The sequence below is a fragment of the Hakea prostrata genome, chromosome 2 (assembly GCF_041222555.1).
Source record: "Hakea prostrata isolate BN-2017 chromosome 2, UWA_Hpros_2, whole genome shotgun sequence".
NCBI lineage: Eukaryota > Viridiplantae > Streptophyta > Magnoliopsida > Proteales > Proteaceae > Hakea > Hakea prostrata.
This window is the reverse complement of record NC_142601.1, coordinates 45,158,117-45,230,205: the sequence shown is the minus strand read 5'-3', so window position 1 is coordinate 45,230,205 and position 72,089 is coordinate 45,158,117. Positions and strand designations below refer to the sequence as shown.

General features: G+C 36.2%; 1 protein-coding gene and 3 pseudogenes across 1 annotated transcript in view; 2 read left to right on the top strand and 2 right to left on the bottom strand.

Annotated features, from left to right (window-relative positions):
* The window catches only part of LOC149024456 (guanosine-3',5'-bis (diphosphate) 3'-pyrophosphohydrolase, putative (DUF2215)), a 13,957-nt gene extending 10,763 nt beyond the window's left edge, over positions 1 to 3,194 (bottom strand). Inside the window, exons 1-4 of the mRNA XM_089144684.1 lie at positions 2,911 to 3,194; positions 2,218 to 2,440; positions 1,935 to 2,092; positions 1,652 to 1,797 (exon numbers count right to left, since the gene is read on the bottom strand). Coding sequence (XP_089000810.1) covers positions 1,652 to 1,797; positions 1,935 to 2,092; positions 2,218 to 2,440; positions 2,911 to 2,998 — 615 coding nt within the window. The 5' untranslated portion in view covers positions 2,999 to 3,194. The remainder of the gene's footprint in view (positions 1 to 1,651; positions 1,798 to 1,934; positions 2,093 to 2,217; positions 2,441 to 2,910) is intronic.
* A 43,648-nt stretch (positions 3,195 to 46,842) lies between these two features.
* Positions 46,843 to 47,609, top strand: LOC149024455 (uncharacterized; annotated as a pseudogene).
* A 2,241-nt stretch (positions 47,610 to 49,850) lies between these two features.
* LOC149024454 (putative transmembrane ascorbate ferrireductase 3) lies at positions 49,851 to 58,897 on the top strand (annotated as a pseudogene).
* Positions 58,898 to 69,498: 10,601 nt separating this feature from the next.
* LOC149024453 (uncharacterized) lies at positions 69,499 to 70,789 on the bottom strand (annotated as a pseudogene).
* Between the last annotated feature and the right edge of the window lie 1,300 nt (positions 70,790 to 72,089).

The following is a 72,089-nucleotide window of genomic DNA, read 5'->3' as shown; positions in this document are numbered from 1 at the left end:
ACTCAGTGCACATCAAATATGGTGGGAAAGTTCATGAAACAATAGTCTAGATACCCAATCTTTTATGGATAACGGGTTTCACTCCCTAGTTCAAATTCTAGACTACAAACATCACAGTATGAAGAGCTGCCTATGCATACTTTGAGTGCATATGATCACTTAATAGGTTTAGAATGATTGGAATTTGGAAAGGAATAAACATTAGGCATTTTTCTTTTAAAGCAGCGATGCAGACACAGTGCCTTGGCCTGATCCCAACCCATTTGAGTGTCCAAACACAGATGAACCAGATCCAGTTTGGACAATTGGATATAGCAGGATTTCAGTGAGTTCATTTACTTGGGACGTAACTGTAATCTTTTATTGCACCCAAAATGTAAAACAAGAAAATGTAATTGTCTACTTTGGATACAATACATAGTATGTTAACTAGTAGTTTCCTAGTTAAGAGAGGTAGTCTTGTTTATGAGTTTCTTAACTTTATGTTTATATGTCATAACTCTACATCCTTTAATAGAGTTCACGAATCAATTGGGTTTTTGGGTTTCAGTAACCTGTGTTGCTGTGCGCTTGCACTCTTCTTCCTCCAGCGCCCCCCCCACCAAAAAAAAAAAAGAAGGAAGAGAGAGAGAGACACCCAACCTTCTTCTTGGGCTTTCTTCTCTGCCTTGCAACTTGATTATCTTTTTCCCCCAAAGCTTCCCTGATGCCTATATGACCTTCCACCAAGTAGACTATAAATTCAAGATGCCATTTTCCAGACTAACAAAATGAGACAATTACTCTAACAGAATGATGTAACCCTAGATTGAATAGGATCAATCAGGGGCCAGGCTTCCAAGATCCCAGTTGAAAAGATTAGAAGAAAGGACTCAGGTCAAAAAGATTGGAAGGAGAACTTGGGGAAGAAAATAGAAGAAATCAGAATCGGAATAGCAATTCCGCACCCACTGCCAAGCAGCACCAAAACTCTTACAGAAAGTCATATTGATAAATCAAATCATCTCTAATGGGTGGGGGATGCATTACACATATATAGACATTCTAAAGTTCTTAATTTGACTCAACAATAAAATCCTAATCATTCTAAAAGACTAAATAACGTCAATAAAATCAAAATATGATTCTATTTAAGGACTAAGGTATCATAGTCTAAGACAAACGCCAAATCAAACACTTAATCTAACAACTAATCTCGTGTACTAGCATTATGCCCATTGTATGGGCTTATATATTAAGCCCATTACATCAATAAACCAAAACAAGAAATCTAATGCCTACAAAACCCACCCATGGGCCAAGATAAAGTATTTTAAGGCCAAATTTACCCGCTTGGACACTTCGAACTGCATCAAGAAGTTTCCAAAAGGAGACCTGAATTCCAACTGTAATGGGTACAATCCCCAACTTCCATAGAAGTTGGAATCCACACTGAGGTGGCTCTCAGCATCTATGATTATCAGAGCTAGATACGGAAGATATACCCATGCCATTCCCATAGTGTCAATCAGCTTCATTTGATTAACTGTGAAACTGGACAAAGTCCTGTGATTTCAATTTCAACATCCAAAATATAGTATGATGCCAATAACTTATATTGAACTACAGTATCACAGCTAACAAATATGAAGTCACATGAACAGAAAATTACCTGAAACAGAAGGATCAAAATAACAAGTAAGACTCCAAGAGCCATTGAGCTACTATAGTAGAACGGCACCCAATGAGTGACCACTGGTGCTAGTAGGAAAAAAATAAATCCAAAAGCAAGAAGAAAGAGACGCCATTGATGAAACTCTGCACAAATAGTTGACAACCAAATCATCCGTTAAAAAAAAAAAAAAAAAATTTAAAAAAAATTTAAAAAAAAAGAAAGAAAGAAAAAAAGAAAAGAAAGAGTGGAAACCAAGAGAAAATCATGTGTAGAAACCAACCTTCTTCAACAGTAACTGCAACAGAACCTGTAACTCCACCATTGAACCTTATATCAACAAATCTATCATCATATGGTGAAATCCAAGCACTCCAAAACCCCTTCTGGGTGGATTTCCATTCATCCTTCCCACATTGGCATAGTGCAAGAGAAGAATTCCTACATATAGCCCGAATGAGAAATGGTTCAATACAGCAATAATTTCACAAAAGGGAAACTTTCATATTGATTTGCAAACTAGTCGAGGATCTTTCAAGAGGTAAGAAGGAAGATACTGCACTTACCCATGTAAGCAGACCTCAACTTTGCTAAACAGACTTCCAGGTATCACCGCTGAAGGACTCACATTGACATGAACTGAACTTGCATAACTTTTGATTTTCCACCTTGGAAGACCAGCAACTCGCACACGACCGCATGAAACCATATCTTTAGCACCACGGATAGATGACAATCCATCGAGTGGAGACGGAGTTAGGTGAAGCACTGGATCCCCAAGATGAATCTCTGGCATGCAAAAGCGTTAGATGATTCTGGAACTATAAATTCAACAAATCCAAAGAAACCAGCGCAAATTTAAAGCAATATTCAACTGGCAAGAAACTCTCAATTGACATTGAAAACCAAAATGCAGTTATACACGTAAATTTAAACCCTCACCACCAAAGAGGACAAAATAGAAGGAAAGGGAGAAAAAAAAAGACAAAACCCTAGATTCAAATAGCTATTAATCAATACTTGTTCACTTCAACAACCATGACGAACAAAATCGACCAAGCAAAAAGACAAAAAAATCTTAACTAAATCAAACCATATGAACTTTAAATCACTCGAAAACTTGATCTGAAAGATATATAATAGCAGCACGGAACACGCTGAAAATCGATGTATTGGAACTAATTCATACATACATACATAAATAAAAAAATAAAATAAAAGAAGCAACGCAACAGAAAAAGGTAGACGAAAAGAAATACCTTTGAAATTTGTTGGTTCACATGAAGAACGGAAGAAAATTAAGAATACCGAGAAAGAAAACAGAAGCAGGGAGGTGGAAGACCCCATCGCTCTCCCTCCAAAAAGAGGGAAGAACTCTGCTTTGTCGCAGTAACGTTTTCGTATTTCCCAAATGAGAAGACTTCAAAATTTTGGAGGCAACTTCCCTTGCGATTAATCGGGCGCCTCAGTCGGTGGAGAGTGAATGGATTTTGTTTTGGGTTTTTAGTTTTTACCCTTGGCCTTGGGGTGCAAGTTAGGTCACCATGAGCCAGACTTTCGGCTTTAAGCACAATAGGCTATAGTAATTAAGTACTGAGAGTTCTATGTAGGCCCAATAAAAGGTTTGTTAGCTGAAGAGCTTCAGGTTTAGCCCATGTTCGCTTGGGTGGTTTTTTTTTTTTTTTTTTTCTTTCTTTCTTTCCCTTTTTAAGGTTCATCCGGGCCCAACTTGCACGCACCTCAATTACATCCTCAAAGAGATTTTTGTCGTCCACAAGGGTCAAACCCATGACTTCTCCACTGAGAAGTATGAATTTTACCACTCCACCAACTCTGCATTGACGTTGATTTTTTTATTAAATGTCCAAATGATATTTATATGTTATAAATAATATCATACTACTATTATAGAAAGATGAACTCAGATAACAGGGCTATATTTTGTTTTCCTCCAATACTCTTTCAATTAGACATTTGTATTTGTAATAATTTATGTCTATAATGGTTAATTAAAGTTCTTATAATAATTTAAATCAATTTAATTCTCAATTTCTCCCCTTCTTAATTTTTCAAATAAACTATTAACAACCAAAGGAATATGAAGAGTTTAAACCAAAAAAAAAAAAAAAAAAAAAAAAAAAAAAAAAAAAAATTTAATAAAAATAAAAATTAATAATTTTTTTAAAATTTATAAAATTACCCCTCATTTTTATTATTTTTAATTATATAAATAAAAAAAAAAACACACACACCAAACACCGCGCCCCCAGCCCCTTTTTAATTTTAAATTATTTAATTTAATTTATTAATTTTTTTTTTTTTTTTTTTTATTTTCCCCCCCTTTTTTTTTTTTCTTCTCTCGTCACATGTGAAATGTCATTGTTTGGCCCCCCAAATATTGAGAACAACTTTTAAATGTAAAATAATAGGTATAAAAGTCATCTCTAGTTAAAAACTAACTCCTCAAATTTCTATTTATTCTCCCCACTTCTCTCTCACATCTTTTCTTCCTATTTATTCTCTATCTCTTTCTATAAACGTGGATTAAAGGAAATTTTTGAAAAAAAAATCTTAATAGATATTCAAAATGTCATTTATAGTTAGAAACAAACTCCTCAATTCCTATATTCTCTCATATCTCCTCTCTCCTCTTTTTTTCCTATTTATTTTCTTATGTTTCTTTTTTCCTATTTATTCTTCCCTTTTTATAATCGTGGGTTAAAGAAAATTTGGGGAAAAAATCTTCCCCACAATTAGGTAGTCTTTTTATTTCTCAATTTATTTATTGTTTCTCTTCTCTTTTTTTTTTCTCTTCATATTTTTATATTTTTTATTTGATTTTATATTATTTGTTTCTTTATTTTGTCTACAATTTTTGCTATTTGACTTTATATTATAAATAAAATGTCTATAGTTAGTAAGGTAACTAAATTCCATTGGTTGCATTTCTTACCTTAAAAAAAAAAATTTGTTTGCATCTGACATTTTAAGGTTGAAGCCATGTGTATTTTTTAATTTTTGATTGATGATTTAATTTATCTATATCTTGTTGAAAAAAACTATCATTATCCATAATTTACCTATTTTTATCAAATATGTGTGGGCCCCACAAAATATATGTGAGTTTATTCCTTAATATAATAAAATAATTCATAAGTGGGACCCTCAATGGGTCTTAAGGACCCATAGAATATGTGTAGCGAAAAACCATTGGTGCTTTCCCAATCTGGACTTCCATTCTTCGGCCCCCCAATATTGAATCCTGGTTCCGCCCTGTGCATAGACCATTCAACTTTCATGGTCAATACATGGTGATTGATAAATACGTTGTGCATTTGCACGTGGCATTTTTACTAGTTGACTATAAATGTCCATTACCCTCAAATAAATCATACTAAAATATGTAACTTTTAAATGAAGATATCGGCCATCTTACCGTGCAATCTTGGCAATCAGCATTCCCATATTAATTAAATATTACAGCAATCCATTATTTCATATCAATATCATATTTTTCTGTGTAAGAATCATATATTGTATTTCCTTGTAGACTCTGATATTTACATATCAAAGTAGATATTATTTCTACTATAAATTTATAATACACATAACTCAATATAAGAGTTCAATTCGTCTAGTCCTAATTTTCTTCAATATATATAATTTTTTTATATTTTATAATATGTTATCAGCATGACGCTACTCATAGTAATTGCATTTTGAAAAAAATATGACAGACTATATATCAGAATGCTTTTATTTGAAAATGAAAATGATGATCGATCTCCTCACACTTGCTTTTTGTAAATAATGGAGTTTGTTTTGTCCATCTTGCAATATAAGTACATCGTGATTAAGGTATGTAATTTATTGAATATTAGAGTTAAATAACTGATAAGATATTAGGTCATTAAACTTTATTAATACAATAATGTTTCTTTTGTTATAAATAATATTGATTATGGATATCAATCACCCTCCAATAGACAATACTTCCAATTGAATATCTCAACCACCTCAGCATACAGTCTTGGTGATTCGCATTCCCATCTTAATTGAAAATTACAGTGATCTCAACACACAATGTTGGCAGTCAATATTTCCATTCCATGCACCTTCTATCTTGGGCGGCAATCTATCTTTCCAGATCAAGAATATCTTATTATGTGCAAGAATCATATATTGCATTTCCATATCAAAGTAGATGCTCCTTCTACTATAAATATGTAATGCACTCAACTGAATGAATCACTTCTGATTGATCTTGTTCTAGTTTTTTCTTTGTCTCTAATATATTCTCTTTATTTTATAACACGTTATCTACACGATTCCGCTTGAAGTAACTGTGAACGACTTCACTGAAAGCATTGTGTTTTGAGAAGAAAGACAGCATTCTATGTATCATCATGTTTTCTATTCCAAAGTGAAAAGAATGATTGACCTTCTTGCGCGTTTTTATAAACAATGGAGTTTACCTTGTCCATCTTGTAATGTAACTACATCGTGATAAAAAGGTATTTATTTTATTGAATCTAAGAATCAATTAAGATATTAGGTTACCTTAACAATTGAGGTTTGTCATTAACCAATAATGATTTTATTTATTTATATAGTGGTTGTTAGACTTGCACCACAAATATTGTTAAATGCACCTGAAGTTGCAATATTTGAAACTGTATGAGTACAGTTCTGCAGATGCACATGAAGTTGCAAGATTTGAAACTGTAAATGATACAGTTTTGCAGATGCACATAAAGTTGCAAGATTTAAAACTATAAATGAGTATAGTTCTTGTTACGGAGGGATTATGATCAGACCGGGTTCATACTTGGTCCGACCCTCGACCCCGGTCGAGACGGAAAGAACCGATTCGCTCCCGAGCAAACCGGATCCAGAAGATGGCTTGCTGAAGAAGAAAGCTTATTCGGCTGCAAGCGTGCCCTAATCCTACTTATGGATTAGGGTAATCACCCTAATAATGGCAGACTCGAATTGACGGCTGCGGATAATCATTATCGAAGGGATAAACATCAGATAACCTAAAGGTTATCTCAGGAGTCCTCTACTAGCCCAAACTAGTAGAAGTCTATTGCTCAACGGATCTCACTGATAAGATCCAACGACTACCCGAAGAAGGCTCAAGTGCATCCAACGAAGGAGATTCGAAGGTACACTCTATATAAACCTCACTACCATACAAGGTGAGGGGATCGAGAAAAAGAATACTATCTGAGACTCAGGTTCTGATACATACTGATAGACCTAACCTATCAGCGATCTGCTATCTAGATCACCTTTCCCAGTTCTTCATTCCTTAGCTCTGCGCTTCTAGCGAGCCGTTTGTGATTAAGTTCATCAACCGACTTAGCCTTCGAAGGTGGACTCCCGACCCCAACGGTCGCGCCCCGCCCCCCCCTCTGTCCGCCGCCGACAACAGCCAGGCCCGGCCCCGGGCAGTTGGGGGCGCCGCGGCGCCCCAGAGGAGCAAGGGGGGAGGTGTGTGTTTTTCAAAGAATGGGCCCCGCCCGCCCGGAGTTGTAGATTTGAAATCGTAAATGATACAGATTCTATGAGATGCACATGAAGTTGCAAGATTTGAAATTGTAAATAAATACAGTTTTGTAGTTTTTTAAATTAATTCTCTATTGAAATTCTGTAGAGAAAATATTATTGATGAAGACTTGCCAGCAAATTTTCAAGCTTCAAATCTGTTGTTACAATAGCAATATTGTAAAAGGAGTTTTAAGAAATACTCTGAATGATATCATGCCTATTTGTGGCTAAGTAAAATAATGGACTATTAATGAAAAGTCATGAAGCCCATCTTATTAGTTTTGCTCCATTTCTTGAAGTGAATACAGTAATTCATGATATGCCTGAAAGAAGGCAAAATTAAAATGAAATAATTACCGTCATTATTATGAAAATAAATAAGAGAATAATAAGAATTCTCAATATAACAATTCAAGGAGTGAAGATAATATTTGTTACCGATGAGGTATGAAAGCCATTAGACATGTATTTGTCGTACTGCACAATATTTAATTAAGCTTTGTCAAAGCCTTAATTAAAGAAATAAAAATAATATGGAGATAAATTGGATTTTCCAAAATCATGATACGTGAGCAATTTTTGCTTGTTAAAGTAATGATTTTGATGGCCTCACAGACTACACATCTGGATGCTACAAACTCCTTTAAAGATAATAATTGAAGATTTGATTATGTTAGTAGAATTCAAATAAATATAAAAATAATATTATATTAGTTTGTAATTCTTTTCTCTTCAAATCTCATCTCATATGTTAGTTTATCTTAAATTTAATCTTTTTCCTCTATAATTTTTTTTCTATAATTTTTTTATTGACTTTCTATATATCTTTTAATATATTTTGTTTCATTTTGATGAATAATGTGAATATTCTCTTATACGCTGTGATGCATATTATACTGAGAGAAAAATATACATATTTCTCTTATTGGATGATGCGGAAGCCAATGTTCATATAAAATCGGTAGTACAACATTGATTGGAAGCTCCGGAAGAGCTAATCTATTATTATCTGGGAGATAAAATTGGCTATGAATAATTCATTATTTTATAGTAAGTCTCAAATAAACTTATTAAGTTTCAAAATTATTTGCCAAAATGATTATCAGATTGAGACTACAAATAATGGTATAAGTAAACATCTATACAAAGGTATTAGATATTTCTTCCAATTTGTACTACACGAATATCGAATGGTTGAAACACATGCTTGGGTAAATCAAATGGACATTGATTCCAATAATTTTATTATTTGACATGACTAGTTGGACAATCCCGGATCAAGTATGATGTGAAAAATTATTGAAAATTCAATTGTCATCCATTGAAGAACCAGAAGATTCTTCAATTAAGTGAATTTTCTTGTATTACTTGTTTTCAAGAAAATTTATTATTAAATATTCACCAACTAAAGTTGAGATTGAACATTCTACGTTTTTGAAACGTATAGAAGGTGAAATATATGAGCCCATTTACCCATCATATGGACCATTCAAATAATATATGATTTTAGTAGATGCATCTATAAAGTGGTCACATGTATGTTCATTATGAACTCGCAATTTGGTGTTTGTGAGATTGTTTGCTCAAATAATGAGATTAAGAGCATAATTTATGGATTATAAGATAAAGACAATTTGTCTTGATAATGCTGGTGAATTTACATCTTAGGCTTTATGATTATTGTATAACAACTAAGATCACAGTTGAATAGCCTGTTGTTTATGTTTATATCCAAAATGGTTTAGCAAAATCATTTATTAAATGTCTCTAATTAATAGCTAAACCATTGGTTATGAGAACAAAGCATCATTTGTACGCATTAGGCCAAAAGGTTGTCATAAATTCTCCCTGTTACAATTGACTTATGGTCAGAAGCAAAATATTTATCATCTTAAAATTTTTTTTGTATGTGCGGCTTATGTTCTAATTGCTCCACCACAGCGCACAAAGATGAGTTCTCAAATAAAGTTGGGAATATATGTTGGATATGAATCTCCTTATATAATGCAATATATTGCCAATGATAGGAGATTTATTTAATAAATTAGTTTTTCCAACATGAGGGGGAGAGAATAAATAGTTGGAAAAAGAGATTGATTGTATGCATTATCATTATCTCATTAGATCCTCGCACTAAGCACTGTGAACTTGAATTTCGAAGGATAATGCAATAAATATTATGAATCAACTGCCAGATTTGCTGACTTGCTAAGAGTTACTAAATCTCATATTCCAGTGTAGAATGCTCCAATTAGAATTGATGTCCCAGTAGGACAATCTATCAGTGCAAATGAAATTAAACCACGTTTAAAACGTGGAAGATCAATCGGTTCCAAGGATAAAATCCTAGAAAAAGAAAAGAGCAAATGATCAAGATGATCATAATATGGAGACAATTGATTATGAAGATCCTGAAGACATAACTTTCTATAAAACCTCAGAAGAGGTTCAGGTACCTGAAAATAATGAAGAGATTTCGATTAGTTATGTCATTGCAGGAAAAAGATGGAACTGAAAAGATAAAGTTGTTGACAGCATTTTTGCATATTATGTTATTGTTGAAATAATACAAAAATACGAGGATCTTGAACATAAATTTGTTGATGAATATAAATCAAGAAATGATTTGCAAAAATGTAGAGACGCAATTCAAGCAGAATTGAATTCGCTTGAAAATAAAAGTTTTTGGACCTGTAGTCCAACATCTGAAGATATAAAGCCAGTGTGGTACAATTGAGTTTTCTGCGTAAAATGAAATGAGAAAAAGAATGAAATCGTGATATATAAAGCATGAATTATGGCACAAGAATTTTCGCAGATGTCTGGCATTGATTACATGAAAACATGTTCTTTTGTGGTGGATGCAATCACCTTCAGATATCTTATTAATCTGGCAGTATATGAAAATTTTGACATGCGTCTAATGGATATTATTACAGCCTATTTATATGGCTCACTCGAGTGTGAAATATATATGAAAACCCCTGAAGGATTCAGAATGACTGAAGCATATAAAAATTCCTAGGAAGTTTGTTCAATAAGGCTTAAAAAATGATTAGGGCATATATGGTATAATCTCCTTAGTGGATATTTACTAAATTAAAGTATAAAAATGATCCAATTTATTATTGTGCCTTTATTAAAGGATATGGATCTAATTTTAGTAAGTATATATGATGATGATTTAAATATCATCGAAACTCCTGAAGAGTTTCCAAAAGCAGTAGATTATTTGAAGAAAGTTGAAATGAAAATCTTGAAAAGACAATGTTTTGTATTGACTTGTAAATTGAGCATTTGACGAATGAAACATTCGTTCATCAATCAACTTATATAGAGAATATTTTGAAGAGATTTTATTTAGATAAAATACATCCATTGAGTACCCCAATAGTTGTGAGATCGCTCAATATAAAGAAAGATTCATTTCGACCCCAAGAAAATAGTGGAAAATTTATTAGTCATAAAGTACCATACTTAGTGCAATTGGGGCATTAATGTATTTTGCTAATAGTATAAGACCAGATATAACATTTTCTATAAGTGTATTAGCAAGATTTATCTCTTCTCCAATATGAAAACACTGAAATGTTATAAAACATATATTTCAGTATATTCGAGAAATTATTGATATGATATTATTTTATGAATGTGGACATCAACTTACTTGTTATGCAGATGCAAGAGTTTTATCTAATCTATATACAACTAGATCTCAAACAGACTATTTATTCACAAGTGAATGTTAGCTATTTTATATTTGGTTTATACCAATAATACAACACATTCTGGAAGCATGAATCTTCTACTAGAAAAAGTGGTTTGAACAATATTATATGAAGATTATGCTGCATGCATAGCTCAATTGAAGCGATGATACATCAAAGGAGATGGAACGATACATATTTCACTGAAATTCTTCTTCATTTATGGTTTTCAATGAAATGGTGAAATCGATGTTCAACAAACTCGTTCAAGTGATAATTTAACAGATTTATCTACTGAGAAGTTGTATACTTCAAATTTTGAGAAGCTGGTATATGATATTGAAATGTACATACATATATATACTCAATGATGTTATAATCAGGGGGGAGTAAAATACGTGCTGCACTCTTTTTCCCTTAACCAAGGTTTTGTCCCACTGGGTTTTTCTGGTAAGGTTTTTAATGAGGCAGCTACCAATACGTATTATTTAGATATGTATACTCTTTTTCCTTCACTAAAGTTTTTTCCCACAGGGTTTTTTCTTGGTAAGGTTTTAACGAGGTACATTATCTATTGATGGACATCAAAGGGGGAGTGTTATAAATAATATTGATTATGGATATCCATCATCATCCAATAGACAATACTTCAAATTGAAGATCTCAACCACCTCAGCATACAATCTTGGTGATTCTCATTTCCATCTTAATTGAAGATTACAGTGATCTCAACACACAATGTTGGCAGTCAATATTTCCATTCCATGCACCTTCTATCTTAGGTGACAATCTATCTTTCCATATCAAGAATATCTTATTATGTGCAAGAATCATATATTGCATTTCCATATCAGAGTAGATGCTCCTTCTACTATAAATATGTAATGCACTCAACTGAATGAATCGCTTCTGATTGATCTTGTTCTAGTTTTCTTCTTTCTCTTTTTATATATTTTTTTTTTTTTATTTTCTTTTTATTTTTTTTTTTTTTTTTTTTTTTTTTTTTTTTTTTTTTTTTTTTTTGTTTTTTTTTTTTTTTTTTATTTTTTTTTTTATATTATTTTTTAATTTTTTTTTTTTTTTTTTAAAATAAAATTTTTTTTTTTTTTTTTTTTTTATTATTATTTTTTTTTTGCCCCTTTTTTGTTCTATTTTTTTTATATATTTAATATGGCATATAATTAAAGGTTTCATTCTTTTTATTTTTTATAGCAAGTAACGGTTTTCTCTTATCATTTCTTACATTTTTTTTTATATTTTTAAATATTTATTTTGATAATTACTTTAAGCGTCATAATAATTATTAGTTCTGTATGTATGTATTGGGCATATAATTTATATATTGTTTTTGTTTAATTATGTGTTGATTTCATCCTATTAGATTTGTACTAGCATTATATTATGTATTTTATTAGTATGGAATCTATCATGGAAAGTTATTTCGGCGAATTTCGCCAGTTTCGCCCCCTGGCGAAACGAAACAGGGGTGAAACGATATGGTTTAAAAATCGCCGGAAAAATCGTCGATTTCCCGGTGAATCAGCGAAAATCGTCGATTTTCATGTGAATAAGCAAAAATCGTCGGAAAATCTAGGCGAATCAGTGAAGATCTGAGTTGAAAGAGAAGAAGAAGAAAGAAAGAGAGAAAGAGAAAAAAACAGAAGAGAGAAACGAGTAGTAAGAAAAACTGCTGTCCTGCTTCGGCGAGTTGGCGGAAAAGCATCAACCTGCACCTGCAAAAAATCACCGAAATAATGAAGAGAAGAAGATGAAGTTTTAAAATTTAAAAAATCACGTTTTCATATGAGCCACACACATGGTTCAAGGACCATGGGAATATGGGATTAATAAAAAATATAGATAAAGGTGAACTGGCTGGTGTGATGTTTTGCTGGTATTTTTAAATTTTATATTAATTTATTTAACTGAGTGTGATGTATTAATTTAGTTGATTGACTGTGATGTTTTGCATTAATTTATTTAAAGTGGTTGACAGCTGGGTGGTTTAAACTCCAAACTTCACATTTTTTAAAATTTGTAAAGCAACTTGGGCGAAATATTGCCGAAATTTCGCCCTTTCACCCAGTTCGCCGGGAGGCGAACCGAGCGAAACGAACGAATGTTCGTTCCATGGAATCTATATTGCTTATAAAAACAATCGTATAAAATTATAATGTTATATTACTTATGGTAGCCTATACGGCCATGCAACACTATAGGTTGCCTTGATAATTGTGATTTGTCATTAATCAATCTCAACATGATGATTTTATTTATTATATATAGTAATTGCTAGTTTTGCACCACAAGTAGTACATGATGCACTTGAAGTTGTATTATTTGAAACTGAAAATGAATACAATTCTATAATTTTAAAAATTAATTTTTAATTGAAATTATGTAGAGAAAATATTATTGATAATGACTTACTGAAAAGAAAAACATTTTTCAAAATCTTTGTGTTTCAAATGTTCTATTACAAAAGCAATATCAGGAAAAAAGTTTTAAAACATACTTTGAATTAATCGTATGCCTCGTTGTGGTTGAGCAAAATAATGAATTCTAAATGAAAAAACAAGAAGTTCGTCCTATTAGTTATGCTCCATTATCTTAAGTGAATGCAACAATTCATGATATAATAGTGGTTATGCCCATAGAAGTGGATGAAACAAATTACGAAATAATTGTCTTTATAATAAGGATTGAGGATTAAAGATAATATTTGTCTTCACTAATGTAAATCTTCATGGAGTAAAGATAAATATTCATCAATATGGTATGAAATGTCATTGGGCATGTATGTATCATACTCCACAATATTTTGTTAAGTTTTGTCAAGCTTCAATTAAATAAATGAAAATAATGTGGAGATGAATTTAACTTTCCAAAATAATGATACTGAAACAAATTTTATCTATAAAGATGATGATTTTAATGGTCTCATAGATATTGTACTTCTATATGCTATAAATTCCGTTGAAGATAATAATTGAAGATTTGGTTATATTCTCCTCCTGTGCCAGTGCTCTCTCCTTTAGAAAAGTTTTGGAAGGAAGTGCTGTGGTGGATGATTATGGTAACGTTGTGAGGTCTTTCTCATTAATGGAGGGATAATGTTGTCTGTTGACGTTAAATCTAAAGAAGAGAATTCTATTTCGAATTCTAAAGTTGCAAACATTGAATTCAAAATGACATAAATGTCAAAGTGTTTTAAATGATATAAAGACAAAATTGGGATGAGACTGAAAAGCTTCACGCTTTATTCCTAACCTCTTTTTCCTCCTCTATAAATAGAGGGGTGGGTTTGCTTGAGGAGAACGCAAGTGAGCAAGAGAACTCACGAGAGAATTCATTAAGTGTAGGGTTCTGGAGGTTTGAGTAAGGTGCTTTATATGTTAGAGTAGTGGGTATGAAACTCTTCTAGGATTGAGTGTGTGAGTTGAGAAATGGTGTACAGGGGTATCCAGCTTTGGATATAGGTTTGAATGTGGTTATAAATCCAAGTACTGTATAAGTGTTATATTTTCACTTTCTCGTAATGAAAAGTCTCATTACGCTCGTGGATGTAAGCAAAGTCGAACCACGTATATTATTGTGTCTGTGTTTCTTCTATGATTATTTATTTTGTTATTTTTCACGTGGGTCCCACACACTATTCACGTGTACCTATTCACGGCACTATTCACACAGGCACTATTCACGAATACATTTTTGTATTGTTTTTTCTGTCCATCTTTACACAGGCAGGAAAAGAATGAACCGTCTATCAGTATTTTTTTCCAACAATTGGTATCAGAGCCTGGTTCGTGTGATTGTTCGTAATAGATGTCGATGGAAGCAAGCACCGTAGAACGGATGATCAATTTGAATAGGAGCGAGCAATTGGATGATATGGAAATCCAAGGTGGAAGATTTGCTATATTGCAAAGACTTGTATCCTCCCAAAGAAGGTGCATCGTAAAATCAGAGCAGATGTTTGAAGCAGAATAAAAAGTCCTAGATCGGAAGGCCGTTGGCTTTATTCACCAAGCATTCCTTATCAGAAGACTTATTTATCTCAAATACAAGGAAAGGAGCTCTGTGGCAGCACACTTAAATGATGTACAAAGTATTGTTAACCAACACAGTTCTACGAAAATGACACTTGATGATGAGTTGCAGGCTTTGTTATAATTCTATATTGATATCTAAAAGTCTTTCTTGCTTTGATGATGGAAATTTGAAAACCTCTCCCATTACTTTGGTGATGGAAATTGAAAACCCCTCCCATTGATATCCTTATTCAATAAAAAAAAATTATATTCAAAACTTTGTTAACAAATAAATCAACGATAATTTAGTATTGATATTTTTTTCGTAGTTAAAGAAAATTATATTTTAGTTACAAACATAGTTGTCTATCCTTAATAAGTTTTTTATTTTTTATTTTTTATTTTTATATTTTTTTCCCTATGAAATATCACATTGGAGGCAAAAGAAAGATGTCAATATTCATGATGAGAAGTTGGGATGTAGATTTGTTAGATATTAATTCTTTATATACTAGCTTTTATTATTTATAATATTTTATCTCACCTTAGTCTAAAAAAATAAATCAATGATTTTTTGGAACTAAAAATGACTTAATTCGAAAATAAAAATTATCTGAAAAATAATATAAAAAGGGAACTCATAGTCTAATATTATCAAAATGACTGAAGGTCAAAGTCGAAACTTTTAGTTATATCAATGTTAATGTAAAGATTCTGGTAAAAATCTAATACATGATCAAGGTCAAATTAACATTAAGACTAGAGCCAAAATTAGGGTCAGGATCGGGCCAAAATCAGGTGGATGCTTACTACATTGGTAATGAAGATATAATTTATTTTTATTAATTTTTTACAAAACATGATCATGTTTTTAAAATTTGACAGGTGTCAAATATTCACCCATGTGGATTATAATTAATTCATCTCCATATGGGTGGAGGGTCTAGACTTAAACTAGGACCAAAATCATGGGCCTAGATCAAGGTCAAGATTAGGGCCAATATCAGGGCCAAGATCAGGGCTAGGATCAGGGCCAAGATCAGGGTCAGAATCAGGGCCAAAATCAGGGCCAAAATCAGGACTAGAATCAAGGCCAAGATCAGGGCCAGAATTAGGGCCAAAATCAAGGCTAAAATCATGGCCAAGATTAGGGCCAAAATCAGGGACGGGCCGGGATGGGCTGGGCGGGCCAGAGAGTAATCCCAGGCCCACCCTTGGCCCTAGTTCAGGGCCATAATATTTTGGCCCTAACCCACCCTTAGGGCCAAAATCTTTGGCCATAATATTAGGGCTCAGGTCAGGGCCGCCAGGGCCAAACTTGCACCCCTACTCTCAGCCTTTTCTCTCATTTTCTTTTTCGTCTTCTCTCTTCTCAGCTCGACTACTTCCTTCTTGGCAGAATAATATCATCCCTCTTTTCTAACTATTCTATCCTTCCATCTCTCCTCTAGAAATTCTCCAAGCCTCTATATTTGTGAAAGTGATCACTCTGTTTTTTTTACAAACTCTGATGCAGGCAAAATCTTTCTTGTAGTTTATGTTAATGTTATTGTCATTACAGGAGATGACACTTCAGGAATTGATAGGTTAAAGACCTATTTACAAGAGAAATTTCAGACCAAAGACTTGGGCAAGTTAAAGTATTTTCTAGGAGTTGAAGTTGCCCAATCAACAAAGGGCATCTTCTTATCTCAACGGAAATATGTACTGGATTTGCTTTTTGAAACATGAATGTTGGGATCAAAACCCATAGATACTCCCATGGAATGTAACTTAAAGTTAATGCCAGAAGATGGAATCATTCTTGATGATCCAGAGAAGTACAGAAGGCTTGTTGGGAAGCTGAATTATCTGACTGTGACTAGACCTGACATTGCCTTTCCTATCAATGTTGTGAGTCAATTTTTGTCTGCCCCACGAACATCACACTGGGATGCAGTTATACGAATTCTGAGGTATCTTAAGAAAGCACCAGGATGCAGACTTCTTTACACTGATCATGGACATAGGAATGTTGAAGGATTTTGTGATGCTGATTGGGCTGGATCACCTATTGATAGAAGATCGACTATAGGCTACTGCACATTCCTTGGAGGAAATCTTGTATCATGGAAGAGTAAGAAACAAACTGTGGGGGCAAGATCAAGCGCAGAATCTGAGTATCATGCTATGGCACAGGCAACATGCGAGATGGTATGGATAAAACAATTACTTCAGGAATTAGGAATTAGGAATTATAGATGACACACCAATGAAGTTATGGTGTGATAATCAAGCTGCGGTTCATATAGTATCAAATCCAGTTTTTCATGAACGTACCAAGCATATTGAAGTTGATTGCTACTTTGTTTGTGAGAAGTTACTACAAGGCATAATATCTCCCAAGCATGTGAGGGCTGGAGAACCACTCGCAGATTTGTTCACCAAAGATCTAGGGAGTACAAGGGTTACCTATATTTGTAACAAGCTGGGCATCAGTAATATATATGTTCCAGCTTGAGAGGGAGTGTTTGTCACGCCCTCCCAGCCGGTACCCTATCTGGCATACCCGAGAGTGTGATCCACAGCCCGAAGATCAGGTATCGAGTGATCAACCTCCCACATAAACAATAACATAATCATGAACAATCATAACAAGAGTGCGGAAGATAAATCATAGATCCGATAATGAAAGAATGAATCATAAACGAATCGGAATAATAGATATAATCGTAGTATCAAAAATAAATAATAAAGAGGAAAAAACCCCCCTCCCCCCCCCCCAAAAGAAACTCTCTCTAAAAAATTAAAAAAAAAAAATTCCACCCCCCCCCCCGTTCTTTGGGGTTCTTCTTTTTCCCCCCCCTTTTTAGCCGCCATCCTTGTAGGTGTAGATCTCATAGATAGCACAAGGACGCTTCCACTCAATGGTCGGACTAAGCATTGTACGGAGCATAACCACCCGCGGGATCTTCGAGTAATTGTGGTAACCGCAATCACCTTCCCCGGAGATATGTCTCTTCGCCTTGCGCTTCCTCATAGGGACCGTCATAGTATTCCGTACCTGCAGGATAGTCTAACAACATTGTACAATAAAGGAATGAGTTTCGAAGAAACTCAGAAGGCGCTTAAAACCCATAATAACATAAATGGCAGGATTCCGGAACAATCATAAATGCAATATGATATGAGACAAACAATGAATGAATGATTCTAACTCTATGTATGCTGGTCTCTATTGGCGGACATGCTTTAAGTCATAGCACCGTACTTCCGTAGGAAAGTCTCAATCACTCATCATCAGTTGGTAATGGGTCCGGCATCCCTCGGGACATTCCATGGCTAGGGGTTAAGTCAACACACTCTCTCACAACCATTTGGTATAAGTACCGGCGCATGTCGTGGTAATACCTAGCCAAATGCAAGTCTTCTACTTGGTTACATCAAGTCGATCCGAGATACTTCCATTCCTCGTCCCCGACGATCCTTTCCGGTATCCTTCACACTAGAGTCCTCATAGTCCCCGACTACGGACTCACCAACCCTATTGATCATCCACATATGGTAAACGGGAAGCTCTCACGTCCTCTCACGGGTTGGTTACCGGTCTTAAGCGCCCGTGAGCCCAAGTCTAACCATATGCAACCCTACCAATAAATGGCCCCCACAATGTGATTCCCTGTCCTCTCACGGATTGGTTACCGGTCTTGAGCGCCCATGAATCCCCATTGCTACCACGGGTCGTTCGGTCTCAATACCCCTCCGATTAGGGTCCCGACATAACAGACATCCTAGCCAAACACTACTAGACAATCCTATATATGTCATCCAACAGTCTAGGAAGGTGTCCAGAGGGCATCTCCGGAAACATCCCATAATATTCCCGTAGTAGTCCAAGGACAGAAATGTCAAAAGGACACCTCTCCTTTCCAAACCATACGTAAGCATACACATGCATCAATTCATATCATCACATATATGGTAACTCCATATATGGAAAGAAATCAATATTTACAATCATTTGTATAACATTGGTAAGTAAATCATACATGAATCAATTCAATATGAATAAGCAATGCTACCGTAATCAAAGTTATGCAACAGTAGTATATCATTGTAAGAATCTAATTTAAGAAACATATTAATGATATTCAAATATAGAAACTAGATTCATGCTATCTATGTAATTAAGGAAATAACCATCCTTACCTTTTATAACTCGCAAAGAATCCTAAGAAATCAAGTAAGATCTTGGCAAACTTGAGAAGAAGGTCCTAAACAAGTATATACAACATATTAGGAAAGATCCCTAACAGAAAATATAGCAAAGCATCCGAAATGCACCAATTCTCGAGTTGCCGTACTCATTGGTCGAGTGGATTGGTCGAGTGGTCCAACGACCAATCAGTCGACCAATGCAGACATGAGAGCTTAGAAAATCAGAGTTTTGAGATATGAAATCCGAATTTGGTGGTTCAAAAGGGTACTAATCAAGGGGTAAACTACATCAGTAGTATTCTAGCATATAGGGGACCTCAAAACACTAATCAAATCAAGGTATCAAGATCCAAATTAGGAAACAAAAAGTTACCATAAATAAATCAAACATGGATCTTGATGAATTTTGAAATAGAAAACAAGGACAATAACTATAGGAGGATGGATCATTGCTTTCGGTAATGAAAACATGAAAACATGCATAGGTCTTCATGGAATAAGGCTTAGAAGCATAAATCTAAATAAGGAAATAAAACCTACCATATATGTACTATCATGCATCATGAAGAACACATAGTAAGGTAGAAGAGAACAACTAGAATTCTATGGATTATGGATCGTAGAAAGAAAACACAACCATTAACCACTAACATGATCAATGAAAGAAGATCCAAAGAGATCGGAATTCAGATTAGGAAATTAACAGAGATTAAATCATGGTTTGATCATGAATCCTTCAAAAGCTTGCAATGATCATGGTTAAGATCATTGTTCTAGCCTTTAATCCTTAGGATAATCATGAGAACATGTTCAGAGATGTTTGCAACAGAGGATGCAGCATCTCTTCTACTGTCTCAACTCAAAAAGGAAAGAAAAACCAAGATGTAGGAGAAGAAGAGAGAGTAGACATACCTTTTGATGCAAAAAGAAGAGTTCCGACGAAGATCCGCCAAGAAAACTCCAAGGATGCAAGAGAGATGACTTGCAGAGGTCTTTGGTCTGCTCCAGAGGGTTTGGAGGCAGCAAATACGAAGTGGACTCGAGGTTAGGCTTAAATAGAGCAAGAATCAACCTAATTGCCAAAGACAAGCACCCATTGGTCGAGTGGATTGGTCGATCGGCCCAGCCGACCAATCAATCGACCAATGCAGACAAAGAAGGCCAAAACAGGGAATTGAAGGCCCGTGATCAAATCCAAACCTAAAGGGGTTTTGCACACAAGTCAAGTGACTTACCTAGTAGGTAGAAATGCCTTCAAACCAAGATAGAGATCACTCCAAGTCCATCAACTAATTAGATCTTCATCAGATTCTGTTTCCATAAATAGAACCTCATCATCAACCTTCATGGATTCAAAGCCGTACACCAAGTCCTCTACCGGGATGGCCCAAAGCTGACTTCTTACTTTACTTCGGGTCATCGGACCTACAAATAACAAGGTTTCCGGGTCAAGGTTAGGGCTGGGTTTCACATTCTCCCCCCTTAAAGAAATTTCGTCCCCGAAATTGAAAGCGTACTCGTGCTTCCAAAGAGGTAAGGAAACTTCTCCTTCATGTCTTCTTCCTTCTCCCAAGAAGCTTCTTCAGGGGTATGGTTCTTCCACCGAATCTTCACCAAAGGAATGGCGCGATTCCGCAGCCGCTTGTCCTTCCTATCCAGGATTTCGGCCGGTTCTTCATCATAGGTCAAATCAGCACTAAGTCCTTCAGTGCTTGCTGCAAAATGTGTTCCGGATTCTCTATGTATTTTCGGAGCATCGAAATATGGAACACATTGTGCACACCAGCAAGAGGCGGAGGTAATGCTAATCGATACGCAACAGGTCCAACCTTTTCCAAAATCTCGAAAGGTCCAATGTAACGAGGGCTAAGCTTTCCCTTAACATTGAATCTCATCACACCCTTCATTGGTGAGACCTTCAGAAAGACTTTCTCTCCAACTTGAAATTCCAAATCGGTCCTTCTCTTATCAAGATAAGATTTCTGTCTCGATCGGGCAGACTTAATCCTTTCTCTTATCATATCAACCATAGCACTTGTAGCTTCAATCATCTCAGACCTAAGACTTTTCTTTCACCTGCCTCACCAAGACAAAGGTGTCCTACAAGTACTACCATACAAAGCCTTGAATGGAGCCATGCCTATTGTTGCTTGATAACCGTTGTTATAGGCAAACTCAACCAAAGCTAGGTGTTCATCCCAATTACCACCCATATCCACCACACAAGATCTCGAGCATGTCTTCCAATGTCCGAATTGTCCGCTCGCATTGTCCATCGACCGTGGATGATGAGCTGTACTCAAGTTCAATTGGGTTCCCAAGGCCTTCTCGCAAACTATTCCAAAACCTTGAGGTGAACCTAGGATCACGATCCGAGACAATACTCAATGGCACACCATGCAGACGAACCACATTATCCACATAAAGCCCGGCTAGCTTATCCGGAGTATGAGTGATCTTCATAGGAATGAAATGGGCTGATTTGGTCAACCTATCAACAATCACCCACACAAAGGTCATTGCCTTTACTTGTCCGAGGCAAGCTAGTCACAAAGTCCATGGAAATATCTTCCCACTTCCAACTAGGAATAGGAAGGGGTTGAAGTAATCCAGATGGAGGTTGTCGGACGGCTTTCACACGTTGGCAAGTCTCACACTTGGCAACAAAATCGTCAACATCCGCCTTCAGACCAATCCACCAAAAATGTTCCTTCAAGTCCTTGTACATCTTGGTGCTTCCCGGTGTACAAAGAAAGACCGATCGGTGTGCTTCCTTCAATATTTCATTCTTAACTTCATCGTTTGCAGCACACACAGCTTCCCTCTAAACAACAAAGCACCATCCATGGATATACCAAAGTCGGGGTCCGACTCAGATTCGAAGAAATCTTCTCAACTTTGGTCAAAAACTCTTGATCAGAACTCTGCAGAGCAACAATCTTATCTCTAAGACCAGATCTTGCCGTCATGGCAGAGAGAATAAAATCAGAATTCTCAGGGACGATTTCCAAACCAAAACTCTCAATAGAAGACCACAATGGTAAACTCAAAGCATTTAAATCCAAAGTCTTCTTCTGGTTCTTCCTACTAAGAGCATCGGCCACAACATTTGCTTTCCCAGGATGATACTGAATATCACAATCATAATCGGAGACGAGTTCCAACCATCTCCTTTGTCTCATGTTCAACTCCTTTTGGGTAAAGAAGTATTTCAAACTCTTATGATCCGTGAAAATGGCAATCTTCTCACCGTAAAGATAATGTCTCCAAATCTTCAAAGCAAAGACAACGGCGGCAAGTTCTAGATCGTGGGTGGGGTAATTCCGCTCATAATCCTTCAATTGCCGAGAAGCATAGGCTACGACCTTGCCATGTTGCATCAGTACACAACCCAAACCAATCTTTGACGCATCGGTATAAACTGTCATACCACCGGAACTATCGTATAGTCAAAACCGGGGCACTTGTCAATCTATCCTTCAACTCTTGGAAATTCTTCTCACAAAGCGCCGACCAAACAAACTTCTCTTCTTTCCCGGTCAACTTAGTCATAGGAGCAGCCAACCGAGAAAAGTTCTCAATAAACCTTCGGTAGTAACCCGCCAATCCAAGAAAACTTCTTATTTCCGTTACTGACTTCGGTCTCTCCCAATCAGCCACAGCTTGGACCTTTTCAGGATCGACACGAATACCTTCAGCTGAAACTACATGACCAAGGAAAACCACTCTCTTAAGCCAGAAATCACACTTGCTAAACTTAGCAAACAACTTCTTTTCCCGCAACCTTTGCAAAGTGAAACTTAGATGTCTCGCATGCTCTTCTTCGCTCTTCGAATAGATCAAGATGTCATCAATGAAAACAATCACAAACTTATCAAGCACATCATGAAATACTCGGTTCATGAGGTCCATGAACACCGCAGAGCATTGGTCAATCCGAAAGGCATGACTCTAAACTCGTAGTGACCATACCGCGTTCGGAAAGCTGTCTTGAAGATATCACTAGACTTCACTTTCAATTGGTGATATCCGGACCTTAAGTCAATCTTCGAGAACACAACCGCACCCTTCAACTGATCGAAGAGATCATCGATTCTGGGCAGTGGATATCTATTCTTGATAGTCAACTTATTCAACTCACGGTAGTCGATGCACAAGCGCATACTACCGTCTTTCTTCTTGACGAACAAGACCGGAGCTCCCCAAGGTGACACACTAGGCTGTACGAAACCTCTATCAATGAGCTCATTCAACTGATTTTGCAACTCTTTCAACTCAGTAGGAGCCATCCTATACGGAGCTTTAGATACAGGAGCGGCACCAGGGACGAGATCAATAGAGAATTCGACATCTCTCGTCCGGAGGCACTCCCGATAGATCATCGTGGAAGACATCAACAAAGTCGCAGACAACTCGACTTCGTCGACTCTTTTCTCCACTATACCCTTGCCTTCGCATGAAGCATCATCCACTAGGGCATAGACTTGCATCAAGCAGCAGATAAAGACCTTCTTACAAACCCTTCTCTTTTCACCTTGAAATTCAAAGACCGGACTTCCACATATATGGAACTCGAATCTTCTTTGAGGAACAAAGGAACACAGCTTTATGGGCTGTCAACCAATCAATTCCCAAAATAACATCGAAGTCCTTCATGTCAAGAATCACAAAATTGGCTTCCAAGTTCTTCTCACCAATCAACACAGACATTTAGATAACCCCTTATCTAGTTTCACAACAGACCAAGAGGGTGTACTAATCAATAAACAACTAGACAACTTCTCGTGGATTAGGTTAGTCTTCTTGATGAATGCAGATGACATGAACGAATGAGATGCACCCGTATCAAATAAGACAAATGCAGAAATAGAAGCGACTAACAATGTACCCGTAATGACATCATGGCTTGGATCCCGCTCAAGATCGGAAATACCGAAAACTCTACCGAGGGAGGAGCAGGAGCACTCTTCACCACCGGGCAAAGGGCTGGGCAGGCCGCTTCGGACAGCACGAGCAAAATGACCAGCTTGCTTGCAAGAGAAGCAAACAGATTGCCGGATCCAACAGGGGTGGCTGCAACAGCAGAGACTTCTCGAAGGCCTTCGAACAAAAGGCCTTGCACTCGCACTTGCACTTGCACTTGCATTTGCCGGTGATCGGTTTCCGCCATACCGTTTAAACCGGCCGGGCTGCTGAAAACCCGTGTTCCGACCTACACTCTTAGCCCGAAAGGTAGGAGTGGGGTAGGGTGTAGGTCTCACATAACGACGGTCATTGCGATCCACCGCACCAGAATTCCTTTGATCGCCAAGGCTTTTGCACACGAGCACTTTCCTTCTCTCGTTTCTTCCAACTTCTTCGAGTTCTCGCACCACCCGAGCATAGCTCACTATAGGCTGGACCGTGAGATAAGCTTTAATGGCAGTGGCGCAGTCCTTTGAAGAACTTCTTTGCTTTGGCGAGGTCTTCCTTCAAAGAATCTGGAGCAAAGAAATGAAGCTCCTCGAACTTCGTTGGTACTCCAACACAGACAAAGTTCCTTGAGTCGTAACCATAAACTCAGCCTTCCTTTGCATCCTTCACCGCCTCGGGAAAGTAGTTCATACAAAAAGCCTCTTTGAATAGCTCCCAAGTTACAACTCCCGCATGCAAACCTTCCAAAACAGACGAGTGGAGATCCACCATGCATCAGCTTCTTGTTGCAACTTCGCTCAAAGAAACAAAATCTTCCGAGCTTCCGAGCATTGCAGATGCCGGAAAGCCTTCTCCAACTCACGAAGCCACTTGTTAGGAAACAAGGGGTCCTTGGTAACTCCAAAGGAAAGTGGGTACTTGCATCTTCGTAAAACTCTCCATCAAAGTAGTATGAGGAGTTCCAGCTAAACCTCCCGCATTCAGGATCTGCGGCATGAGGATTCACATTAGCACCAGCCCGGGTCTCATTATGCAGAGTCATGAAACCCACCAACATCTCGGTTGAACCGAGCCGCTTGTCGCCGCATCATATTGCCCATGATATTGGCAATATCTCTGAAACTTCCAACATTCGGGGCACCAGGGATCTCATGAGTACCCTGATCAGCATTTGGTATCTCACCACCTCCATGAGGTACTTCACCACCTCCCTGAGGTACTTCACCACCTCCATGACCACCGGATTCACCACGCCCACTTCTCGTAGTAACCATTCTCGCAAAAACCGAGAACATCAAAATACCGAATTTCGAAGATTCAACATAAACCACAAGTCCAAATGATTTGAAAACTTAAATCATGCTCAAATATATCCATATAGTCATCAAACAATATTCCATAAGGCAAAAATCACATTTTCCAAAAATTCAACAGCAAATGAGGTCACTGTGACCATTGGTCGAGTGGTTGGTCGAGTGACCCAACGACCAATCAATCACCGACCAATGAAGACAGAATACGAAAATTCGCATTATAAGCCTCATTTCCACATTCCAACCTCATTCTAACTTCTTCCAAAGGTGAGAGAGCTCTAGGGAAAGTCTCCAAAGGTTCTCACAAGTGTTCTTGAGGTGATTTAGTGCTTCAACAACAACACCACAACACACCATCTTCACAAACAAGGTAAATCTCTCATTCTTCCTTCCATTTTCATCTTCTCATGCTTGCATTTCAATAAAACCATGCTTTACTTGTATCCAATGCTAGAAATCATGCTTAGGAATGCTTAGAAACATATTCCCTAGGTTTTAAACACAATGACCTGCATAGACAACAAGTTTTAACACATTTGGTGCTCATCTCGCAAAGTTTTATACCGAAATCGATATCTTTAGAAAAATTTCGTTTTCTCTCAAAACCGCTTGAAATTTTCGCACGAGATCAAATGCTACATGCTCAAGATGACATTGTAGATAGGTCCATACAATTTGATTTAACCAATTTCAACTTTTCAAAAATCCAATTTTGACCTAAATTGCAAAATCCCCAAATTTCTTCTTGCTGAATTTTTCGCTTTAACCCAAGTTTTCGATCGATTTTCATCAAAACAACTTCATAGACATGAAATTCCAAGTATTGTGCACATGCTAGTATGTTCAAATCAAATTTCCCCCAAATTTGAAATTTTCCGAAAAATTACGAAAATACCCTTTTGGCTCAAATCTTGAAATAGCACTAATTGGAATTGTCTCTTGTCTCTTCCACGATACATCATGCAGTAGGGGAGGACGAGGAGGAGGTAGAGGTCGAGGTCGCATCGTAGGTGCTCTCGGGGGCAGAGGTCGGTTCCTTTCGAGCCCGAGAGAGGAGGTTAGGAGACCGGACCTATTTGACACACCTCATGCCGAGTTTCGTACGAGGCCTACTTCAGCTATTGTAACATCGAGATGGGGCGTCTACTTCACTTACGCCAGCTCGTAGCCTTCAGATCCGGGCAGAGGTTCGACACTTTACAAAGGACTCACCTCTTCACCGAGGATTTGCCGGTATACCCGGAGCTAGTGAGGTTGTTCTTCAAAGAACCTTACTTACACAGAGGAGGCTCGGGGCCGTGGACATCCACTCGACTTGTCCTCGTGGAGCAGGGTCCACCGCACTCGCAGATTCGCTTCTCCACCCGGACACCGGGCCGAGATCCCGCAGGTCCCTTACTACCCACAACAGTGGTGTGTGGATACCGCAGGAGCAGACACCGGACAGCCATCCGATGCCGTACGAGCTTCGCGAGATATGCTCTACGCTATGGGATAGCCGCCGATGCTTCACACCGTGGACTAGCGGACGGATGACGGGTTCTCGCACGTATTATCGGTCGCATAGTCGGCCGAAACATCATGCCGAAAGCCGGACATCACCATCGGGTCACAATGATGGAGGCCTTGGTCATTTACCGCATCTACATGGGCTTCGAGATCGATCTTTCTTACATCATTCAGCAGGTCATGCCGGACTTAGTTCTCGCGGCCTAGCATGCGGAACCTTTGCTATGGGAGGCTTCCGACTTTGATCTTCAGTGCATTTCGGGGTGAGTTTCGAGGATACTCCGATGGACACTAGATCACAGGGATACCCCATTGGGACTCGGACCATTCGACGATGAGACTACATCGCTTAGAGAGATCTCCCGGTCCAGTAGGGTGAGGATGATGATGAATCGAGGATGAGGATGAGGGATCGAGGATGGAGGAGAGGATATCGGTCCCGATAGTGATGATCAGGCCGGAGATGATACAGATATGCGCGAGGCCGAGCCCGTGCATCACACGAGTTTCCTTCATCACATTTCGAGGCAGGCGGCCCTTCACATGCGGTTCCGGAGGCTTCGGATCTTGGTGCACAGATGAGATCGATGACTTCCATGCTAGAGAGGATGGAGGTCGGACAGAGCAGATGTACGAGAGGATGGAGTCTCGACAGACAGATAGAGCATCGGGTGACTCAGCCTAGCAGAGGAGTTCGGAGCATATAGAGATCGAGTAGATCACCTAGATAGACCGTACCTTAGGATTTCCCATTTATGCATTTCAGATGTAATCATTGTAAAAACTTTTGAAATTAATGAAGTTCATTTTGTTTCTCTTTAATTATTGTATGTTATGCACTTTTCTTTTCCTTGCATTAGTGTCATTTGTTCAAGTATAATTATGGTATGTTATTCAAAATGTTCTGTTATGCCTCAAAGTTCAAGTTTCTAATTCAAGTGTTCTATTATTCACTTCTAAGAGTAGAAGAGTCACTTCAGATCAATGACTCAGAATGTTCAGTTGTTGCCTTTTGTGGTTAGGATCTCCTCGAACCTTGGGCTCGATACCAATCATACGCCCTCCCAGCCGGTACCCTATCCGGCATACCCGAGAGTGTGATCCACAGCCCGAAGATCGTATCGAGTGATCAACCTCCCACATAAGCAATAACATAATCATGAACAACCATAACAAGAGTGCGGAAGATAAATCATAGATCCAATAAAGAAAGAATGAATCATAAACGAAACGGAATAATAGATATATAATCGTAGTGTCAAACGGATAGGTAAAGTGAAGCAAAAATCCCACTTTACATCCAAATGAAAAGTAGCTCTAAAGAATAAACTAGATAAAAGCTAATCCCAGTAGCAAGTACATTGGGTAACTAAATTATTCTCCACTTTGTAGACGACATCCTTGTAGGTGTAGATCTCATAGATAGCACAAGGACGCTTCCACTCAATGGTCGGACTAAGCATTGTACGGAGCATAACCACCCGCGGGATCTTCAGTAGTAATTGTGGTAACCGCAATCACCTTCCCCGGAGATATGTCTCTTCGCCTTGCGCTTCCTCATAGGGACCGTCATAGTATTCCGTACTGCAGGATAGTCTAACAACATTGTACAATAAAGGAATGAGTTTCGAAGAAACTCAAGAAGGCGCTTAAAATCCATAATAACATAAATGGCAGGATTCCGTAACAATCATAAATGCAATATGATATGAGACAAACAATGAATGAATGATTCTAACTCTATGTATGCTGGTCTCTATTGGCGTAGACATGCTTTAAGTCATAGCACCGTACTTCGTAGGAAAGTCTCAATCACTCATCATCAGTTGGTAATGGGTCCGGCATCCCTCGGGACATTCCATGGCTAGGGGGTTAAGTCAACACACTCTCTCACAACCATTTGGTATAAGTACGGCGCATGTCGTGGTAATACCTAGCCAAATGCAAGTCTTCTACTTGGTTACATCAAGTCGATCCAGATACTTCCATTCCTCGTCCCCGACGATCCTTTCCGGTATCCTTCACACTAGAGTCCTCATAGTCCCCGACTACGGACTCACCAACCCTATTGATCATCCACATATGGTAAACGGGAAGCTCTCACGTCCTCTCACGGGTTGGTTACCGGTCTTAAGCGCCCGTGAGCCCAAGTCTAACCATATGCAACCCTACCAATAAATGGCCCCCACAATGTGATTCCCGTCCTCTCACGGATTGGTTACCGGTCTTGAGCGCCCATGAATCCCCATTGCTACCACGGGTCGTTCGGTCTCAATACCCCTCCGATTAGGGTCCGACATAACAGACATCCTAGCCAAACACTACTAGACAATCCTATATATGTCATCCAACAGTTTAGGAAGGTGTCCAGAGGGCATCTCCGGAAACATCCCATAATATTCCCGTAGTAGTCCAAGGACAGAAATGTCAAAAGGACACCTCTCCTTTCCAAACCATACGTAAGCATACACATGCATCAATTCATATCATCACATATATGGTAACTCCATATATGGAAAGAAATCAATATTTACAATCATTTGTATAACATTGGTAAGTAAATCATACATGAATCAATTCAATATGAATAAGCAATGCTACCGTAATCAAAGTTATGCAACAAATAGTATATCATTGTAAGAATCTAATTTAAGAAACATATTAATGATATTCAAATATAGAAACTAGATTCATGCTATCTATGTAATTAAGGAAATAACCATCCTTACCTTTTATAACTCGCAAAGAATCCTAAGAAATCAAGTAAGATCTTGGCAAACTTGAGAAGAAGGTCCTAAACAAGTATATACAACATATTAGGAAAGATCCCTAACAGAAAATATAGCAAAGCATCCGAAATGCAGACCAATTCCGGAGTTGCCGTACTCATTGGTCGAGTGGATTGGTCGAGTGGTCCACGACCAATCAGTCGACCAATGCATACGAGAGCTTAGAAAATCGGAGTTTTGAGATATGAAATCCGAATTTGGTGGTTCAAAAGGGTACTAATCAAGGGGTAAACTACATCAGTAGTATTCTAGCATATAGGGGACCTCAAAACACTAATCAAATCAAGGTATCAAGATCCAAATTAGGAAACAAAAAGTTACCATAAATAAATCAAACATGGATCTTGATGAATTTTGAAATAGAAAACAAGGACAATAACTATAGGAGGATGGATCATTGCTTTCGGTAATGAAAACATGAAAACATGCATAGGTCTTCATGGAATAAGGCTTAGAAGCATAAATCTAAATAAGGAAATAAAACCTACCATATATGTACTATCATGCATCATGAAGAACACATAGTAAGGTAGAAGAGAACAACTAGAATTCTATGGATTATGGATCGTAGAAAGAAAACACAACCATTAACCACTAACATGATCAATGAAAGAAGATCCAAAGAGATCAGAATTCAGATTAGGAAATTAACAGAGATTAAATCATGGTTTGATCATGAATCCCTCAAAAGCTTGCAATGATCATGGTTAAGATCATTGTTCTAGCCTTTAATCCTTAGGATAATCATGAGAACATGTTCAGAGATGTTTGCAACAGAGGATGCAAGCATCTCTTCTACTGTCTCAACTCAAAAAGGAAAGAAAAACCAAGATGTAGGAGAAGAAGAGAGAGTAGACATACCTTTTGATGCAAAAAGAAGAGTTCCGACGAAGATCCGCCAAGAAAACTCCAAGGATGCAAGAGAGATGACTTGCAGAGGTCTTTGGTTCTGCTCCAGAGGGTTTGGAGGCAGCAAATACGAAGTGGACTCGAGGTTAGGCTTAAATAGAGAAAAAAAAAACAAAAAAACCAAAAAAAACAAACCCCCCCCCCCCGGGGGAGGGGGCCGCCCCCCCCCCCCCCCCCCCCCCCCCCCCCCCCCCACACCCGGCCCCAAACCGGGAATTGAAGGCCCAGATCAAATCCAAACCTAAAGGGGTTTTGCACACAAGTCAAGTGACTTACCTAGTAGGTAGAAATGCCTTCAAACCAAGATAGAGATCACTCCAAGTCCATCAACTAATTAGATCTTCATCAGGATTCTGTTTCCATAAATAGAACCTCATCATCAACCTTCATGGATTCAAAGCCAGACACCAAGTCCTCTACTGGGATGGCCCAAAGCTGACTTCTTACTTTACTTCGGGTCATCGGACCTACAAATAACAAGGTTTCCGGGTCAAGGTTAGGGCTGGGTTTCACAGTGTTAGAAAAGGGCAATTTGGGAAATGACATATCCATCGAGAGTTAGTGCCTTGCGCTAACTCTCGATACGAAAAAGAGGCGGTTCCATCGTCACTTCCATCTTCTCCTCTCCTTCATTCTTCACCTTATTCTTTCTCAAACTAACAGTTCCCACCCTTTATTTATATGGTTGTACCTTCCATCCACTTTGATGCAGCACTATTTGAGATGGGGCTCTAATACCTTGTGTTATTTCTGCCTATATTTTGTATTTAGTTAACTCCATTGCACCAGCATATGTTGGCTCTACTAGCTACATCTTAGGGATTTAATTGCCATCAAAGTAGCTGATTTCGAGGGAGGTTATAACCCTGAATTAGCAACTGACTTTCCTCATTAATAAGAGAAACTGATCATGTGGAGCCACAACTCATTTGTGATCTCATATGTAGACCGATGAAAGGAAACATCTTGTTACTATTCATGATATGGTAATGTGTTGTTTGAAAGTGCTACCATGTTATGTTTTGGGGATTTTTTTTATTGGTATAATCTGTAAGAAGATTTTTAATTTGGACATGATACATTTTAGTAGTTTTAGTTAGTTTCTAGTGTCCTAGTATAGTTGTATTAAGTACGTCTCTTTTATTTTTACTAATAGAAAAAGAAGGAAAAAAAAAAAAAAAAAAAAAAAAGGAGAAGAAGAAAATAATGTCTCTTTTTATTATCCAAATGTTTGTTATCAATCTACTAGCAAGGAATAGAATGATGAATTAAATATTGTGTTTTATTTGTGTCAGTATAGCGCCCCCCCTTCTTTTTATGAATTTCTTCTTCGTCCCTTGCAAACTCAAGTTTCCACTGTTCTCTTCTTCTTGATTTACCATTTATCTATTGCTACCGTGTTGTCTACCTCCAATCATCCACACTTGACTGCATGATGGTGTGCAAGATTCATGCTAACCAACTCCAGCCAACCCCCTTAAGCTAGTCAAATAGATAAAACAGTCCAATATCAACATTCTTAAGGTATGCCAGGTGTCAGCAACATTTTAGGAACCATTAAAAGTATTCAATTGGAAGGAAACAAGGATCAAACACTTGTTGATAAGTTTTGCCCTCTGACCTTCTCTGCTCGTTTGAAAATAAAACATTGTACTGTAACCCTGAGTAAAGGGGTAGAATTGTCTATAGGATATTGTTGTGTAGTATCCTACATCGAGATTTCTATTCTTCGTGTGCTCTTTAAATAAAGATTGTGTCTCTCTAAGGCGAGTTGAAGTTCTAGACCATTCAACATGGTATCAGAGCCAAAGTGTTTTAGAATTTGATGTTTTGTTTGGTTTAGGAATTTTTGGAATGTTTTTTTTTTTTTCTATTTTATAAAACCCTAGAAAACACCACCACCACCATTGCCCTCAGCCACCGCTGCACCTCCACCAGCCTCTGCCACCTTCCCGCGAGGGTTATTAGGCATCCTCTACCCTAACGACCCCCTCTAGCGTCTTGCCTCCTCTGCATCACCTTCTTGTGAATCTTGTGACCCATCTAGGGTCTTCCCTACCTTTTGCCTCCTTTTTTAGACCTTCCTAGGTTTGTGCCTCCCCTCTCTAGCATCAATCCTCAATGGTGAGCACTTCTTCTCTAGCAGGGTACTCTATACCTGTCGATGGTGTGATTCCTCTTGTGCGAAGAGCCTTTGATTTGTTTGATTCCTTGTTTGCAGATCAACAATATATCTACCACACATACTAGTTCATCTAATGTGGAGGAGACTTCAGTTATCCGTGAGCATGATTTTCCCTCTTTCTAGATGAACTCTGTCAAACTCAACGGGACAAATTATCTAAGATGATCACCATCTATGGCACTTGCGGTCTTACTAATCATCTTCATTGTGCCACAATAAAGCCTACAACTTCTAGTCTGACTCAAGACAAATGGGAAGCTAAGGAATGTCTTGTGATGGGTTTTTTAATCAACTCCATTGAATTGGTTATTGCTAAGGGCTATCTTATTTATGTCATTAATGCTACTGTTGTATGGAAAGTTTCCAAGGACACATACTCCAAGGTTGGTAATGATGCTTAGTGTTTTCAGATTAGGAGAAAGATTCATCTGTTATAGCAAATAGGATCATACTTTCTCTCGATACAATAAGTGTGGTTATTATCAGACCTTGGATTTTTATGGGAACTTTACTCCTATCTATGAGAAAAATGTTGCCAACTATAAGAAGTGGGAAGATGAAACTTTGTGTTTATTGACTTTCTGGTGGGTTCAAATGTGGAGTATGATAAGATCTGTGATTTGGTTCTTTCCAATGAACCTTTCCAATCTCTTTAGCAAGCCTTTGCCATTGTCAATATAGAAGAAAGTCAATGGCATGTCATGGTTAATACTATTGCAGCTGAAAGGTCAGCTTTGTTTGTTGGCTTAGGCAATTCTTCCAATGGCCTAACCTCTCATGCCTCTCAGATTTGTGGTGCTGACTTAGCTAGCCTTATTCATACTCCTATCAAGTGTGATTATTGTGGCCGTGAACGTCATACACCAGATAAATGCTGAAAACTTCATGGTTGCCCGCCAGACCACTATGGATGATTCAAATGCACCGACACTTCTCTCTTCAGATGAATTCCAGCTCCATCAATTGATAACCAAGCTTGAGTTGCCTTGTATGCCTATGTCCGTTGTAGTGTTGTTTCTGCCATGGTTACCCCTTCTGAGCCCTCTTCGATGTTAGGTATTTCTTTTAGTTGCCAAAATGTATCACTAAGTCCATCCTCTAGGATCATTGACTCTAGCACAAGCCGCACAACTGATGCATGACTGGTCTAAATTCTTTATTTCATTCTTATTCTTCTATTTCTCTTATTTATATTGTTCCTATTGTTGATGGTTCCCTTTCTCTAGTATGTGGAAAGGGAACCATTAATTGTTCTCCACTATGATAGTTATCCTCTATCTTACATCTTTGAATTTTTCTATTGATCTTATGTCCATTATTAGTCTTTCTTGGGAATTGAGTTGTAAAATCACTTTCTTTCCATCTCATCGTCTATTTTAGGACTTGGAAATGGGTTGTATGTTTGGCAATGGTAAATGTGTTGGCATGGTAGTCAAAGCGTCCAACTAGCGCACCTAGGTGGCCTAGGCCCATTTTTGGGTCAAGGAGAATTGGTGTCGCCATGTTGCTGAGGCGACGCCTTGTAACCTTCCTTGGTTTCGCTTTGGTTTTCATTGCCCTCTATCGCCTTGCCTTGACATCATGTGTGCTGGTGGGTTCTATTGGATAGACTATTCTGACTATGGTCACTTCTTTTGATTCTTCTGCCTTTGCTTTGTTTTTGCTACAATGGCACCGTCGTCTTGGTCACCCTGCTTTAGCTACCTTATCTAGATTTTTTCTTGATTTAGTTGTAAGATTTAACTTGAATGATTTTCATTGTGAAGCTTGCATTTTGGCAAAACAAGCCAAACATGTTTATCCTATTTCTGATAACCGATTAATGTTCCTTTCTTCTTTTATTCATTCTGATGTTTGGAATCCTTCCCACTGTGTATCTACCCTTATTTGATTCTTGTTGAGGCATATACTTGGAGTGGACTTTCCATTCATTAGATAGAGAAGAACACCAAGATTCATGCGAAGATCCATGATTCGTTGTCGAACTTGTTCCAATTCCAACAGCACAGCTTGACCTGTAGGGACCCTCAGGTCAATTCTTTTTTTTTCTCTTTCCTGTATACGAAATGGGGGAATTCATTAAGTCCATTCTTATGAAACCTTGAGTAAGACCGTTTGCCCTTACTTCAACAAAGAAGCATGAACCTCTTCCTCTTCTATCAAAGAGATATTTTTGCCCTGGTTCCAGTTCACTACTAAAAAGAAGAATTAAAGCATAAATTTTGTTTTTGTGGATGCGCACCTCCCACGAAGCCCGAGCAACCCATTTTCTCTCTCTCCCCCTCTTTTCTTCTTATTCTTCTGAAATCCCCCCTTCCCCCCTTCCCCCTCAACTCTAATTCTTCTCAAGTTTTCCCTCTTCTCCCCTTCTTATCTTCTCCTTCATTATTTTGTCCTCCATCATGACTTGTATAGGGACCCATTTCATGATTGAATAGTAAGGAACGGACTCCACAACAGCCAAAAAATTGCAAGGGCACACTGTCAGGGTCAGGGAAAGGCTCTACTCTATAATTTATCTTAGTCTTTGTAATGCCTTTTGTCTATACAAAGGTCCTTGTTTTTCGGCTTCTGACTGTATGAAATAACTTCTCTTTTCTTTCCTTTGTTTTTCATTCTTCTGAATCCTTTTGAGACCAATTTTTATTGAAAGTTCAACGTTTCTAGTCGTTTTCAAGATGAACCTTTTGTTCTTTATGTTCTTTCTGTTCTTTCTGCTTTACTCAAGACGGTCAGATCCTATAGGAAGGTTGAACACACCCTTCCTGAGCCTAATTAAAGGCTCACATCCTACGGATTAATAGAAACAGGGTACGACATTATTATCATATTGACTTTCAACCGTTTGTGCTTGATGTTAGGGTCAATGAAGATTTACGAGTAATCCCAGTGCAAGATTCATGCTCAGTTGTGATTCAGCTAATATTTAGAGTTGAATAGTGGAATTCTACTGGTTGGTATTCCTTCCAAATGATCACCTGTTTCTTTCAGGCTATTGTAATCAGATTAGAAATAAGAGGTGGGGGGAGTGGAGAAATGCTTATTTGCAGATGGATGGGAAACCATGGAAGCAGCCAATGGACAAGGAATACTCAACATTTGTGGAGATAAAAGAGGGTACCTTTAAACCTTTTCAATCATCAATGATAAATGAAGAGTGATTTTACCAATAATCTGGACACCATGTAAATCCATTTTTAATGTTCCATGGCTTGTAATTAATGCTGTGCATATCAGAAAAACTGGTGTCCTTAATTCATCATTGATGAGCACTGTAATCTTATTCTTTTATTCATTTTAGTTAAAAGGACTCTCACAAATGTACTTGTTAACGATGGTACTTGTGTGTGGTCTACTATAGTTTGGATATTTTATCTGGCAGAAGAAAGCCTATTCTGGTTCAGGTTGGCTAAATGGGTAACCTTTGACTGGTGGAGAAGACGAAGCATGGAAACTTCTGCACAAAACCAGGCTAGCTGCATTGATGTTTTTCCTGTTTAAATTCTTTTTAGGTGTTATTTCAAACTTGATTCAGTCCTTTGATTAGGGCCCAATCAGGGGCGGACCTGCATTGGGGCCGGGGGCCATGGCCCCCCCCGGATTTTTTAAAATTTGTTATAAATTCCTTAATTTTCTGGTTTTTATGCTAATTCCTTTATTTTTCTTCAGCTTTTTCTCTTTCTACATGTGAAATGTAACTATTTGGCCCCCCTAATATTGAGAACCATTTTTAAAGGTAATATAATGGGTATAAATGTCATTCCAAATTAAAAACTAATTCCTCAATCCTTATTTATTCTCCCCTTTCTTCTCTCTCATGTTTTCTTCCTATTTATTCTCTTATCTTTTTATAAACGTGGGTTAAGGAAAATTTTTGAAAAAAAACTTATTTGTTATTCAAAATTTCATTCCTAATTAAAAATTAACTCATCAATCCCTATTTATTCTCTCCTCTCTCATATTCTCTTCCTATTTATTCTCTTCCCTTTCTATAAGGAAAAACTGGAAAAAAATCTTATTCACAATTAAGTATTCTTTCTCTTTCTCAATTTACTTATCGTTTCTATTTTTTTATTTTATTTGATTTTATACTATTTGTTTTTTTTATTTCTTCTACAATTTTTGTTATTTGATTTTATACTGTGAATAAAATGTCTATAGTTAGTAAGGTAAAACTACCATTGGTTTGCATCTACTAACAAAGAAAATTTTGGTTTGCGTATGACTTTCGAGGGTTGAATTCATGTTTTTTTTTTTTTTTTTTTTTTTTGCTTTAATTTATCTATATTTGTCAAAAAAAATATTATCAATAATTTACCTATTTTTTCAAATGTGCGGGCCCTACAAAATAAGCATTAGTGCTTCCCAACGGGAAGATTATCTGGACTTTTATTCTTCGGCCCCCCACCCCACTTTTAAATCCTGGGTCCGCCCCTGGAGCCAATGAGATTAGTGTTTCAAGAAATTCCCTGAACACTGGGAAAGGGTGAGATTTCAGATCAAGAGATGGTAGGATGGATGCTATTGTGTTTGTTTTTGGGCCTATGGAACTTCAACTGGCCGTTATCAGCATTTCCCCATTGTCCTCAGACTTCAAATCTCTATTTACCAACTCCATATTAAAACATATGCATAAAAGTTGAGCCAATTGGACCTGCTATTTGATTTACCAAAAAAAATTCTGCCATTTGACAACGTTTAGGTCACTTGCAGCGTTAGTATGATCAGCTATTGCGGTCATTGAGAAATGGAAAGATATGGCAACCAACTGATTATTCGGATATATGGTGTTTCAAAAATATAGTGCAAGAAAACTCTTACGGCAACTAGTAAAGAGAGGGATCGAATTGATTTATTTGTAGGGATGGGATTGAATTCAGATCAAATATAGTAATATTGGAATTCAATTATTAAACACATTATTTGAATTTCAATATGATATCCATCAGATATGTATTATTTTTAGTTAATCGGACTTTCAGATAAATATCGGATCCGAATTCAAAGTAATCAGATGGATGCAAATATCCGAATGGAGTCGAATATCGGACATCTAGTTAGAATAACTTTTGACAGTTTAATGTAATTAGTTACTATTAATGAAGGGATAATGATGTATTCCCCAAAATTAAGCTTTAATCGGATACTACTGATATTATATACAGATAATATCTGTCAAATATCTAATCAAATCGTATGATATCCGACTTAAAATTGGCATATCCGAATTCGAATCCGATTATTAATAAGGTCATTGAATTTGAATACGGATTAAAAAAAAGTGAATTCTAATAGATATAAATACGAACCGAATTTGGATATTTTCGACTATCCGTTTACATCCCAATTTAGTGCATTTACATTTTGATATTCCAGGCTTCCATGAAAACTTGAACCAATAGAGATTTCCAAAATATATAGCATGCATTTAATACTACAATTAGTTAATCGATCAATTTGCAAGTAACTAGTGTTTTATGGGATAAAAATCCTTTGCTTTGCCAATGATGGGTGGTCTTGGGTTCGCACCCACTTGGTGGCGTATATTAGTAATTTAGTTCCCATCTCATAATAAAAGAATCCTTTGTTTTGCATCGGGTAAAACCATAGCGTTACACATGTAATAAGGTAAATAAAGGACTGAGATTAAAAGACTGGTTTTTAAGTGAAAAAAAACCACTTTCTTTTTTTTTGGTTTGCCAACCCCGGTTTTTTAAACCGGTGGTTTGACCCGCGTCGCACACCGAAAAAAAAAACCCCTTTCTATTAACTTATTATCCATCTAGTAAAATTATCCGACGAAGTTATTTTTTTGGATTTTTTATTCTTATATAAATTTTTTACTTGACACATGCAAATACTTTTCTAGATTTTATCAATAGTAAATAAATTTAAGAAAATGAAATATTAGAATGACTAGAAAAAAAGAAAGTTACTAAATTCTTAAATTTCAAGCCTTACCTCACAAATAAAATGGTAAAGATGTCACTAGATAGTCGAATATTCAATTTGTATTTTAGAAAAATTTATTTTAAAAATAATTATCTGAACATCATTTGAATCTAATTGAATCCATCTGAAGACTAATAGAATATTTTTCGAATCACTCCCAATATAAGAGAATATGAGCATGGTATTACCATTATCCCATCAGTTTACCCCCTACTTTTAGGTGACAATCACAAAAGCATCTTATGTCCACTAGGCAGCTGCTTTTTCCATTTTACAAGAGATGAAGAGAACCGAGGGAGGAAAGGTGGATTGTCATACCTATCCATGCAAGCGTTAGAATGTGACACGTGTTGGTACATAAACAACGGTTGTGATGTATTTAGTTGATTTTTATATTTAAAAAAGTTCTCAATATTACAATTCTTTACCCCTAGGACTCATTAAATTTTCAAAAATGGACTCCCCATGTTACCGATCAAAAAGAAGAAAAATCCCTTGTTTGAGAGTATTTTCCGAACTGGAGTTATGATTTTCCCTCAAAGAAAGGATTTTTGTTAGTGGCACTGGATTAAGTTAAAAGTTTTTAGTTTCTTCTCTCAAACTGAAATAGATCGATAGAATGCATAATGCAGAAGTAGATAAGAAAACTGCATATGAAACAGATTTTTATTTGTAGAAGCAGCTAGCAGCTACAATCACGCTATGTGCAGAGATACGGATCCAACGGCTTTAAATGAAAACGGGGAGATATAAGTGTAAATATAATTTTTTTTTTACAAATTCTTACCCAATCTTTTGATATTTACAAAAAGAACTCCCTGGTATTCACTCGAGTCAGATGAACTCTATTTGGGGTTTTTCGATTTCTCCCGCTTTCTTCTTCTTCTATTCCTTTCCTTTCTAATTCCTGCACTTATCCCTTCACTTATCTTTCTCAGTCTGCCATATGAAACTGATTGTTAGATAAAATATAATAAAATTTTGTTTTTTATATTGCTACTGTCGAATATAGGTGAAAACACAATAATTAATACGTGAAACTGTAAATATAATTTTTCTTTTGAATTTCTTACTGGTGGCCACCTTAAGTGGGGTGAAATTCTGATCTACCTGCTTAAGTGAGAAAACTTACTAGTGATCCACTTTTAACAAAACCCATTGAGGCATAATGACCATAATGCCCCTTTTCTACCCAACTCTTGGGTGAAATTCTCTCTTCTCCCATCTTCTTCCTAATCTCGTTGGAAATTGCCCACCACTAACTGAAACCGCCACACTCCCTCCCCCTTTCGGAGACCACCTCCCTCACCTTCCCCCTCCCTTGCCAAAAACCACCCACCACGGCTAGTTCAAAATGTTAAGTTTAAAAGATGGACCAACATTATACTATGTTCTATGGTATAGAAAACAAACCGTCGTCTCGCTAGGAGTTCTTAGATTGTGTGCTCTAGGAGGTTGCGTGAAGACAACATTGCCTTCCATGCTTTGCCAAGACAGAACACAATTCATTTGAGGAGAAATTGTAGCTCTTACCCAAATCTCAAGCTCTCAATAGATTTGCTCTTTTTTTGCCCATTAACGACTAACTAAGTTTTTGATGAACCAAGAAGGAAAACCTAAGACCCTTGTGAGACAATGGTTTGTTTTCTACACCATAGAACACAATGTAATGTTGATCCATCTTTCAGATTTAGGGTTTTGAGTTGTTTTGTTTTAGGGTTTTGAATTGTGGGGTACAGTGCCGGACCCAGGATGCAATAGTGGGGGGGGCCGAAGAATGAAAGCCAGTAACCTTCCTATTTGGGGTCCTACCGCTAAATTATTTTATTAAATTTAAAAATAGACCCACATATATTTTGTGGGACCCACACATATTTGAAAAAAATGATAAATTATTGATAATGATATATTTTCTTTCAACAAAATATAGGTAAACTTAAAGCAACAATATAAAAAAAAATATACACATGACTTCAACCCTAAAAAGTTAAAAGCAAACCAAAATTTTCTTTGGTAGGAGATGTAAATCAAATTTTTTTTTTTAGGTAAGAAATGCAAATCAATGGTAGTTAGTTACCTACTAACTATAGCATTTTATTCACAATACAAAATCAAATAACAAAAATTGCGAAGAATAAAGAAACATAGAATATAAAATCAAATTAAAAAGAATAACAAAAGAAAAAAAAGAAACAATAAATAAATTGAAAAAGAGCGAGACTTAATTGTGGAGTAGATTTTTTCCAAATTTTCTTGCCACGCTTATAGAGGGAAGAATAAATAGGAAAAAAAGAGGATAGAGGAGAGGAGATAAGAGAATAAATAGGGATTGAAGAGTTAGTTTTTAATTGGAAATAACATTTTGATTTTTGAATACCTAATAAGATTTTTTTTTTTCAAAAATTTCCTTTAACCCACGTTTATAGAAAGTAGAAACAGAAGAGAATAAATAGGAAGAAAATATGAGAGAGAAGAGAGGGGAGAATAATTAGGGATTGATGAATTAGTTTTTTTTTTTTTATTAGGAATGACATTTATGAGAATAAATAGGGATTGATGAATTAGTTTTTTTTATTAAGAATGACATTTATACCCATCATTTTACCTTTATAAATTGTTCACAATATTGGGGGGGGGGGGCCAAATAGTGACATTTCACATGTGGGAAGAGAAAAAATCGAAAAAATTAAAGGAATTAAGGGAATATGCATAAAATTTTAAAAAATCTGAGGGGGGGCCATGGCCCCCTCCGGCCCCTTCATAGGTCCGCCCCTAGTGGGGTAAGTGATTTCCGGCAGGGGAAAGTTGGGGCGGTGGTCTCTAGTAGGAGGAGGGGGTGTGGTGCTTACTAGTGGTGGGTAGTTTTTGGTGAAGTGTAGGAACCCTTCACCCACCTAAGGGTTGGGTAAGAGAGGGACAACATGGTCATTATACCTAATTAAGGGCAAAACTATCATTTAGCTTTCAAAATTTGAAGTCACTAACAGTGGGTAGTAGTATTGAGTTTTGTTTAAAGTGGGTCATCAATAATTTTTTCCACTTAAGGGGGGGAGACCAGAGTTAATCCCCCACTTAAGGTGGCCATCAATAAATTTTTTTGGGGGGTATTGGTAGCTTTATATTTTTTTTGTCTGGGGGGGACGGCGGGGGGAGAGAGGGTTGCAAAAAGCGTCAACTGAGCAACCCTTCGATGGTAAATTATGACTAGTTATTTTCATCAAGTTTCATTCTTCCTTTGTGTATTCTTTTTTCCTTTTATTTTGTATCACAAGCATGAGTTGTTAAAAGTAAACTGAGCCCAACCTTAAGCTCCTTAAGCTCCTAACTCAAACCACACGCACTTCACCCCCCCCCCACCCAAGAAGAAATAAAGAAAAAAAGAAAAAAAGAGATAAGTGCAAACTTAATTTTGTGGATATATTATGGAAATGGTATTTCCATTTTCAACTATAATGCACATTACTCCTATCCAGAGTAAACATCCCAGTTTATTGCATGGTCCCCCAGACATGGTACCAATGAGTTAGTACATGCGTATGTATATGCCCCTACACTAAGCCCTATTCTTGATAATAGCACTGGCTAGTTGATTTACTGGGAACCAACCGGTCAATTGGCTATTGGTCAGCTGATCAACTGCCTAGGTTGCTGTTTAGAACCCAATTCGAATTTTGAGGCTTTTCGCCCCCAAGTTCTGATGAGCTTCTCCCTTATTTAAATGCATCAATTCACTGGTTTCTTAGTGTATTTGTCCTATAGATTGGTTTTTAATTGCATAGTTGTGCTTGATTAATCCATAGTCGACCCTCTATCATACTAAACATGGTTCTAGTTCAATTTTTTTTTTTTCTGTTAAGACAACATTTTTGGTAGCTCTTTGAGTTCCCCTCAATGAGGTGATCACTTAGCATTTCTCTATTTTGAAAAGCCCTTGATCAACCTTATTTCTATTGCAAAACCATCAATGGACGAAAGTAAGGCAAAATATCAGGGATGGGTCTGGGGACAAACACTAATCCCATACCCCACCCTAGACCCTCATCATGGCAAGAATATTTTGGCCTTGACTCATGCTTGGGGCAAATTCTTGAGCCCAAACCTTATTCAAGCTCAAGGAGGATCAAGATACAACAAAGCTACCAAGGAAAAATTTGCACCTCTAATCCCAAATTAAGTTGTGTTCTATTTCCTGGGATACACAACTAGTTGACTTGAGTGCATTGAAATCAAATAGGCTAAGCTTGTACTAAGCTTGTTCAAGCATGTTAGAGGTCACTCCATTGAAATTAGTGTTTTTGGCCTCGGCAACCAAAACCACTGTAACCTATCCTAAGCCTGAACAAGGCTTGGGTTAGTTTTTTCAACTCCAAGGGGGGAGAAGGGTTGATAAATGCAAGCTTGAGTCAAGGTTGGGATAGGTAATCCAGTCCAACCCAATCCTAATTCTAACCATGACTTTCTAGTGATTTCCACTTTGGATCGATGGTCATTTGAGGGGTACCTCCATTCATTATTGATTAGATGCATTTTCCTAATTCTTCCAATGTGTAGAAATCAGTGCCATAAAAGTTTAGTCAAGGTTTAGAAAAGCTACTTAGGCCCAAACATGGCCAATCAAGCCCGATTTGGCCTAGTTGGGGTTAATCAAGGTGGTTTTGGGCTGTGTTGAACCCCACAAGGTTGGGCATGGATTGAGATTTTTCAACCCTAAGTAAAGTTTATGGTGGCCTGGATTGAGTGAAGGGTGTCAGGGTTGGCTAAGGTTTGGAAAAGCTTGCCCCTTGTTTCATCTCTAGTCAATATAAAGGTAGTGTGGCTAGATTTTGTAAATACAAACCTATAAGTGGCTAAATTAAGTAATTCCCCTAATTTGAGGTGCGGGAACAACCTCATTTGCCCTAGCCTATATAAGGTCGTTTTGGTGAGTGGAGGTCTCCAAGTTAGATCCATTGTGACGGCGCCTATCATCTTTGCTCTATATTGATGAAAGTCCCTTCATTTCAAGCATTTACACATTAACATTTTTTTCTTCAGTGGTTTCTTCCACAAGCTTCTGTGTGAAGGCAAGAATCATCTCAGGTATTTTCTTTTGCAATTTGTTTTCTATCATTAATATGTCCTAACATTTGCTATAAAGATCACAAGGTGGGATAATCCAACTATTCCATATCCCAATAGAAATCACTCCCCAATGAACCTATAGTTTTGTTGCTATTAGTTCTTGGAGGAAGTTCATTAAAGTGCACATTTTGCCTTAAGGTAAAATTCATGCTCATGCTCAACGATTCATCCCCCAAAACTGACTTTCGAGTTTCGTTTATTAATATTTTTTTACCTTTATTTTTTATTGTAGCTACAAAGGGGGGATAGTGTTGTGCAATTCTCATCTAAGAAACTTAGGTTTCTGATTGAATTTAAAGCAAGAATTATTATCATCCTCCCTAGAAAGAAGAGAATTGTGGAAAAAATGTATGTAATTGAATATTCAGATTTTATTTCCATACCAAGTTACCTTATGAATCTTTTCTTGCAGATAATTCAATGCTAAATTTAAATCAGGGAGAACCATCTATTAGTTCAGATATTGTATTAACAGTTGAGGTAGACTTTCCTAGAGATGTACCGTGTGTCTTGCATTGTAGTTACAAGGTATTGGCTTTTCTTGTTTGACCTATTTTAAATCCTTTGTCAATCCAGTCATGGAAATGATGATGATATTTCAATCTCAGTTAATCAACCATGAGGAGAGTGCATGTTTAAATCGGATCAATGATTTACCAGGGGAAATAAGGTTTGTTTATTTTATTTTTAATGTATTATTTTTTGCAGTTACAATTTATACTCTCTTTTGGTGTGTTTGCTCGTTAGAATAATGAGATGACATTTGATAATACTATTTCTTATAACTGGTAATCTCTCTGAGATAGTTGACTTTCCTTCTGTATAACAATAAAACTTCCTACAGTAAGATTTTTAGGACATGTAATTAACTTCATTTGACACTATTTTGTGAGTCTGTAAAAAATTTCATATGGAATTAACTTTATTTGGCACTATTTTGTATTGTTATTATTAACTATCTTTTGTTTGTTCTCTCTGAGATTTTAATCCAAGTAAAATAATAAAAGAAAATGCACAATGTAAGCTCAGCTCATTACATTTGCACGATGTTTTTATTTTATTTTATCTCTTTCCTGTAATGTATGTTAGATCTCTAAATATTTGTCAATCTTATTAGATATTTCAGTGAGGTGAATATCATACATCGTTTCTGTTATATCTCACATAATTGAGAGTTGAGGGTTTAATCAATCTCTAACACTCATCTTCTGGTTTTAGTTGCATACTTTCTTTTGTCATAGTTAGAACATATAAACGAAGTTGAATCATTATGTGCTGCATGAAGCTATGCATAATCAACAACTTGACGTTTAATCATTCTGTCCATGATAAATATGCCCCTAGGTGAATCCGACGTCTCTTGAAAATGTCTTAACTTTTTGAAAAAGAAAAGCTAAGAATTTTTTTTTCCAACTATGGAGCCAACATATTTCTTTCCCTTATTTTCCCTTCATTCACTTTAAATCTCCCCAATGCATTGCACTTGGTCCAACATATTAACTATTATCTCTTCTTTTGCTATCAAACAAACACTCCTGTGTTCTAGTTATGAGAATTCAAATTTTATGCTTAGACACCACCATAAGAATATCTTGTCCTAAACCTGAGCTTTATATAGTATCTTTGCATTTCACTTTGATTTGATTGAGAATGTTTGTTATGGTTAGAGGTCAGGGACAAAAGTGGCTCACTTTGATTTTTCCAAGCTACATATGCCAAATTCATGGTTGAATTTGGATGATTCGTACATGAGGTTTGAGAGATTTCGTATTAGTCCTAAACTTCTACAAAAACAGCATTATTTATTCCTCCATTTCTTACCATCTTTTCTAGTCTTTATACATTTCAAATTTCTCTCATGAAACCAAGCCACTTTGCTGTTGAAAACCATAAATGAGTACAACTAGTGATGAGATGTAAGATTTCTTTTCTTTTCATTTTTTTTCCTTGAAATTTCTTAGAGTACGTACTATTGGACACTTTCTTTTATGTATATTGTTTGTGCCTTTTAAGGTCTTTCTTTTTCAACCACATTATGGAAAGCAGCCTCCATACAACGAATGTATGGTTCTAGTCTCGAGGTAGGCTCCCCCAAGGCTAAAAGATTTGGACCTCTTCGCTAAGGACCCACATTGGCATTAGTCTTGAACACTATGTAATCCTCTTTTAGGGTTTCTTTACAGCTTAGAGAATGTTTCCCACCACATTGGCATTAGTCATGAACACTATGTAATCCTCTTTTAGGGTTCCTTTACAGCTTAGAGAATGTCTCCCACCGGACGCCTTAGAAACCTTAAGCATTTGGTTGCTGGATTCTATAGATTCTAGTTTTAATTTGCAATTTAGGTGTAATAGAATCTGGTTCTCTAGAAATCAGATTTAGCAATAGAAAAACTGTTTGGTTGGTCTGAGTTTGAGAATTATATCTATCTGAAAAATTATTTGGTTATGCTGAATCTGTAACTTGAATCTATTTGAACGCAGTGATTCCAACAGAAGGGGAGACGAACATATGGTTATTGTAACACGATAGTTTATCCCCAAACGTGCTGTGGCCACCATTTTCAGCTACATGAGGACTGGTTGTTGGTGTAGGTGATGAAGGTTAAGAGATGTCACATTGGGGATCTCATCCAACAACATTTCAAGGTCGTTGTCTTCCTTCATGTTCTCATCAACTTTTTTTAGCACTGTTACCTTGAGCATGCAAAATATCAAAAATAGGGATTGATAAGAGGCAGCAAAAATGCAAAATCACAATCCTTTTATGAGAGTGACTGTCAGATTAGGGTATCAGTTTTGCTAATCTTGTGTTAAACATCACAAGCAAAATTTGGATTTGTTATCTCTAGTTGACTTACCCAAGGAATGAACATATTTCCAATTTTTAGAATCTTCAAATCAGGCTCTATTAAGCCTTTTGCTACTTTGTTGTGTTTTGTTTTGTGGCTTGACCTCTTGTTCTCTTTGGGTTGCTCTTTCATCTTGTAAAAGATAATACAAATGTGGATATGAATTGTTGCAGGTCCACACTTCCAAAGGAAATCCTAGGGTGCATCACTAGGAGTATTCATTTATTGGAGGACTCTGTTAGGTGTGGCGCAGTCTACCAGTTATGGAGATTGGTTACACTTCAAAGAATGCAATTATTTGCATCACTAGGAGTATTCATTTATTGGAGGACTCTGTTAGGTGTGACGCAGTCTACCAGTTATGGAGATTGGTTACACTTCAAAGAATGCAATTATTTGAAGCTTGCTCCACCATGGTTAATGCTTGTGGAGAATGAACTCCGTAGCTTTTACAGTAAGTCAAGCAATAGGGTTCACCATCTTCATTTGCTCGAGGCTCGAGGAAGGCACTGTTGGAGTTCCCCCCCATGGCTGGCTTATTACTAGAGGCAGTGATTTGAATATCTATTTTCTAATTCTTTTACCAAGATCTCAAATCCGATTACCACCTTGAATGATCTTTCCAAATCTTCACAATACTATGTAGATAGCACAAGATATCCGTGACAAATAGATAGAGTAAGCAGTGTTATGCTCAAGTCCACCATCATCAACTTTGGATAATAACTACATAGTTATGGCAATTTATGTTGAGTAGTCTACTTTGGCATTCGCAACACAAGGAGATACAAGTTGGACAACTTCAAAAAAATTGTCCTTATGGGTTAATCGATCTGATATATTCAAATGGTTGTACAATAATTGTTGGAATATCTCTCTTAACAGGGGCATATTGGTCATTCTCTATTCAAGTAGTTTACTTGTAGTTTGTTTTCATTTAGAGGGGCATTTGTGTCCTTTCTAGTGTTGTATATATGAATAACTATTTTGGGTTTAGGGTTTCATAATAAGTCATTTTTAATTTGCGTTGGGTTCTCTCTCTTTGAGGTGTGATTCTTCTCTTTTGCTCTCCGATTTGAGGTTTGATGGTCAGTTCCCTCTGTGTTTTGATGGTGTTCTAGCCTTCGATTTGGCTTCATGCTAGTCATGGATGTGGTGTTGTTGTGCATTTCTAGGTGAGATCATTCGATGGTGTTTCGGTTGTGATGTCATGTCTTCTTGGTTGATCTCTTGAGGGTTCTTTCTTTGAGGAGTTGTATATGTTATTTGAGACTTCCTTTATACCCAACTTTTTTACATTGATTTAGTTGTGCATATTATCTTGAGTCCACTAGACTTATCCTTGAGTGTAGATCACTTAACTGAACCAAGTAAAATCGTTTGTCTCTTGTCTCTATTTTTATGCTTGATTCTACTGCGCATATGAGGATTTTCCTAACATATTGGCATAAGACCTTTTGTTGGTAGTCATAGTTGTTGGCTGTTTGTTACTTATATGCCCTTGTTTCTCTCAATCGTTTCTTTTTCTATTAATTTCTTTAATATTATGTTTTTATTATGCTCCCTATTTCTTGTTTGATTCTTGTTTCTCAAAACCCCCCACCCAATTTTTTGTTACCCGATTCAGTTAGGGTTTGTTAAATTGATGTAGTGATTTAGGCTTTGATGGTAAAACTTTGTTAATAAGGCTTCAATTGCTTGTTTAATGCATCAATTTCATTCTTCTTGGTTTGAATTTGATCAAACCTATTTGTTCTTGATGTCTCTCGTATTCGGTTACCTAGAATTGTTTAGAAATTTTGGGGCTATTTCTTTTTCCTGATTCCATTTATAAATTCATGTGTTTAAAGCTTGTTTTCATATGATTCTGATATTGTATTTGCTTGTTATTATTTGAAATAGTACATTGTGTTAATATAAATTTTAGACTATTATTATTGTACTGTTTTAGTATATTGTAATCCATTATTCTTGCTCTGTTATTCTCTGAAATTGTATTTTCATTTTATTTTATTTTTTTCTTTGCCATAGCTCCTACCCGATATGAGCATGAGAAATTTGAAGGCAATGTGACTTTTCTGTCTAAAAAATAGAATACATGCAATTCTTATGCAAAATCATTGCCATAAGGCTTTAAAAGGTAGTGACAAACTCCCATCCTTTATGACTGATGAAAAAAAGGCTGATATGATGGAGTTGTTCTATAGTACCCTGATTTTACATTTGAAAAATAACGTTATGAGAGGAGTAAGAGATTGTACTGAAGCTGATAAGGTTTAGACTAAACTTGAAGAGTTGTATATGATCCCATCGCTACCTAGCATAACCTTGTTGAAAAAAAAATTGTCTAGTTTTAAAATGGATGTTTCTAAACCTTTATCTAATAATTTAAGAGGATTTCTATAAATTATCATGTCATTTAGCTTATCTTAATGAAGAGCTTATTGATAATACTCTTGTTGTCTTATTGTTTTATTCTTTACCTAAAATGTATGATAGTGTAAATAATATTGTAAAATATGTTAGAGAATCTGTGACCCTTGATGATGTGATGGAAGTTTTTAAGATTAGGAATATAGAAGTAAATCTAAAAAGAAGAATAACATGGAGAATAAGAAGAAATTCATTAATAAGAAAAAAAGAAGTTTGTTGGGGGGGGGGGGGAGAATAACAACAATAATAACCAATTTAATCACAATAATTAGAATAACAATAACAATTGACCAAAGGGAAAGGTGTGTTATTATTGCAAGGAGTGACATATTAAGAACAATTGTTGGAAAAGATTAAGAAAAAGAAAGGGAAAATGGTGGTGAGAGAAATGAGGCTACTAATGTGGCTGATGTTACTAGTGATGCATTAGTAGTTTCCCCAATGGTTGACCTAGAGAATTGGATCCTTGACTTGGGGTTTACTTTCCGTATGATTCCATGAAGAGAGTGGTTTGTGACCTTCAAGCCCATTAAGTGTGGCAAGTTCCTTATGGAAAATGACCAAGCTTGTGAGGTTGAGGGTATTGGTTCTATTGGACTTAGGTTGGATGATGGGAAAGTGAGAGATTTAGAACAAGTAAGACATATCCATGGTTTGAAAAGAAATTTGTTGTCTTTGAGTCAATTTGATTCAAAGGGGTTTTATTATTATTCTAAGGATGTTACCTTAGGGTTATGAGGAAAAATGATGTGGTTTTGACTGTTGAATTGAGAAAGGGGCTTTATGTTCTCAATGGGAATGTGATTTTTGGAGTTGCCTCTATAGCTAGTGAAGAGCTAAGTGAGGTGGAGTTATGGTGTAGAAGACTATGAGGTCATATAAGTAGCAAATGCCTAAGTTATTTGTGTAGAAATGGTCACTTGAGACTGAATAAATTTGAAACTTTACAGTTTTGTAACATATGTGCCATCGGTAAGCTCCATAAAGCTAAGTTTTCATATTCTACTTATAAAACCTCTTATGTGCATAAATGTACAAATATACTCATGATGGGTGTTGAATCTACCAAAGTTAAAATCCTTCTCTCAACTGAATCTGTAATAGCAATGAGTAGGGTCGAATCCATAAAAATTGGTAAAGATTTATTCCTTGATAAAAATTGGGGGGGGTTTGAATCGATAGACTAAATAATAAATAAAACAAACAACGAATGCAGTAGTTAAAAATCAGAATAATAAAAAATTTCAATCAAGATTTAATTTCCATATTGATTCTCTCAATTGATCATTAACTCAAAGACAAAAACTTTAATTTCGGATAGATTGGTTATGATCATTGAGGATTAGTCCTCTAATAACCAATCTTTCCATACTTCCTCAATAACCTTTGGATCCGTCCTTTGAATTATTTCTCTAATCAATAAATATAACCTTCGGATCTATCATTTAAGTTGTGCATATTAATCGCATCAAATATTAAAGATCCAATCCCTAGTCAACAAACCTAGAAAAGTCTTGTGTATTTAAACTATGACATACATCCTCATAAGAAATTCTCTAGGGCATTGATTACCCATTCAAGGATGCTATTTGTCACTTATATTTGAAAATCAATAAATACCCTAGAATTAAAGAAACTAATTACCCAGAGTCTCACAATTGTCGGAAATCAAACTTCTACTATTCTTGATCGAAAGATGGAATTAGCTAGACATGGGAAAGAAAAATAAAAAAATAAAAGAAAACATTTTGTCCTCTTCCTTAAAACTATTGCCTCCTCTTGTAGTGGTATGTGATGTCTAATCTCTGGAAGTGCATTCCTTCTTATAGAGGTTTTCTGCTAATTCTGTATCCTTTTCAAATTTGTCATTTCTATTGTTTTCTTTAGCAATGCAATTCTCGATCTTCCCAATTCAATTATTTAATTTCTTCATCCTTGCCCATTCAATGGTTTCCATTCTTTTTCCTTGCCTATTTGACTATTTCCATTCTCCTTATTGCCTATGCAATAGTTTATAATTTAGTCACTTTCCAATTCAACTTCTTCCTTAGATGTCCGATCACAAGAGGGAACAAAATATTTGTTTGTTGAATTAAAACATTTAATAAAAATCCTCCAGATTTGGACAAAATGAAATCTCCAGCTTTGAACGTAATCAAATCCTCCATCTTAATTTGGGCTTAGTTCTTTGATTTGATTTAAAAATTGTGGCATTATAGTTTTAAACTACTCTTTTTCTGGACTTGATATTCAAACGCTCTAATATGTTCATATAATAAAAATCTAAATAAACAACCAATTACTTTCATTAAAATACACAGGATTTTATATAATATTAATGCAATTAAGTGACCTATCAAATTCCCTCACACTTAAACAATTGTTTGTCCTTAAACATTATTTTAAAAATTATTATCTTCTATGATTTCAAAAATAGATTGAATTTCAACTAAGACTCAATAATTTCAACTAAACTTTATCAATCAACATGGATGAACAACTAGTTTCAATAAATCATCTGATTCAAGATGCATCAAGATCTAATTCCCTCTCATTTGGATTTACTATACACTCAAGTGTTTAAGGGTAACAATCACTCAAATCAATCATAGAATGATAATTTACCATATGCTTGAATAAAAATCACACCTCCACCACTAAGTATTGAATCAACACACACATCTAAAGGTATTTAACAGTTGTAATGGGGCTTTAGGTAGGGTATGGAAAAACAAGGAAACTGGGGTAAAATGAAATTGAAGGAATGAGTTGAATCACAATAATATGTCATAATCAATTTCTATCAAGTTCTCCAAAACTTATGGAAGTCATAAAGCACAAAGGTTAATCAACATGCACTGAGGGAAATGAGGCATTTAGCACAATGATGTTACTTCCCAAGCAATTGACTATTTTCAATTTTTTTCCCCTCTTCTCTTCTCCAAGTTTTTTTTTTTCTTCTTTTTGCTCCTTTTTTTTTTTTGGGTCGAAGCACATCAAGTTTGACAATTATTGCCTTTCTTTCTCACCATTAATTGACGTTTCATGTCAGTAACTCAACCATCCTTTGATTTGTGTTCAATAGAGTGAAAGAAACAAAAAGATTAATAAGGTTTATACGGTGGTGCATTCTCAAAAGAAAAGGTCAAAGGTCAAAGGGGTCTCCTCGGGGCAATAATCAAGGATAGATTGTCAAAAGAAAGCTAAAAAGTAGTGAATCTTAGGTGCCTTTGTCATTTGTATGCATTTAATCCAATTAGGTGGTTTCAGCATGCAAAACAAGCTCTAGAAGTATCCAACGATAAAAGATTATCTTACAACCAAGAAAATTGAGCAAACCAATGATATATGCTCTTAGGCTCAAAATCTCACAAAAACAGTTTATGCATATAAATCCTTAGCATCTTTTCCTTTAAATCAGAATCAAACAGTCTTTCATTAACATGTGATTTCAAATAATTTAATTCATCATGGTTCATCAAAATTGAATTCGACCTATAAATATTGGTCATGCAATCCATTGATCTCATAGAAAATGAAACATCATTAAAAAAAATAAAGCAAATTGCACTGGCATCCCAAAATGGAGGCTGTAAAGCATTGACACCCCACTTTATGTTTAAAAAACACAGATACCCCAATTCATTAAACACATAGTCCATTATGTTAGTGGAATTGTTAACCCACTGTTTATTTTTCTTTAATTCCAAAAGTTCCCTTACCAAAATATGAGGATGAAAGAAAAATCCAACAACAATGTCTTCATCATATAACCTTCATAGGCAGAAGAAAACCCTATTCACATCTATAGAAGTCTGCCCTATGTTCTTTCTTCACACCTTATTGATTCCATATTTGTACTCTAATACACTCCTTAGAAGCACTAAAGCATTCTACAATGCATGGAGCTTGATATTCAATTATAGGCTGAAGAAATCAACAAAGCATTCAAAGTTGTGCCGCAAAACCAATCCCCCAGAGAAAGAGTTAAGCATTCACCGTATGGTTCCCTTAATGACAAAGTCAATTAACATAGGCAACAATTCAGAGATTTAGATTCTTGGTATGATGAGTAGAAAGGATAAACATGAATCGTTTCTTGTAAATTTGCAGAGTTTTTCTATCATTGCAAGAGGCCTACATTTTCCAAATTGTGTCAATCTAGTATCTCTAAAAAATGTTATATTATTCTTGAATCCTGTGGGCAAGATAGAATCACGAAATCAACAAGAGTAGGGCTTTGCAGCATCTTTGGAGGGGAGAAAATTGTTTGCACACAATTGATAAGGATGAATTACATCATAAGGAAAGCGATGCCATGACATGTCCTGAAGATCTACCTACCTGGTATTTCTAACTCCACCATTTTCAACAAAATTTTTCCACTAGAATATTTAGGGCTATAGAAAATTTCCACTTTGAGGAAGAACTGTATGAACGACATGAGAGTCCATCTCCCAAGATTTAGGGGAATAAAAAAAATGCTAATTCACCTCAGTACAACAAAGAATAGATGCAATAAAGCAACAATCCTCAAATAATAGTCTAAAACTAGTTTATAGAAGAAGATATAAACAACATACCTTAATCTAGGTTTCTAATTTAGGCCTTCCTACTGTAAATAGCATACCTCAAACAAGTGAAGTTATTTACCCCTCACGAGTAACAGCTTCTCCAAAAATATTGAGTTGCTCCTGCAATCCAGTTTTTCACTCTTCAAACGTGTGTAGGGAGAAAACGAAAACCCTAAACTCCCGATCGTGTGTAAGGAGAAAACGGTTGAACGGAATTTTTCCACTCTTCAAACATAGAAAGAAAACGATTGAATGGAAACATGTGCAGGGAGAAATAACCCTAAACTCCCGATTGTGCTCAGAATTATTATCTTCTTCATTTTTTTTTTTGTGGTAAATGAGAATAAGATTTCTTGGAGAATAACAAGGGTATAATAGTCTTTGCAATAATATAACTAACCATTCTAACAGAATAGCACCTATGTGTTTTTTTAAACATAAAGTAAGGTGTTAGTGCTTTAAGGCCTCCATTTTGGGGGTACCAGAGCAATTTACTCAAAAAAAACATGCAAAATATTTACCCACTAAAAGCATAAATATAATCCCCTCCCCCACACTTTAATCTAACAATGTTCTCAGTGTCATGGAAATAAGAGAATCTAGAAATACTCCCCTAAAACATGAACAGTGGACTGAAGTTTAGCAATCAAGCAGAAGGTGTTGAGTTCAAAACAATCTAGTCTTCAGAAAAAGAAGAATTTTTTTTTTCAAGATTTCAAACAATACAAAACAATAACAGTTAATTACTGAAATCAATCAAAAGAAAAAGGAAAAAAATTAAAATAAAGACATTTGGGTTGCCTCCCGATAGCGCCTTCATTTAACGTCTTTGGCTAGACATAGTGCATTTTCATTCCTTGTATTTTGGAATACCAAGTTCAATTTCAACATTATGCACTTGAAAACTTTCATAAAAGTTTTAGCCGATGACCATTAACTTTGAATATTTTATTAGTGTCTAAACTTTGAATTTCAACTATACCATGAGATAAGATATTAGTAACTACAAAATGTCCTAACCATCTAGAACGCAGTTTTCCTGAAAATAATTTCAATATAGATTGGTAAAGCAAAACTTTTTTGACCAATTGTAAAATGCTGGCCTCACAATTGTTGATCATGGAAAGCCTTTGTTTTATCTTCGTAAATCCTTAAATTCTCATAAGCATAAGTGCAAATTTCTTGCATGCCAACTCTTGTAATTGAAGTTTTTGTTGCTCTCCAACTTTATCCAACTCCATAATGCATTGCTTCACAGCCCAAAATGCTCTATGCTCCATCTCTATTGGAAGATGACAAGCTTTCCCAAACATTAAGCTGTAAGGGGACATACCTATAGGTGTTTTGTAGGATGTCCGGTAAGCCCATAATGCATCATCAAGTCTTAAACTTCAATCTTTTCGATTTGAATTTACCGTTTTCTCAAGAATGGACTTGACTTTTCGGTTTGACACCTCAATTTGCCCAATCGTTTGTTGAAGGTATGCAGTGGAAACACGATGAGTAACATTATACTTGTGGAACAATGCTTTAATCATTTTATTGCAGAAATGGGTGCCTCTATCACTAATCATTACCTTAGGTGTGCCGAATCTGACAAAATTCTGAGACTTGACAAAATATATAACCATTTTAGAATCATTAGTTCGGGTAGCTTTAGCTTCAACCCGTTTTGAGACATAATCCACAAAAAGAATTATATAAAAATTACCAAAAAAATTAGGAAAAGGACCCATGAAATCTATACACCAAACTTCAAAAATTTCGCAAATAAGTATAGGGATAAGGGGTAATGATCTCTATTCCTAAGTTCCCAATTTTTTGGCAACGCTTACATGATTTGCAAAACTGATATGCTTCATGAAACAAAGTTGGCCAATATAACCCACATTCTAAAACTTTTCGAGCTGCATGTTCTTTTTTGACCAAAATGTTCACCACAAGCATATGATTGACAAAATCGTAAGATGGATGATATCTCTTGTTAATGGACACATTTGCAAGTAATTAAATCTGAACAATGCTTCCAAAGGTAGGGATCATCCCACACATAATATTTAGCATCACTTTTTATTTTATCTTTTTGAGCTCTAAATAAATCCTTAGGTAGAGTTCTAGCAACTAAATAGTTAACTATATTTGTATACCAAGGAACCTCATTAAGGAAAAAGAAATGCTCATCTAGGAAGTTGTCTTGTAGTGGATATGGGTCTTCACTTGAAATCAATCTATTCAAGTGATCGACAACTAAATTTTCAGCACATTTCTTGTCGTGTATTTCCAAGTCAAATTTTAGTAACAAGAGTATCCAACGGATCAGCCTCAGTTTCGCTTCTTTCTTCAAAAGAAAATATTTTAAAGCTGCATGATCAGAGTAAATAAAAATTTTAGTACCCAATAAATAGAAACGAAATTTTGCTAAAGCAAATACAATAGCTAAAAGTTCTTTTTCGATGTTGAATAATTGCATTGTGCACCGTCAAGATTTCTTGAAGCATATAAATGACATGAGAATCTTTTCCAATTTTTTGTTCAAGAATAGCTCCTATTGCATAGTTACTTGCATCATACATGATTTCAAAAGGGTGGTTTCAATTTGGTGATCTGATGATGGGGGCCGAAGTTAAGGTGTTTTTTAAAGTGTCAAAAGCTTCCTTGCACGCTTTATCAAACTCAAATGATATATCTTTTTGCAATAGTCTACACAAAGGTTGTATGATTTTGAAGAAGTCCTTGATAAATCGACGATAAAATCCTGCACGCCCCAAAAGAGAACGAATCTCCTATACAGTTACAAGATAAGACAAGGATTTTATAATATCAATTTTAGACTTATCAACCTCTATACCTTTTGCAAAAATGATATGTCCAAGAATAAGTCATTGATCTACCATAAAGTGACATTTTTTATAATTCAAAACAAGATTAGCTTCTATACATTTCTGCAACACTTTTGTTAGATTAGCTAGATATATATCAAAAGAATCACCATAGACTATAAAATCATCCATAAACACTTCTATGATTTTCTTAACATAATTAGAAAAAAGAGTGACCATACATCACTGGAATGTAGTAAGAGCATTGCAAAGTCCAAATGACATCCTTCTGTAAGCAAAAGTACCAAAAAGACATGTGAAATTGGTTTTCTCTTGATCCTTTGGTGCAATTGGAACTTGATGAAAACCTGAAAAGCCATCCAAACAACAATAATGAGATTTACCCGCTAAACATTCAAGTATTTGATCAATAAATGGGAGAAGAAAATAATCTTTCCTAGTCGATGCATTCAATTTACGATAATCTACACAAACTCTCCATCTATTTTGGATTCGAGTGGGCACCAACTCACCATTATCATTTTGAATCGATGCCAATTTTCTATGGAACTACCTGAATTGGACTTACCCATTTGTTATCTGAAATTGGATAGATCATACCTGCATCAAGGAGTTTTAGAATTTCCTTTTTTGACTACCTCCATCTTAGGTGGGTTCAAATGACGCTGAGCTTGCCTAGAAGTTTTACAATTTTCTTCAAGCAGAATTTTGTGCATACATGTTGAGGGAGTTAAACCTTTTATGTCCGCTATGGTCCATCCCATAGCCTCATGTTCCTGAAGCACTCTAAACAATCTCTCTTCTTCTAATTAATGCACTGAGTTTACTTGAGATTATTATGGAGAGACTTTTACTATCACTCACTAATGCATATTTCAAATGATTTGACAATCTTGAGTTCCAACATGAAGGGCTGCACAATAGAGGGTAAAAGTTTTGTGTCAGAAATAGGAATATTAGAAAAGGGAACATCAACTCTCATAGGTCTAAGTGACTCTAATTCAAAAACAGTATTTTGCATTTCATCATCTATTGCAAACTCTTATTTTACAATCTACACTTCTTCAAGAGTTAAACCATTACTAAGTGCAATCTTCAACTTATTTCATCATAAAAATTAAATGTTTTCATATCCATCGTGCAAGCATCAGAATGTAACAAACATAACACGTGTTAGTACATAAACAGAGGTTGTGATGTATTTAGTTAATTTTCATATTAAAAAAATTTCTCAATATTACAATTATTTACCGTAGGACTTATTAAATTTTTAAAAATGGACCCCTCATGTTACCGATCAGACAAAAAAAAAACCTTGTTGGGGTGTTTGAGAGTATTCTCCGAGCTGGAGTTATGATGCCCAGTGCACATTTATAAAGATTGATTCATTTTCTTCCTTCTAATATTCTTGCAGGTACACCCATTTCTCATGTACTACAGTCTCATATTTTTGGCTAGTGAAGGTATGTATATGGCTTTTGGCTTTGCCCATTTACTAGCAACTGCAAAATATGTCTCTCTGACTGATGCTATTGTTCTAGTGTACCAATCAAGCTATTATGGCCTACAACACAGTAAAGTCTACAGAGAGGAAGATTCACATAAGTTTTTTCACTCATCTCTTCATCTTATGGGGATTGTGCTTGGGATCATCGGAATCTACCCCACCTTCAAGTATCACAATCAGAAAGAAATACCAAATATGTATAGCTTGCATTCATGGATAGGCTTGTCAACCTTCATCATATATGGTTTGCTGGTTAGAACCTTAGAAATTAACACTGGAAGAGCTATGATCTTAAGGGGCTAACTATCCCACCACTGAACTCTCAACATTGCATTAATCAGTCCCTCCCTAGAACTAACTCTCTTTTAAATACAAGCTCATAGTTAAGAATGTGGGTATGTCTAGAGTGAATTGGAGAAGTTCATACTAGAAGTTAGAGATTACCATTATCTCTTCAATTGAAATGCAAATTGGTTGGTTATCCGTAATTCACATATTTTTATCTTGTTGGTTAATTTTGCAGTGGATTTTTGGGTTCTTCTCCTTCTGGATTCAAGGAGGCGATTCATAAAGAAATTCATATACTTCTTGGCACAGATTTTTTGGTAGGGTCCTTCTATATGCGGCAGTTGTCACAGCGAGAGACCGGGCTCTGCAGGCAGCAGCCCTTTTGCAGCTAAAAACTAGCAATGAATCTCACCTTGTCAACTTCACTGGACTGGAAATTCTTCTCATTTGGCATTGCTGCGGATCTCACTATTGCACCTCGCCCGCCAGAGCTCTTTAATTTATTTCTTCTACTTCCTTCTACTTCTACTTCCCTTACTCACCGTCCCTTATTTCATTCCATTTTTCAATAATTTCATAACCCTTATAATTTTTTTTTTTTGGAAATGTTCCTGAGCCTATGAAGTAGCGACTTCATTGATGGAGTAATATTATTTATTGGATTTCCTTTTTGGGCTTTTGAAGGATGGATTATATTATACCTTGTTCATGAGATTGTTAATGAGTGTTGTATGTGATGGAAGGTGATTGTTGTAAAAGAAAAGAGTGACTTGCTGGTGTTAGTAAAGCTTATCTAGCTGGATTGTTATTTCATTTGATTTTGCTTGAATGTTGTTTTTAGCTGGTGCTGCTTGTGTTGTGCCAGCATTAAAATTACGCTTGTGTAACTAAACTTGTAAAAGCAAAATTTCAAAATTTGTAGGGACGCTTCGAGATAATTGGTTAAAAAGTAAATCATAATACACCATAAAACTATCCCAAATTCTACTAGGTCATGGACCTCATGGTTAAACAATTTTATAATTTCTAAAGTGGCCTTAGTTTCTTGTGATTTTACACTATTGTCTATAATAAAATAGGATCTAAAAATTCATCTTTTTTTTTTCCTCCATGAGTTTTTTCTTATTCTTCCTTTGGTCCCAACTAGTGGAGTGTTCTAATGGAAAAGGGGAATGGTTTACCAATTTGGTATGGTTTTAGGATGTTTATGTTTTTGGCTAATCATCTTAGGGTGTCTCAGAAAATTTCTCTTTATTTAAAATTATGCATTTGAAAAAAGGTATAAATATAGCTAAATGGCTGTGTAAATAAATCCCATCATTCTTCTATCCAAAAAAAATAAATGTATTGAATTAAATCTGAATCGCAGGTCCCTAGATGATCTAAATTTAATCCTACCAAACTTAATGACAAGATTTTTAGGATCGATTAAATAAGCAATTTATACAGTCGTTCAGCCACCACCTTCCCTTTGAAAAATTATTGAGTTAATATTTTTTTTTGGAAAATGGGAGCTTATATTGATAGAGATAAATATGAATTACAAAATTTTACATTCTAAAATATGACCGGCCATTTGCATCACTATGGACAATGTCCTTCAAGGGAGCAGGAAGGCCTCAATGGTCAAAGTGTATTTCATCAATAGAGTTTAGTAAATCAGCCAAGAAGTCAGCTACATGATTACTCTCTCGATAGTGATGTGAAAAAAACAATCTGCAAAGCTCCTTTTTTTTGTAATTTTTGTTATTCATTCTCAAGTACTTCAATCTCACCAATTTTCATCCAAAACCATCTTGACCCTGGAGTTTGGATCCTCTATTCGTCAGTGCTTTTCTCGCACTTCTTTACCACAAAATAGATATATAGTTACTTCCAAATACAAATAAAAAGAATCAGAGGTAAGACCCTTAGTGCACCGCACCCGTATTGCATTGCAAGGAAGAAGTGTGAGTGAAAGACAGACCAGATGAAGGGCGGCGTTTTATCTACTCCATGTATACAGTATGTAGTGTGACTTGCATGCTGTGCACGGTCAAGATCGAAATCTCGACCGTGATTTCGATCTTGACCATCCGTCTCGACACCGAGACGGACGGTAAATTTCGATCTCGACCGTGCGCTTCACCGTGCTGCGGCACTGAAGCACTTCCATACAGTATGAGGAAAAGATAAATCGATAATGTAGAGGAGTAGTGTGACTTGCTTAAATGCGCAGCATGTGCAGCGAAATCTCGACCGTGCGCTTCACCATAAATGCGCAGCACTGAAGTAGGAGATGATGATACCTGCCCTTTCTCTTCCAGTTCCGACCACCATAACGGTTGTCTCTGGTCCTCAGATCCCAAAACACAAATCTCCTCCTTTGGTTTCAACCAATCCAATTTCCAACTTCAGAACTCTCCTCAAATCTGGGAAACTAGACGAAGCCCTTCATTTGATTGAAACCTCACAATCAAATGGCTGCAACACTCAGCCCAACCTTGAAAACTACTCTGGCCAAAGACTTCACCTTCAACTCCTCTCAAGAGACACAACTTATCACCATTTTCTCAATAATCCCACCTATAAAAGCAAGCTCATCACCCTCTACTCTGTCTGCGGTCAAATCAAGGAAGCTCGTCGTGTTTTTGCAGATGCCATTGAGACTTCTAAACATGTACCAGCGGGGTTGCCATGTCCATTGCATATTTGAGAATTGGGGAATCTCAAGATTCCCTCCTTGTTTACTCCAAGATGCTTCATCGGAGTATCAGAGCGGGTAGTTTTGCATTCTCGTCAGCGCTTAAGGCATGTTTTGATTTGTCGGAGTTTTGATTGGTAGAGCAATTCATGCCCAGATTTTAAAGTCTGAAGACAACCCAGATCAGGTGGTGAACAATGCTCTTCTCAGATTCTATGCGCAATGTGGGACAGTTGAAGAAGCGCATCAGATGTTCGAAGAAATGGATCAGAGAAATATTGTTTCCTGGAACTCCTTGATTGCTGCTTTTGTATGCAGAGTCTAGTTCTTGCGAACCCAGATTTCCAATTCTAGAATAAGATTTTGAACAAAACCCATCAAGACCCTTTTCTGAATCGAGCCCCAAATTAGTACCCTTGTCAGAACACCGTGGGTTATCCTTCCCTGAGATCTCTTTCTCACAGATATAACTCAAAATCAGTTCTTGCGAATCCAGATTCCCAATTATAGATTTCTCAGTTGGTTCTGGACTCCTTGTATTTCCTGCTAGGCATTCCAAATGAGGTTTAGAATTTTTCAATGCTCTACAAAAATGGAGAACGCCACATACGGGCTCAGACGTTAATTGATACGTGTGCCTACTTCACCGCAGCTACCATGATCATAGCAGTCCCCAACTGGATCAAAATCTTTACTTAGATCGCTACCATGTGGGGGAGGTTCAATACAATACAAAACACCCATGTTATTTGCTGTAGGGAATTTGGAGCAGAAAACTTTGTTGAATGAGCCGATGATGCTAGAAGGGAGTGACCGATCGTTTTTCCCATATGGGTTCTTAAAGGTAAATTTGGAAAATTGGAAAACCATAGTGTAAAACAAAACATTTGTACCTGTGTTGATTTCTGGCCGTTGGATTATAAGATAAGATGTGGTTTCATTCATTAGCGCCCAAACAAATAGTTCCGTACAATTGTCCCACATCGGAAATTAAGAATAAAAAAATCGACGATTTAAGTTAAAGAAATAACATGTTATGTCACGCCTTAAAAACCGTGATGTGTTGCTTTCACCAAAGCGGACAGTATTGTGGGATTTATTTGGTAGCCCACGAGGCATTTTGCCCAAAATTTTTAAATTTTTTAAGGCACTTTATATTAACAATTAGGAAATCGTGCCCCTTGACGTTACTACTTTATCCCCTCTACTTTAAAATTTCTAATCCAACCTTTAACTTGTTAAATTACTATGCCCCCGTGCTTAGTTGTTTTGGAGTGGCTCTATATTTTTTAAACCCAATAACCCTACATTTCTCTTCTTTTCTCTTTGCGTTATAATACTTCCTTATTACTTGGAAAATTAACTTTATTAATTTTCTTTCCAAAACAACTACGAATAAAGAAAACTGTTTTCTTCTCAAAGTTTCGCAATAAGGAATATGTGATTAAAAAACTTAAATAGAAACTAAATATTGAATATCAATGTAATTCGTTGAAATTGAAATCTCCTATATTGCTCCTTGTCGTGTGTGTCCCCCAGCCAAAATTTATTGTAAATATTTTGATATATTGATATTCTTGTTCAATTTTTATTTCTTATTTTATGGGGCTAGCTTCTTTTGGTCCCCTCCCGTGGTGGGGCTCGGGGGTTTGTTGTTCCGTCGGGGCGTTTTCCCTAACAATTAACAAGAAAAGGAAAAAAAAGGAACAAATGTTATGTGACTACAATAGTCGTATGGCCTCAGTGTAAATCTAGGGCACTTTATATTAACAATTAACAAGAAAAGGAAAAAAAAAAAGGAACAGATGTTATGTGATTATACCAGTCCTACAGCCTCAGTGTAATTCTAGGGATAGGTATTCTATTGAAAGAATCACACGTAATCTTCATTTCTAATTCCATGCATTCCATTGTTGCTATCAGCTTTGAAATATAGACCCCCTTTCGGATCAGCTCTACTTGGATTCAGAAATCTATGTGATGCCGAGTCCGGAGAGAAAGTCTACCCGCCTGCAGCTTAATTAGAGAGAGAGAGAGAGAGAGAGTTGTCTCAGGATTGGAGTGCTCTTTTATGGGAGACTCTTTGAAAGAGTTTCCACATCAACAATAATAAGAGGGGGATATTATCATGCATCATCACATGTAGCTGTGATGTAGAATTTTATTATGAAGTTTATTGAAGAAATGCAATAATATGTTCTCAATTTTGCTGTTCTTTAGGGAACAACAGATGAAGTTGTAGATTATTCCCATAGGAAGCAACTCTGGGACTAATCGAGCAATTAAGGGAAAATATGAAAGAACACATTCTCAATTTCTCATGTGATTGATGAACCAACCACTAGTTCGTAAGAAAGAATCAAGTCATCATCGTTATTTCCAATCATTTGAGTGATTTGACTGATTTCTTCCCAACTACATTCACTGATCACATTTTCAATAGAAAATACTGAAGTTAATCAACAGAAAATATTGAAGTTAATCATAAGAATAGCATAGATGGCTCTTATGCCAAACCCATACTGATTTTCATACCGTAACAAAATCGAATCGTATACTGAACTGTGCCGTTTTTCATACCGATTTATTACCGTTTTCATACCATACCATTTTTAAAAATAACGTTTTCATATTGTACCGTTAAATTCGGTACAATACGGTTTCGGTATGAGGTTTTCAAATTCAATACCGTACCGAATCGACACCCTTAGTTATGTCATTCATCCACTAGGTCTTGAACAGCCCATAACATGCGGGATTTTTATTTTCAGCAACAGCTGCTAGTTGCTGTTGGCGTTATTGATGGTGCCACATCATCGCAATATGATCTAACGGTTGATAATCATATAGTGATGGTGTATTTATTTATTTATTTTACATTCAAGATTTAAATTTTTATAAATTTACAAAACAAGTCCTTCGATTTACCAATCCTAAACCCCATTTCTCAATGATCACGATCTAGGGTTTCATCAAGCTCGATCAAACACGAATTGGATGGACCTGACTTGCAATAGAAAAGATGGATATCACTACATAGATCATAACCAAGACCAATTGCAAAAACCGCTCTCAAAGCTGCAGATTTAGGAGTCAAGATACTCCCAACCATGGCCTTTTTTCACTCCCAAAACCAGAAAGACCGAAGCTTTCTGTTCTAGAAATGAAGCCATGAGAATTTAAGAGGAATTGGAGTTTCAAAATGTGAGGTGATGAGCTGTACGTTCAACTAAAACTGAAGAAGAGTAGAAGAAGAAGAAGAAGAGGAGGTGTCATGTTTTCGAGCATCCTCTGGTAAAGGTGTCAATTGCGTTTCGAAACCATTTAATTATACCAAACAGCACAATCTAAAATCGCATCACTCAAAATTCAGTTGGTACGTCCCGTAACTGAATTTCTTTAGACGGTTTTGGTTTCAAGTACTCATACTATCGGTCTGTACTGAAACCGTATCAAATTGATATAGTACCGAATTTAGGGATATAAGTGTAATTTTACAATTAAAACACTTTACCTTTACCCTATCCATAATTCTTTATTTCAGTTTTTTGTTTCGTCTTTCACTTCTCTTCTAAATCTATTTGCTTTGTTTTTGTTAATATCAGATTCTATCAATCACTTGATCACAATTTCATTAGGATCTTAATGAACTAATAACAAAAGTGGCATGGGTTTGTTCATACAAAAAAGTGTACCGCACTAGATACCGTGTTTAAACTTTTTCGTAACGATTTAATACCGAAACCATACCGAAACGTTTTTGCAAATACCAAAACTGTTCCATAGCATGTAAATTCGATGTTGTACGGTTCTAGCTTTCGGTATTCAAAATTGGTACTGTACCAATTGATACCCTTACCCTCTGGCAATGGCAAAAAGGACATTTCCTAACGAATTACAACGAATAGTGCTATAATCACCCCCAATCACCTATAATGGAGCCATCACAGTTCACTACCATTCAGTCTAGAGGACGTTTTGTCCAGTTATGCTAAGTACATCACTGGTGAAAAATTTGAACTTTGATATGCTAACGAGCAAAGAAGGATCGGTTCCGCTGATTATCTTCCACTTTGAAATTACAATCATAAAATCGTCGTCGAGTATCAAATAAGATAGGAGCCAAAACCCCACTAGGGTGAGAGGATTCTTGCCAAAACAGCTTGAAATTCCTAGCTTGTCAGTGCGGTATAAAACATCAAACCTTGTTGATGACGTTAGGGCCATTAAAATGAAGTTGGAGATAATGTAATTCCTCGGACCAACTGGCGAACACTTGCCTGTTAAAACCATTCAAAGCTAGAAATTCCTTCCAGATGACCTTGGAGAAATTACACAAGAAGAAGTGACCCAGACCCCTCCATTTTAGGTTTGCAAACATTTTCCCAAGCTAATTTATGACATCTAGAGTCAAGAGTTGCCTTTCCTCAAAAAAAAAAATCCATAATACTCTCAAGTTTGGATAATGCTAAGTTTATCTTATGTGGTGAAGGAATTTATTGTTGCACTCCAATAACTTGGTGGTATGCTTACATTCTCAATTGAAATATTTTCTCCTCCAGGCCAAATTAGTTGATGTGGCAAATGAATTTGTTGTGGTAGTCCAGTATCTTGGTTGTGTGGTTACAGTGTCATTGAGTAATTAGAACGGGAACTTATTGTCATTGAGTAATTACTTTTGCTAATTCTCGTTGGTTAACAGTCAAATTTGTCTTGGGAACAGGAACATGAGCTAAATTATTTAGGAACACCACCAAACATGCAAACCAAACCAAACCAAAACCGCAGGCTCGCAAGAGAGGGATTAGAAGTAAAGCTTCTCTCAGGCAGAGCCTTGCAGGTAAGTTACTTAGGCATCACACTGCCTCATGCTACATTTTTACTTTGGTTGTTCTATAACAGTAATGCATGTGGTGCATCTCTAGCTAGGTGCTGTAGTACTAGTTGGGTGATCTTTGTTTGTAAGTTTCAGCGGATGTTCCTTGGATATTGTTGAAATATCATTAGTGATGCTGTGGAAGCTAGGTATGTAAAAATTGTGAAGAACAAAACACTGTCAATCTCTGAGGGGAATGCTTTTTAGAAACAACAATCACTACGTATCTATGAAATCTAAAACTCTTAGTATTTTCACTTTCTTACTGTGGTTGATCTGTGTAGCAGAATACCCATGCATACAGTTTGAAAAAAGATTTGTTGAATTATGTTTACTTGAGTTTTGCCCAAAGAGGTCTTGTAACTTCTGGGGGTATCTGAAGTAAAAGTTTACTACAATGATTGTCGGGTTTCCTAGGTTAGTCGCCTAGCAAAGAAATATTGTCGATGAAGCAATTCTCTTGAATTCTCTTGGTAACATGTTAAGCTCGTGAGCCAAAGGGACCTGGATCCTTCAGATAATATCCATAGAATCTGAGTTGAAAATCTCAATGCTTAAGGTTATCTTAGTTGCACTCTTGATTGGGAGTATAGGTTAAAATCCTTCTGAATTTCACATTTACAGATTTTTAAGTACAAAAAGTATACATAGATTTAGTTTTAAATGAAGTAATGAAGTAAATCATTTACACACATTATCAAAGATTCATAATAATCGAATACATAATTTTCAAAGAGAACTGATTTCAATGCCCTCATAAAGTCCTAACACACATGTTTACTTTGTGAATATGGATAATTGTTTTAATTTCATGTAGGATCCATCTCACTAAAGGTGGCTGGAGCCTACATGAATTGTTTCTCTAAGTAACTGTCCTAGGACATGTATCTCCAAAATTATGAAGATACCACTGATCTAGTATGATATGAATCATCTGATGCTGCTGGAAGTATGTATGGCTGGTGGATTTAATAGGTGAAGATATCGTACCAAAAGATGATTTTAATACATTCCTTCAAGTGGGAGACACTAAATTTCTAGAATTATTTGGTCCTTTTATTTTATTTTTTAAAATTTTTTTTTTTGAGATTGTATTTGTTTTGGTTGGACCAAACTTTCTGAAAGTCGAGTTTTGAATGATGCAAATTATAAAAGAAATAAACAATGCAGATAACGTGTTAGAACTGAAATTTAAATTAAAGTAATGCTTTACTTACCCTAATCTTAGTTCCTCTAGGAATGTAAAACAAATGATCCATTCTTTCTAGTATTTTCTTTCATACTCGTGGCAAATCATTCAAAGTAACCATGTTTTTGAAATAGTTGATTTTATCTTATGATTTCAACGTATTGCACTTTTTGAGTGTCATTGTGTCTGGTTGGAGTAATCTTATGATTTCATTCGCATGGCACTTTTAAAGTGTTGTTATGTGTCTTCCATGTATGCCACCTTTTGTGAATGTAATTCCATTTGTATGATTTGAACAGGAGTTTCTTTGGCTCTCTTTGTGCAGGCCTTGAAACAGTAATATGGTTGAAGTATGTGTCTCTAGCAAAGGATGGAGGAAAGCCCACTTTTAGGGTTAAATCGTATGTATCCGAGGAATACAAACACCTTGTAGAACAAGCGGGTTTGCGCTAAGATATTTGCACCTGACATGCGTGTATTTTGAATCTTGATCCGGTGGCTATGAACAGCAGAAAGTAGATGTATATGCTCCATTTTTCTTTCTTGGAGGGTGTTTTCTTTTTTTCCTTTTTTTTTGGGGGTGCGGGGACATGTTTTGTGTTAGGGTAAGAACATATGCTTCATGCTTGTATTCTATGGTAACAATACTCCAAACTTTTGTAATTTACATTTCCTATTATCTATCCCCGCAACCCAAATGAAGTCCAGGATTTCTCTAGCTGTAACAAAAGTAGCATTTGAGATGGGTATCATCTTGTTTGTAGGTTATCTTTTTACGGAAGGTTCATGTCTTGCCGGCTATCTAATTTTGGATAATTTGGTCTACTTTCGGATTGTGATATGGATAAAGTCATGGCTTAACCTTCATTTTATGGTAAAACAAATTTTTTTTTACAATCATTTGATTGGTGGAAGCTACTTTTAGTTTCAGCTGGAACGGAACCATTTGTTGCTTAGTTTCACATCATCTTAGCATTTATTTTTATGCTTTTTAGATGAGCTCGTCTGAGATCCTGAATTATGATTTTTGTAATTAATAAATGTAAAGTAGAAATATGGGCACTTTATGTTTTATGGGAATCCTTCTATTCAATCAATTGATAGTGATGATTTCTTCTGCAATTTTTAGCCTATATCACAAGTGTTTATGTTGATATATTAGCAAATTAAGATGAAATGCTTTTCATTCCAGACCTTACTGCCCCCATATAATTCAAAAATATCAAATTACCTCCATTACTTTGTGGTCGGAGCACTGAACAGACAGACTGAACTATAATAAGAAAATTGCAAGAGCATCGATGTTATATATTCTCCTAAACAGACTAGCTTCAAGGCATCGTAATGAGAAGGAATTTAAGTATATAATGATCAATGTTAATTTCAAACCCTAGCATCGGAGTTAGTAGCGGTAGTTTTTGCTTTGAAGATTTGGCATCACTATTTTTTCAGAGAACGAATCACCATCTACACGAATTATAAGAGTCTCAACTCTCAAGTACTTCTTCACCTAGAAGGAGTTGGTGCTTTATGTGGACCCAAGGAGAACAAGGTGTCTTTAATTTCTTCAGTTGAGGGTTGTTGAGAAATTTTCTGTGGGATCACATATTGGTCCATGGATGGAAAGAGTGTCTTAACTCAGATGTGGCTTATCTTAGAATTTGGATTTGGTAATATGGGTGTTTCAGTTAGCAGAAATTTAGTGTTCATGCAGAATTGCAATGAGAAAAAAATAGGCCACTAAGGTGGTTATCCACTCCTATTTTAGTTTCCACAATATGGTGTGGGTGATATTGATACCCAAGATGAGGCTTCTTGATTCACTTGGGAGCTTGGGGTGGGGGTCGCTTGGAAGCTGCTTATGTGTTGTTCATCACTGAGTAATGAAGCTTTGCAGTTTATTTACAGGAGTGGCTCAGTGGATATCCACATACTAAAGCCCTTAAATACTCTATAAGCTCAAAGTTAAGAGTTTCAAATCCAATTTGAATAAAAAGACCAGTTCTATATATCTTTCGTTAAACACCAAATTCCTAAATACCAATTATGAAACAATCTGGGGTTCTTGGTAAACCATGATTAGAATGGTATGCCTCAGTGATTCAGGTGACAGCAATCAGGCTTGTGAATGACTTTCCTAATTTGACATTCCACTGATAGCTCAAATAGGAGAATGTTGGAAACTAAGATATGACTTCCCCATACAGAAAACAGTCAGATACTATATCAGCTAAAGATAATTGAAAATGGGAAGAAACTTTAAATCCAGTTTACTTCGAATAAACAAAATTGACTGAGATCTATCCAGCTATCCTGACAGATATACTCAGATCAGTCAGACCAAAAACAAATTGGAATGATGTGAACAATGTAAGTGGCAAATATAATTTGTATATATGTGTTCGTTAAGAAAATGGCCCTTTAATCAATCTCCTAGGATACGCATAATACCTGCCTTTTGCTCAGGGGATAATCTTGTTGGGAACTTCACTTCAAATTTAATACGGAGGTTGCCCTTGATGCCTCTCTCCTTGAAATTTGGCATTCCTTCATCTGCAACCACAAGCTCATAACCCGGGCTCACAACATCCGTTACTGGAATATTCAGTTCACGACCACCAAGTGATTTAACGTTCACAGTGGTTCCCACAAGTGCTTCTAACAATGAAATTTTCTTGGTGACAATCAGGTCATTGCGATCCCTTTGGTAGACATTATTTGGCTTCTTGTTTCCTTTGTTTGCAAATGAGATTTTAGTTTCTTTCTTCCACACTGGTTCCACATTGGCTATCAAGAGCTTTGGCTTTGGAACTAGGCGCCTGCAATTTATCAATTTTCACCCAGAGGGAGGGAGATGAGTAAAGATTAGTCCCAAGCTGAATAATATGTGATGGATAAATAGTCCGAATTTGAATGATTAAAAAGAAAGGATTCAAACGAGTTTAAACTTTAAACCAGTTATAGCATGATCATCAATTTATATTTGTAGGGACTAAGAATTATCAAAGAAATGTTTGTAGGGGCTAAGAACATATATATATATACCCACTAACGTCAACCACTTCTCTGGAGATCTTCATTTTCTTTGTTGGCCCAGTGTAGAGCTCCTCGAGGATGCATGGTGGCTTCCCAGACTGGCCTGGTTTGACCCTTTCAGGACCTGATGTACCGAATCGAAAAACACCGGGCCCAAAGAATTCTCCAAAGATTTCTTCTACAGTCCTTGTAGGGTTGAACTTGAAATTATTTGAATGATTAGAACTACAGCCACCAGATGAACCAGGCGTCCCCACTTTCAACCCTTCTTCTCCATTTTGATCATAAATGGCCTTTTTCTGTGGATCACTCAATACCTGAAGCCATAGAAAGAATATGATTATTCACACTAGAAAATCAGTCATCTCGGTTCTTTTTGGAAGTTGATGTGTTCCAGGAATGAGATGCAAGGATTAGCAGAGACCAGAAACTTGCATTTTGTTGTTATGAAGAAAAAGAAAAAAAGAAGAACAAAGAAGAAGAAGAAGCCAGAAGTAGAAGAAAATGAGATATCTTACATAGTAGGCTTCAGAAATCTCTTGAAATTTAGTTTTTGCTTCTTCATCGTCTAGATTCTTATCGGGGTGCCATTGCATGGCTAATCTTCTGTAAGATTTCTTGAGATCCTCATATGTTGCGTTCCTATTCACCTTCAAGACTTTGTAGTAATCGATTCCCATTGTGATCCTATACAACAAAGACGACTGAAAAACCCAATGTCAGACCTGTTAAACCCTCTAGACCATTAGGGTTTTCTCAAAAACCCTAATAAAAATTCTTGTGAAGAAAATTAATGCGATATTAATGCAATATAATATTGAAGTCTTTTTGAATTGATGAAGACTCCTATCCCTAACCGTACCCTTTTATTGTGGAGAGAAAAATTATTGTGAAGACTCATCATACCTATTTATAATAACAATCTCAAATTCTCAGATATCTGTTGTTCCAAAATGAATTTATACCTTCGATCTATTGGATTCATTAATGAACAAAAATATATGTTCTGGATATTCATCCTCTAATGACGTTTCTCATGAGGCTTAGACCTGTGGTTTTATAGAAGTGTAACATATCGAACTGTTTAAAAGTGGTAGTGTACGGTTTTTTTGAAACATAATTGGTGTGGTACAATTTGAAAATTGTTTCTAGTTCAAAAGCGTTAGATACCATATATACCGTTTATTCCCATGCTTGTTCTAACCGTGCATTGCTTTAGCATAACATACTTTTTGGTAGTTTGATTATTTCTGCATAATATACTTTCTTTAAATCACATGAGCTTAAGAGCTTTAATATCAAATAATTACTTCTATTTCACTAATTGTTGTTGGTTAACAGTCAATTTTGTCTTGGGAACAGGAACATGAGCTTAATTAATTTTTATATGGACGCATACATAATAGTAAGTATATATATTAATTTTTATAAAATATTTTTCTTCTCACTAGCAGTCCAAGAATCATTGATATTACTGCTTTCAGTATTCTTTCCATTTAGGTTTCTAATTATGAGTATGTAATACTAGTTATACTAGTTAGGTGATCTTTGTTTGTAAGTTTCAGTGGATGTTCCTTGGATATTGTTGAAATTATTTTTCTGTTGCCTACTTGCAATATCATTAGTGATGTTATGAGTTAGAATTTCGTTTGAGAGAATTCTTTTATATCCAAATTTGTGAGTGGGAGATGTATGTTAATGTTATTTGAATTACAATTCAAATATTTGAATTTGAATTTGAATTACAACTTGTTTACAATCAAACTCTACAACTTGTTGATACTTTTAACTATAACTCAAATTTACTCTTCTTGATTAGTTGGAGATAAGATCAATTGAGGATAGAATTAGTTACGGTGGATTTGAATTTGAATTAAGAAGCTTATCCTTTACATTGTGGAAGCTGGGTATGTAAAAATTGTGAAGAATAAAACGTTAGATCTACTCCTTATCCTTTAGAGTCGGTGGGTTTCAAGTAGC